The 72,089-nt window shown below is 37.5% G+C and overlaps 2 protein-coding genes across 2 annotated transcripts; both read right to left on the reverse strand.

The window, feature by feature from the left end:
• Window positions 1–8,956: 8,956 nt before the first annotated feature.
• Window positions 8,957–12,818, reverse strand: LOC131433771 (uncharacterized). The gene is made up of 3 exons (XM_058600364.1): window positions 11,434–12,818; window positions 9,967–11,362; window positions 8,957–9,175 (listed from the first exon to the last, which is right to left on the reverse strand). Exons 1-3 carry the CDS (start codon window positions 12,816–12,818, stop codon window positions 8,957–8,959), a joined length of 3,000 nt encoding a protein of 999 aa, XP_058456347.1.
• A 16,015-nt stretch (window positions 12,819–28,833) lies between these two features.
• Window positions 28,834–51,373, reverse strand: LOC131438601 (zinc finger protein 883-like). Its single transcript, XM_058608722.1, has 5 exons — window positions 50,721–51,373; window positions 43,044–43,379; window positions 30,137–30,224; window positions 29,279–30,072; window positions 28,834–29,204 (listed from the first exon to the last, which is right to left on the reverse strand). Exons 1-5 carry the CDS (start codon window positions 50,741–50,743, stop codon window positions 28,907–28,909), a joined length of 1,539 nt encoding a protein of 512 aa, XP_058464705.1. The 5' UTR covers window positions 50,744–51,373; the 3' UTR covers window positions 28,834–28,906.
• Window positions 51,374–72,089: the final 20,716 nt, after the last annotated feature.

The following is a 72,089-nucleotide window of genomic DNA, read 5'->3' on the forward strand; positions in this document are numbered from 1 at the left end:
TTAGTTGAATCCACCAATTAAACTTGCTGTCATTTCTTAGCTAAGGCACGCTTCATATCCATTCAACTAATGTTTTAGTTGAATTAGAGAAATAAAACGTTGTTTTCAACCAACATAAATGGTTGAATTGGTTTCTGCCATTTGCAGCTATATGGCACTCTGTCACCGAAAAAACGTTAACACTGTAATGACTACTAGCCACTAGATGGCACACGACTACCGAAAAAAATTTCACGATTATCTTTTCTATATTGGCAGGTATAAATATGTTCTATTGGAGAAAAAGACATAAGCGAAACATAAACTTCTTTTTGAAAATTTTTCTTCTCAATTGCTGTTTTCTTCATTCGACTTCGCGAAATTGACTATCTCACTGAAAACTTTGAGCACTCGGTACAAGTAGTACACCGGACAGCGTAGCCCAGAAGGTTGGAAGATACAAAAAACGTCATTTGACATATACAATTAGAATGCAATATTCGAAACTCACTTCACTGTTCCCCGTAAAAACATTATTACGCACAATCGCTTCAAGTGCGCACAAATTCTGAATAAATACACTTTCCACTAACAGTTTACGTCATTTTTACATACCGGTTTTGAAATTTATATATGGATATATCGTAACACATGCGAAAAACATCTAAACAATTTGCAAGCAGTTTCAACAAGACTGTCCCTTTTAGCTTTTTAATGGATTGTTTTGGTTTGACACTTCTCATGAGTTTTTTGCTAATAAACTTGTTAATAAAACCAATTTCATTTTTGTTTTCTTTGTCCTGTCCTTCAGTAATGATGGTGATAGATAAATAGAAACAAATTTTCTGATTTTAATAACAAAATTTGTTGTCAATGAGAATTTCGTACTGGATTGAAATATTGCTGGTTTGTGTCCAGAATATTCGCCAACTAAACACATTCTCTAAAAATAAGAGTTTTTTTCAGCAAAGTGAATTCTCAATTTTAACTAATTTTATAGTTATTTTGGAAATTTTGTTGTTAAAATCAACTAATTCAAAAACAGTAATGCGAATTAGGCGCAGAGCTAATTTCGGTCGTTCCGTGCAGGGAAACGTGTCACTTGAGTCAATTTGTTTTGATTGTTGTTACTTTTCATCTCACCTAGTAGACAACAACAAACGATATTTACCCTGAGTGTGTTATATGAAAAAAATAATTGGCTATAGAAATTCTTATAGCCTTCAAATGTAGAAGGCCTGTGAGTTTGAACTGAATAAATGAATTCAATTGGTATGCAACTATTTTCACTCTTATTGCCTTTTACGCAACTGATCCAACGTTGCCTCAACTAAAATTAGCATGTGCGTGCAGATTCCTTATTAGGCACGTAAGGTGATAACATCATCCAAATGATCTTTGTTGCCCAACTAATACTGACGATAAATTCACTGCGATGCTAAAGCCAATTGATATAACATTTCAGGGAAAGTGAATGAGATAAGCTTAAAATTTTCTTGGTTTTTTTTTGAATAATAGCTATTCAGGCTGATTGGTGATCCTTGACAATTTTTGAGGAGTAGGTTGTGTAACCTGACAAACCGGAACCATTTCCGAGAGGGCTAGAATGTCATCCGGGATTGTCGATTCTTGGCATAGGGCGATGGTCTTTCATATCTGTTGCGTATGTTCTACGCCCAGCCTGAAAGGATTTTTAGTGTCAATATCGTAGTACTAGCTACACAATGTACGCACGGAAAGACCGAAATCAGCATTTTGGTGAAAAAATTAGTTGATTTTCTGATTTTAGTTAGTTATTTTTTGAGACAACTAAAAAAATAATAAAATATTTATTGAAATGGCTATTTTTTTTAGTTGAATTCATCAATTCAACGTGCTGTCATTTCTTAGCTAAGGCACACTTCAATTCCATTTAACTAATTTTTTAGTTGAATTAGAGAATTAAAACGTTGTTTTCAACCAACATAAATGGCTGAATTGGCTTCTGCAATTTGCAGCTATGTGGCGCACTGTCACCTAAAAAACGTTAACACCGTAATGACTACTAGCCACTAGATGGCACACTACTACCGACAAATATTTCAGTCGCGGTAGTCTTTTCTATATTGGCAGGTATACATACGATGTTGTATTGGAGAAAAAGACATAAGCGAAACATAAACTTCTTTTTGAAAATTTTTCTTCTAAAACGCTGCTTTCTTCATTCGACTTCGCGAAATCGACTCTCTCACTGAAAACTTTGAGCACTCGGAAAACAAAAACCGTATACAAGTAATACATCGGACGGCGTAGCCCGGAAGGTTGGAAGATACAAAAAAACATCCTTTGACATATACAATTAGAGTGCAACATTCGAAACTCACTTCACTGTTCCGCGCAAAAACATTATTTCGCACAATCGCTTCAAATGCGCACAAATTCTGAATAAATACACTTTTCACTAAGAGTTTACGTCATTTTTACAAATCGAATCAGAAATTTTTATATGGATATATCGTAAAATATACGAAAAACATCAAAACAATTTGCAAGCAGTTTCAACAAGACTGTCCTTTTTAGCTTTTTAATGGATTGGTTTGCTTTGACACTTCTCATGGGTTTTTGGCTATTAAATCTGTTAATTAAACCAATTTCATTTTTGTGTTCTTTGTGCTGTCTTTCAGTAATGATGGTGATAGATAAATAGAAATAAATTTTCTGTTTTTTAAATAACAAATTAGTTGTAAATGAGAATTTTGTGTTGGTTTGAAATATTGCTGGTTTTTGTCCAGGATATTCGCCAACTAAACAAATTCTCTAAAAATTCTCTAATTCAAAAACAGTAATACGAATTAGGCACAGAGCTAATTTCGGTCGTTCCGTGCGTTAAGAATAGGCGGCGAGGTCTATTGAATAATAATAGTACAATTTCGCCATTAATATATACAAAGCTTTTAAAAAAGTAACGGATGTAACACCTCTTAACGCTTGTACGTTTAAAAAATGTAACACATTTATACTCTACTATGCGGGTGCAAAGAATGTGCCAAGTAGATAGATTTCCTTCGTCTCAAGTTTGTAGGTCAAAGGCGTTATAAATATAACGAGTATTATGAGTAGTTCCATCTTAGTTTTATCATCTGTTACGGTTTAATTCTATGTATTTCCGGTCTATATGTGGTGTAATGTAATTTAACAACATTTAAGTAATAATTGTTTGTTCCATTTCAGACATGGAAAGCGAAATAGAAGAGCAGCGCCGAGACCGATGCGGATAGAATAAGGCTTGTTTGACACAAAATCTGGACAGATTTAATTTAGAATAGCACAAATTTGCTGTTAGTTCAATCCAAAATGCTAAGTAAAAACGGTTATGGTAACCCTAAGCACAAACTTGGGTTAACCCCTAAATGACCTTACCTGAATCGGCCAGTATTACCCGAAAATAATGTTTTCGTTCGGCACGTCACCAAAAACATGGAACTTCGGTGCCAATTAAAAAGTGTTTTGTAAATAGCATTAACTTTACGTCTTGTTTGTTCAAATCCGTCTATTTTTAACGGATATATTGACATTTCTGTGAAAGTGACTTTTCTCCTCTATCCCAGTAAAAGGAGTTTTGAGCACTTCATGACAAAGCGATGTTTGGAAGCAAAGTGAAACACTATTTACAATGCGCACTTGAAAGCAGTGTGCCTTAATATTATATTATATTATTGAATAAAAAAAAATGCGCACTTGAAAAACTTTGTGCAGTATTCTTTTGTTGACATTTTGTTAAATGAGATGAAACCTTTTTGCCCCCTTATATATAAATGTTATGCAGTCACGGAGAAAATAAACTTTCAAATCGATCGCCATATACCATTCGAATCAATTCTACAAGATTCTTAATCGTCAGTTTGTTGGTGTGTGTGTGTCTGTATGTGTATGTTACAAAAACATGTAATCGTTTTTTCGGAGTTGGCTGGACGAAGTTCCACAAAATTAGATTCAAATGAAAGATCTCTTGGTCCTATAGCTTGCTATTGAATTTCACATGCATCAAACTTCTCAATTATCTCAAAGATTGCTTCACCGATTATATTCAAATGAAAGTTCCACCTACAAACTTAGATTCATATGAAATGTTCTATGCTTCCATACAAGGTTCCTGAATTTCATTTGGATCCGACTTTCCGAGGCAATGACCAAATAAGCTTATATCAGTTTTACCGGCATTCGGTTTTCGATACTGGAGGGAACCAACAAATTTTATTTGGAACGCACTACGATTTCTCGGAAATGGCTATTCCGATTTTGTGTTTAACTGACTTCGGCTACACCGATTTTCGAAATCCGGCTCCGGTAGCGGAAATAGAGGACTTCAATTGTTTACTCAAAGAAGGCCAAATCGAATATCATAAACGAAAATTCAAATTGAAAGGTAAATTTTGGTAAATTTTATCCAATTCCAACTTCCGATTAAGGAATTACAGGGTGATGAGTTTTTAAAACTTAAACCGTCATAGAAGATAACGATACCCAAAATAATATTCAAAGTTGGGCTCAAAACTATTCAGATTTTTTCGTCATAATAATTCATCACCATACAAATGGAATGCTTAATCGATTGTCGCACGTTTAGATTCAAAGAAACTCATACAAAATATAATAATCGATTCGACTTCCGATCCCAAAATTACAGGGTTCAAACTGTTATGGAACGAAGGTTAATAAAATAGTTTCATGAAAACTAAAAACACCGAAGAATATTTATGCAGAAGAACACATGCGGACTGATATAAATGGGACTGCTAGGTTAATTAAGCACGTTTTCTATAGCTGTAGGTCGCAACTCAGGCTAGTGTGGTGGATTCCTTCATCCGGTACAACATGGACTCCATTAGCTTTATACCATTCTGAAACATCTTTGGTGTACAAACAAGATACCAAATCAGGCCAATTTAGCGAGAGAGCGTAATGGCTGCGTAGGAATGGTAACAATTGCTTCTATAGGCATTCTTCAAGGTATATTTCCGGTAGTTATGAAGCTTTGGCATGCTTGACCACATATTGCCTGGCAAACCACTTTGGAATACTTTACATTTTAATCGTCCTGGAATGCTCCTCTACGCCTGTCCGTTGCGACACCGGGTTTTAGCCGTTACGTTCTATTTATCATCACGGTTCGGTACAGTTTTCACCTTAAACGACTTTATACCTTGCTGGTGCTTGAAAGCATGCACGAAAGTTGAAAATATTTTTATTTTTCTAACCCACAGTACGTACTGAAAGATCTGGTCCTTTCTGAAATATTTGCTCCACCTTTGCGTCCTTCTGGTGGTTCCTGAGATCCGTTTTTGCTCTTCTCATAGTCTTCCTGACTTTGTCAAACGTGTCTTTTTTCTTACTTTGCTTTCCGCACTTTCTTTTTATTTGATGCCATCTTCGATCTGAAAACTTTTGATATCACAAAAAATTGATTTTACACAATGACCAGAAATTCGTTCATCAGTCTGCGAAATATTTTACGCGTTGATGATTTCCTGAGATAGGGTAACAGAGGTATTTTGGCCCACTTTAGTATTGATTTTATTTTGGCCCACTTTGTAAAAATATCCATAATATTAAAGTGGGTCAAAGTGGTGGTCAGATTTTGTCGCGAACAAATGTTTAGAAATTCTCAGAAGTTCTACTGACAAAGATATAAATAAGATGAAGCAGTTAGTATCATTTCATAATAACAAATAAATCGACAACAGTGACGGACGTTAAAACGATACAGACGCTAAGACCAAGGCTTGGCGGGTGACCGGGTGAAACACATTGCTGTCCAAGTGCCAAAATCTGTGATGGAATTGAAACAGTAGATACTCGTGTGTTTCGTTACCAATTGGAAACCAAAAAGAAGTTGGTTAAATGCTGGAGGAACCTATCATTTCGATGCCTCGGTTTCCACCGGTGTTACTGGTGTTCATTTTGGTGACGTTCGTTAGGTATAAAATGTATGGGACCTGTTTGGGAATCCCCACCCATAAAGGGAAAAAACATACTGAATGTAAAATAATAAGCAGTCATTCTAAAACGAAAAAAACACAATCGGCGCGTGTTGTAACGAACGTGCCTGAACTGATGTGAAGCCTGATGGGAATGGATTCCAGTAAATCTCTGTCCGACCTTGACAATTATTCGCAATTGACACTAGCACATAGCTCCAGCTGGCCGTGTTCCCGTTCTATGGGTGCATCATCACGTTCAGCTGAGTGTCACTTGGATTGCAGTTTAGCAGTGGGAGGTTACGTTGGTAATCATGCTTTCGGAATGATTAAACCATGAAATTCAGTTGTACTGCATCACCCCTTCTCAATTTTGTTCTCGCTTAATTTGATTGTTTTAGAGACGGATGCGGGAGCTGTAATTGGTTGGTAAAAATCTGACATTACAGTTCATTCTCGATTAGCGGACCGCCTGGATTAAGACTGAATAAATGCTCTACCCATGATAGTATTCGATAGGCTGCTTCTATTTTGCGAAATATTTATTCCGGTTGAATTCGGTTCGAACCGACTTGCTATGCAAAAAATTAGGAGAATTGTGTGTGTGTGTGTGTGTGTGTGTGTGTGTGTGTGTGTGTGTATGTGTGTGTGTGTGTGTGTGTGTGTGTGTGTGTGTGTATGTGTGTGTGTGTATGTGTGTGTGTGTGTGTGGTTTATTTTTTTTTTTACAAGGTGAAATACCTACTTATGTACTTTCCCAGTTCACGCGCTCAGTAGTTGTCAAGCTACCGCTATTGTGAACCAGCGAGTGGGACTGGCTGAACCTTACCCACTAAAACACCTTGGACATCTTGCCTTGATCCCCCCGGAACTAAGCTAAGCTCAATACTTCGGGGGAGGCTGTGCTCATGCACTTCTTCGTTTGGGAGAAAATGAGCTCCTGCTCTCTATATACATCTCGGCTGTGCTGTGTCACTTGGATTGCAGTTTAGCAGTGGGAGGTTACGTTGGTAATCATGCTTTCGGAATGATTAAACCATGAAATTCAGTTGTACTGCATCACCCCTTCTCAATTTTGTTCTCGCTTAATTTGATTGTTTTAGAGACGGATGCGGGAGCTGTAATTGGTTGGTAAAAATCTGACATTACAGTTCATTCTCGATTAGCGGACCGCCTGGATTAAGACTGAATAAATGCTCTACCCATGATAGTATTCGATAGGCTGCTTCTATTTTGCGAAATATTTATTCCGGTTGAATTCGGTTCGAACCGACTTGCTATGCAAAAAATTAGGAGAATTGTGTGTGTGTGTGTGTGTGTGTGTGTGTGTGTGTGTGTGTGTGTGTGTGTGTGTGTATGTGTGTGTGTGTGTGTATGTGTGTGTGTGTATGTGTGTGTGTGTGTGTGGTTTATTTTTTTTTTTTACAAGGTGAAATACCTACTTATGTACTTTCCCAGTTCACGCGCTCAGTAGTTGTCAAGCTACCGCTATTGTGAACCAGCGAGTGGGACTGGCTGAACCTTACCCACTAAAACACCTTGGACATCTTGCCTTGATCCCCCCGGAACTAAGCTAAGCTCAATACTTCGGGGGAGGCTGTGCTCATGTCTTTCTTCGTTTGGGAGAAAATGAGCTCCTGAGTTTCTATCTTTATCCCTCTCGATCCACCTTTGGCGCCTCGACAGCCCAACGCCGCTACGTCGCGCCGCACTACTCAACTGATCCCCGACGATGGATCTAGCCTACACCGACTGAGAGTTTCCCCTTTTACGCCACGCGGGACACCCGAAGGAGTGCCGAGGTCTGCTCTGCGATTCCGGTTGGAGCATGGCGTCCGGTTCGCTGATGCCCCGACGACTCGAATCGGTGTTGTGGCGTCTACTCGACTAGTCCCCGGTGATGGATCTAGCCTACACCGACAGAGAGTTCCCCGACGATGGAAGTTCTCCCGAAACCGACGTTTTCGATACCCGTCTACGGCCCGACCGTAATGATGCCTGGGTCGATCCAGTGATGCCGGTTGGAGGATGGCTTCCGGTTCACTGGTGCCCCGACTATCTTAACGGTGCTACGCCACGATCTACTCGTCTAATCCCCGATGAAAGATCTAGACTACACCGACGGAGAGTTCCCCGGCGAAAGAGGCTCTCCCGACACCGAGTACCCTGTTGCACCACTCGGGACACACGAGAGAGTGCCGAGGTCGGTCCAGCGATTCCAGTTGGAGCATAGCTTCTGGTTGGCTGGCGCCCCGACGACACAAGTCGGTGTTGTGGTGGCTACTCGACTAGTCCCCGCCGAAGGATCTAGCCTACCGCGACAGAGAGTTCCCCGACGCTGGAAGTTCTCTCGAAACCGACGTTCCGAAACCGGTTTACGACGAGCCTACTCAACTAGCCCACGGTGGTAGGTCTAGCCTACCCGACGGAGAGTTTCCCGGCGAAGAAACCTGTCCAGAAAACCGAGCCACATTCCACACGCTTCGTCCGTCTTCTTAGGGTGCCGAAAACAGTCCGGCATTTTTCGTCTTTGGACCTAGGTCATTTGACGCTGCTCTTCTCGCCAACTCCTCTGCAGTGTGGACATAATCTGAACAACTGTCCGGTTCACCGCGTTCCATTTTCCTTCGTCACTGCACATCCTTTGAACGATGTTCTCCACACTGACATCGGCGCCAACGATGGCAGTCATTTCGCTACGCGGTTGGATAAACCGTGGGCAGCTGAATATTACGTGCTCCGGCGTTTCTTCTGCTTCCTGGCACTCAACACACAACGGCGACCTTGCGTGGCCAAATCTGTGCAAATATTGCTTAAAACAGCCATGTCCAGACAGGAATTGCGTCAGTTGAAAGTTTACCTCGCCGTGCACTCGAGTTGTCCAAACCGACAGGTTAGGAATTAATCGATGCGTCCATCTTCCCTTCTCCGCGTTGTCCCACTGCTGTTGCCATTTAGTGAGCGTATTGGCTCTCTCTCTGCTCCGGGCTCTTCCTGTGCCTTGATCCCTGTAGCATAGGCTATCCTCTTCCAGTAGCAGACAGATGGGGATCATTCCGGCTATCACGTGCACAGCGTCTGACGATATTGTTCGGTACGAACTTGTCACGCGCATTGCCATCAGTCTGAAAGTGCGGTTCAACTGGGCTCGGTTCCTTGCTGTTGTCAATGCCATCGACCACGCTGGAGCTGCGTATCGTACGATCGATGATGACACGCTCGCCAGTAACCTCCTCTTGCTACTGACAATCGCGGAATTATTGGGAATAATCCGAGATAACGCCAATATCACCTTCATTGCCTTCTTGCATATGTAGTCAACGTGACTATTAAAGTTCAGTCGATCGTCCAGTATAGCGCCCAGATGCTTGACCTCACGCTTCGAATTGATGATGCACTCACCGACCGAGATGCTCGCATGTTGCACCGCCTTTCGGTTGCTGATGATGACCATTTCAGTCTTTTCATGTGCCAGCACAAGCTTCTTTTCCCGCATCCAATTCTCAACGACGTCTACTGCCTCCATGGCGAGAACCTCCACCTCTTCTCGAGACTCGCCGATTACTAGGAGCGCCACATCATCCGCAAAGCCGACAATCCTAACTCCCCTGGGCAGATTTAGCTTCAGCACTTCGTCGTACATAATGTTCCACAACGTGGGACCCAGGATGGATCCCTGTGGAACGCCAGCCGTGACAGACATATTTACGTATCCGGCGTCTGTCTCGTATATCAGCGTCCGGTTCTGAAAATAACTTTTCAGAATCTGACATAGGTACTCTGGTATCCTCAACCTGTGCAGAGAGTCGGCTATTTCTACCCAGCTGGCACTGTTGAAAGCGTTTTTCACGTCCAATGTGACCACCGCACAGTAGCGGTTTCCCCTTTTCTGCTGCTTCTGGGCCTTTTCCATGGTTTCCATGACCACTCGTATGGCTTCTACAGTGGACCTGCCTTTCCGGAATCCGAACTGCATGTTCGACAGACCGTTCTCGCTCTCAGTGTACTTCGTGAGTCTGTTAAGGATCACTCTCTCCAGCAGTTTTCCGACTGTGTCCAACAAGCATATAGGCCTATATGCTGACGGATCGCCGGGTGGTTTGCCTGGCTTTGGTAGCAGCACCAGCTTCTGCCGCTTCCAGATGTCAGGGAAACTACCATCCTCCATGCATTTTTGGAATGTAGTCCTGAACATGTCTGGATTCTCCAGAATCGCAGCTTTAAGGGCCACATTTGGAACCCCGTCCGGGCCTGGAGCCTTCTTCACCGGTAAGGCTTTCGCTACAGCAAGCAGCTCCTCGTTTGATACTCGGATTTCGTCGCCGCGGACATCCTGTACGTCGTACAGTACTGGCGGCCATATCGTAGGCTCATGCTTCGGGAACAGGGTCTCGATTATAGTTTTCATCCTTTCCGGGCACCTATCCGGTGGAACTGCTGGACCTTTCATCTTTGCCATGGCCATCTTATAGGCATTACCCCACGGATTCTCGTTGGCGTTGTTGTTCAGCTCTTCTAAACACTCTTTCTTGCTGAGCCTGATTGCCTTGTTGAGTGCGGCTCTTGCTATTCTATAGGGCAACCTTCTTTCCTCCCTTTCGCCGCTGTTTCTAGCTCTCTGCATCCTTCTCCTGGCATGTAGACAACGGGCCCGCAGGTCAGCGATCGTCGAATTCCACCAGTACGCCGGACGTCGCCCATTTCTGGGTTTTCCCATTCTAGGCATGGTTGCATCACACGCACGTGATAGTGTTGCAGTCAGCTCTTCCGCGCTGAGGTTTATTGTGTTGCGCTCGAGCCTCAGTGCTTCCACAAATACGTCCTTGTTAAAGTTCGCTGTTTTCCACTTTCGCTCACCAAACTGCGTTCTGCTTGATTCCACCTGCGAGTCGCGTCCAACACAATACCGGATCGCTTGGTGATCGCTGTGGGTGTATTCTTCGCACACTCTCCAGTGCATGCTCCTTATCATTCCCGGGCTGCAGAAAGTGACATCTATGATGGACTCTCTACCATCCTTACGGTAGGTGGTAGTGGTACCGTCGTTGGCAAGATCTACGTTCAGCTTAGCTAGGGCCTCCAGAAGACTGCTTACCCTTGAGTTCGTGAGGCGGCTGCCCCATTCGACCGCCCAGGCATTGAAGTCACCAGCTACTACTACTGGTCTTCGGTCGGTTAGCTCTTCCGTTAGTTTGTCCAACATCCGGTTGAACTGTTCGATCGTCCATCGTGGAGGTGCATAACAACTACATATGAAGACTCCGTTGATTTTGGCTATAACAAACCCTTCATCTGCGCAGTGCACCACTTCTTGAATGGGGTATTTTCCCACTGCCCATATCGCTGCTGTTTTGGCTCCGTCTGATGTCCAGTTTCCATCTCCGGGTGGAATTTGGTATGGCTCCGAAATTATCGCAACATCGCATCTATGTTCCGCAACAGATTGCCGCAGAAGATGTTGTGCCGTATCACAGTGGTTGAGGTTAATTTGCACTACCTCCACTGGGACTTCGTTGCACTCGCTCGTTTGAAGGCCGGGCATCTGCTACCGCCTGTAGGATGTTTGTTATCCCCCGTGGCAGCGCAAATTAGGCATTTCGGAGGCTTCGTGCAATCCTTTGCCTTGTGACCTTCCTCGCCACACCTTCTGCATAGTTTGCTCCTATCCGGCCCTTGACAGTTCCGTGCGAAGTGACCAAAACCCAGACACTTGAAGCACACGTCCGGTAGCTGGGAAACGCTCAGTGGACACACAGACCAACCCACACATATTTTCTCCACTTTCAACGCTTTATTAGCTGCATCTACTGGCAGCTTAATTAAGGCTACCTTGGTGCCGTCAGGTCCATTCCTGATACGGATGGTCATCTGGACCTCTCCTAGCTCGCATTGCTCCTTCAGGGCTAATTTTACCTCCTCCTCCGTAGTAATCTCGTCCAGATCTTTACACCGGAGAGTCGCTTCCGGGCACAAGGCTCTTACTTCCACCTTGTTTCCGAGGGCTTTCTCGGTAAGCTCCTTGTACGAGATGCTGCCTGCTTTGGGGTTTCTTTTCAGCTCGAGAAGCATCTCACCATTACGAGTGCGCCTGACCTTTTGCACGTCTTCCCCTAGCTCTTTAAGATCCGGGTTCATCCGCATAGCGCGTAGGACTTCGGCGTACGAGTCGTCGCTCGCTTTGACGATGAGAGCCTCGCTCTTATTCCTCGTCCTGACGACCTTACGTTTTTTGGGCGGGTTTTTTTTGCTCGCTTTCTCCTTTTTTTTGCCGACGACCTGCCATTCAGTGCGGCTGTTTACCGCGTCGGTTGCTTCTGGTGGTAGTTTAGCTCCAGTGACACGGGCATCCTTGTGTCTCTTGGGACCACCTGGTCTAACATCTCCAGGCGATGCCCTTGGCCTCTTTGGTGTGAAGAAGGGCGTGGACTGCACCCCAGGGGGAACACTACTCGCCGTGTTGACCTCCCTCGTAACTGTGTCGGCTTCTGCCCTTTGCATTTGCGCTGCGCGACGTGCCTCTAAAGCAGTTTTCGCCGCTAACAACTCCTTCTCCCCAGCTTCTGCTCTCTGCACTACGTTTTTCCACTCCTTTACAGCAGAACCAAGAGCGCCTTGGAGATTAATCACCAACGCCTTGATGTCTTTGTGCACGTTACTTCTCTTATCCACATACTCGTGCAGCTCGTCCACCAACTTTTTCGCTGCCTCTACCCTCGGTGGTTGTGGTGGTTTCGTCCACGCGCTATACTGCTGCTGACCCTGCTGCTCGTTCGTGTGCTGCTTTTGCACCTGCTGGGTTTGCGGCGGCGGTGTCCTCACCAAGCCACTCTTGACAAACGGATTTGTCACTTCTTTCTCAACTTCGATTTCGATTACTTCCATTCTTTAGGGTCCCCACTCCGGGCCACTATCTCCACTCGTTGTAGTAGTCGCTTATGATCCCTAGGTTATCTTTGCGAGCATGGAGGCCTAGCGAGGGTTGAACACGTACCTTCATAGGGTTCGTGTCCAGAGCCGGATCAGCGTAAGCCAGGAGTGCTCTCAACTGGGCCTACTACCCACCTTAATTGGTGCGAGTATTGAACGTACCCGGAGGCCTGCCAAGGTTTTAACGGGACGGAGGCAGACGTACTGTTGGCCCGCTCGCCGTTTCAAGTCGGTATCACCCTTCCTTACTCAGGGAACAGAACAGCACGAATGTCAGCCCATCATCGTCATCCGATCCGTTATCCGCATCATGTCCGTTGTTGTTCGCCGAGGCCAGTATATAATAATCAGGGTCTTACTGGTATCGAACCTGATGTGCCAGTTGGCACTCCTGCTGGGTTTGTGTGCTTTGAGCGGTACACAGTCGCTTTGCTAGGGCCTACTTGCGGACACATGCAGCTTTTTATAGAAGTTCAACAGAGCCCACTGCCGAACCCCACCACATCCTAGGCAGGCCCCTAACTCGCAGTGGCCATGGGGAGGGGTCGTTAAGCCCTTGGACTAGTCCCTGCTGCCCGTGTGTGTGTGTGTGTGTGTGTGTGTGTGTGTGTGTGTGTGAGTGAATAATTGTCCCTCATACAAAGTTCCGGAATTTCATTTGGATCCAACTTTCGGTTTCGGAATTACAGGGTGATATGAACCAAAAATGTGGAAATAATGCATTGAAAATGTGGAAATAATGTCTCTCACTTTTCTCGAAGATGGCGGAACCGATTTCCACTAACTTAGATTCAAATAGAAGGTATTATAATCCCGTTCAATTTCATTTGGATCCAACTTCCGGTTCCGAAGTTACAGGGTGATATGCATCAAAAATATGAAAACAATGCATCAACAATGTGGAAATAATGTCACTCACTTGGAGATGGAAAGTCTTAAGATGCCATAAAAATATTCCTATATTCATTCGGATCAAATCCCTGGTTCCAGAGATAGGGGCTCGGTATAAAAATGTCAATTTTAGGAATACTTTGTTCATAAGCTACCTCTTTATATTGGCTAGTGATTTTCTCTAGTTTGCAGGCCATGAGAGCCTGTAACCAAATAAACCATTTATAGTCCCATAAATGATTTGCTGAATTTTATCCAAGTCCGACTACCGGTACATTTTTTCCAAACTCAAATCGTCACAGAGAATCGTAAATAAATTTGTAGTTCATAACAGTGTATGGTTGAATGAACCGAATGTCACTATGCCGATATCCAGCTTTCGGTTTTAGAAGTACCGACAATAATAATTAAATATGATAAAATGGAGCTTACTTCACTTTCTCATATATGATTGATTTCACAACCTTAAATTCAAATGTAGTAGTATTCTGCAACACAAATCTTCAAAACTATTTTCTGAACTTTCTTAAATTGTAGTACAGGGTGATTTTTTAAGAGCTTGAGAACTTTTTTAAACAATAAAACGCATAAAATTTGCAAAATCTCATCGGTTCTTTATTTTAAACGTTAGATTGGTACATGACATTTACTTTTTGAAGATAATTTCATTTAAATGTTGACCGCGGCTGCGTCTTAGGTGGTCCATTCGGAAAATCCGCTTTTTTATCGACAAATTTTGTTCAGCGATGAGGCTCATTTCTGGTTGAATGGCTACGTAAATAAGCAAAATTGCCGCATTTGGAGTGAAGAGCAACCAGAAGCCGTTCAAGAACTGCCCATGCATCCCGAAAAATGCACTGTTTGGTGTGGTTTGTACGCTGGTGGAATCATTGGACCGTATTTTTTCAAAGATGCTGTTGGACGCAACGTTACAGTGAATGGCGATCGCTATCGTTCGATGCTAACAAACTTTTTGTTGCCAAAAATGGAAGAACTGAACTTGGTTGACATGTGGTTTCAACAAGATGGCGCTACATGCCACACAGCTCGCGATTCTATGGCCATTTTGAGGGAAAACTTCGGAGAACAATTCATCTCAAGAAATGGACCGGTAAGTTGGCCACCAAGATCATGCGATTTGACGCCTTTAGACTATTTTTTGTGGGGCTACGTCAAGTCTAAAGTCTACAGAAATAAGCCAGTAACTATTCCAGCTTTGGAAGACAACATTTCCGAAGAAATTCGGGCTATTCCGGCCGAAATGCTCGAAAAAGTTGCCCAAAATTGGACTTTCCGAATGGACCACCTAAGACGCAGCCGCGGTCAACATTTAAATGAAATTATCTTCAAAAAGTAAATGTCATGTACCAATCTAACGTTTAAAATAAAGAACCGATGAGATTTTGCAAATTTTATGCGTTTTATTGTTTAAAAAAGTTCTCAAGCTCTTAAAAAATCACCCTTTATTTCGGGGAACTTCTGCTGTAATATACAGGAGAAAATGAAAATGAGAAAGGCATCATTTCATTACTAGGTGGGTTAAACAGGTTTTTTTTATTCATATTTACTGTAGCGTTTAACCTTTTTTATATATATAAAAAATAGGTATAGAATTCGCTCCAACTTTCGACAAATTTTCCGAGGCCCGGAGGGTCGAATGTCCTATACCAATCGATTCAGCTCGACGAACTGAGCAAATGTCTGTGTGTGTCTGTATGTGTGTTTTCAACTAAGAGGTCGAGATCTCAGAGATGGCTGGACCGGTTTTGATCAAACTAGTCGCAAATGAAAGGTCTCCCCGTCACCTAGAACGCTATTGAATGGTTTTATGATCGGATGTTTACTTTTTGAGTTATACGAAGTTTTATATCAAAATTTTCAGTTTTTTGACAGTATCTGTCACGATTGACCTTGAAACAGAATATATTTTCAGACTTAGATTCCGCACGGTAATACCTATCCAACAAGCCATAGATTGTTAAAATCCGTCCATTTTTAACGGAGATATCGAAATTTTTGTGTAAGCGACTTTTTTTCCTATTCCAGCAGTAGAAGTTTTGAGCGCTGTCTGACAAAGAAAGGCTTGGGAGCAACATAAAACACGATTTTTTATACTGTTACATACATTTGTTTCTAAGTACCCAAAAGACTGTATGGCTGAACCGATCTAAGATTCAAATGAAATCTAAGAATCATCTAAGATTCAAATGAAAAGTTTTAAGATTCTATAAAACATCTTGTTTTTCAGTCAGATCCGACTTCTGGTTTAGGAGATACAGGGTGTTTAGTATAAAAATGTCTATTTCACATAAATTAATCAGGTTTATCGGGTTAGCAGATTTGGATAGTCGATAACAAAATAAACTTATTTCATTTTCAGTGGTAATCAGTTTTCGATTTAGATTTAATTCGCACTACGATTTCCCAAAGATGTCTACACTGATTTTCAAACATTTTGAAACAAATGTAAACTATACAGCTACTCCGGTGAATTTGTCTGACTTCGGCTACGCCGAATTTCGAATTCCGGTTCCAGTGTTGTATCGTTTCTCAAAGCTCAATCGTTTTCTAAAAAAAAAGCCAAATCGAATTTCAGAAACAAAAGTTCAAATTTAAATAAATCCAATTCTGACTTCCGATTCTGGAATTGTAGGATGATGAATTTTTAAAATTCAAAGCGATATAGAAGATGACAATCTCGAAAAGCATTAAAGTTGGACTCAAAAATATTGCAATTTATTCGTCATATGGCCATACGTATCGGTTTGGGTTATACTGGTTCGTTAATACCGGCTCTAGAAGTACCTTAAATTATCGTAAACTCTAAAGTGGAAATTACTTCGACATATCATGGAATGTTTAATCCATTGTTACACTCTTAGATTCACATTCGATCCGATTTGCAGTTTCGACATTACAGAGTAATGAGTGATTAAAATCTCAAATTGCCACTTAAAACGACGGACATTAGAATAATGTTATGAAAACTGAAATACCGAAGAATATTCATGAAAAAAACATATGCGGATTGATAAAAAAGGTCACTCACTGCTAGGTGGATTAAGCGCGTTTTTTTATTGCTGTATTCAAACGCTATTGTAGGTCAAAAGATGTGACAAATATACCGAAATATTATATATCAGAAAAGAAAACATGCATGGATATTTTAGAGAAAGTAAAATGAAAATGGAATTTGCAAGAAATATTATGAATTTTGGCCATTTTTCCTTGCTACACCGTGTACGGACACAACCAAACTTGTTTTTTAAATATTTTCATTGCAAATATTTTAATTGAGTATCGTTTCGTTGAATCTATTAGATTTTCTCGTTGAATCTATTTAGATTTTCTCATATCAACTACATGTGTGAAGTTATTGTATTCGCTAAGATATTCATAGCCTTTGCTACGTTATACCCGACATACCGGTATGAAGTGAACGTTACGATACAAATGTGTCGATAATGAACATTTGGTGTAAACGAGCCTTATTTTTTCTTCTAGGTTGGTATGGTATCACGAACATGAACTTAGCGATGCAGCTATCGCTGATTGTATTGCAAATATGTGAATAATTTGTTGCTAAATAGTTACAGTGGTTTTAAATTTGTTGCTGAATCCATTTTTATGTTTTCATGTACATCGCTAAGTTAATATGAAGTTTATGGAGCACCTCTCCTAAATGAGCTTGGAAACAATTCGAAACCCAGTGGATAGATTGTAGTACTTTGCTAAATTCATATGAAGTTAATGAGTTTTAGCATAATATTAGTTTTAGCATAACATTCCTTTTGTACAATTTGGCTTTTAGTAATTCGAGGTGTCTTCAATGTTGATCAATGGCATTGTCAAGACGACGTCGAAAGCTATAACCACCATCTACATACTAATGGCTTGAAGCCGAATTATCTTTCTTCATGCGTTAGTTCCGACATAAGGAAACTGTTTAAATTCCAATTACATATTATTGCATTTATCAAGTGAGCGAGCTCATATTTTTGGATAACGTTTTGTTGGAAAGTTCGTACTGTGCGTATTTTTTCATGTATAACGCAACGATGCGTTATTTTTTTCATGCGTAGCACATCGCTATACCGGCCAAAGCAGAACAGCTACTGAATGAAATGCGATGTGTGAAGCAACGATCAAAATCGTCGACCGTGTTAAAAGAATCAAAAAGATGATATCATTATGGCATGCTGTGATTGGCTCGTGAAAACATGGGTCGTTTCAAACCGATGTTTCAATATTGTACTATTGAAATACTAAAAAGACCTTGCAATGCGTGCTTAAGATAAATAATATTGAATATATTGGTAGTCAGATTGTATTATTATGCTTAAAATTGTGACTGAAAAAGGTTACTCGGTTAATTTTGATTTTTTTAGTGGAAAGTAAGGCATTTTTAATGCCAATACTCATTGTTTATACCATACCTACAGTGAGACCACTTTTATCTTAGGTCAACTCCGTAGATTTGGCTTAAATTCTATTCATACTCGTATGAGGACATGAAGATGTGCATTTATATGTATATTTATATGAATATATATCTGCATTATCGGCTAGGAGCTCTAAGCGATAAAGACAGGCTCACAAAATTATGTTTAATTATTTAATTATTTTCCGTGGATATCTGGAGAAATAGTTCGAGATCTGGAGATTCCTGAAGAAAAACTGATAAATCCATTGATTTTAGGAGACTCATTAGTAGATCCGTAGAATAGACAGAAGTCCGTTGGTCTACGGATAAATACGTAGGGTAGTGCCTGTTATACTAACCAACAAAACGTGTCGTAAGCCCACTGCACTTAATCACTGAAAATATTCCTTTTTTTCATGTGTCGGTTGTGTGCGATACATTTTGTGCGATGATTCGTTCAATTCATGCGGTTGAAATTTGTACCCGCCTTTTTGCCACTGAATTTCATCTCAATGTTCGTCCATTGCAAATATTTTAGAATACTTGTATTTTGAGTTATTTGTGGTTGTGGTTGTGGAAAATTGTATCATAAATTGCTGAACATATTTCTGGTGGTATAGAGAAAAAATATTCACGATACAACATACTATACAAAATAGAGTGAATTTTCAAAAGGCACCTCATAATAAAGTAAGACGTATTCACGTCAAAACAACAAAGTTGGCTTCGTATCACTCTATCATAGGTTTCGCGTAACGGCACGATGGGAGATCCAGCTAAAGTAGAGTGTCACCTTCGTGGGACAGAAAGAAGCGCCTTGGACGCTTCGAAAGGCATTCTTCTTTATATATTTGGTCGTTGATGCACACTTAGAAAAATCGTGTGAATTTACGTCTTTATAGATGCACATAAAAGGAGCATCGCAATTCACTTGAATTTATTTCTAAAAGTAAGTGAAAATCAATCCTATCATTGATTTCACAGCTAATTTAGATTAAGTGGACATCGATATAGACACAATATTTATTTTTACGTGTTAAAAGATGCAATAATCTGTCATCACCCAAGAAATTACGGTATGCTTGAATTTACAATGTAAGTTTCTTTTTTCTAAGGGTGTGATTTCAGCCATTTTTTCAAAATTTCATCAATTTGTACCCAACCAAAAAAAAATTGTAGACGAAAGAAAGTGTTGCATTTCTTTCGAATTACAGTCCTTAGTAATTAAGTTTTTGGCGTACATGTTCCCAAATTCACAACAAATGAATCGCGATGTTCTGGTATAGAAGCTGATAGTGAACATAAACAAATACACTGACAACAAAAATAAGCTAGAATAATACAATGGAAATATCACATAAATATTATGTTCATACATGGTATGACAGAAAAGATACAGTACAGTACAGCGTTTATGCACCCTGTAATTCCCGCATATAGCATGAATACAAAAAATGACACTTTCTTATAAAACTCTTATAATAATCTTGATCAAGCGTTGCTGCGCAACTTGTCCAAATATCCACTAATTCTTAAACGTCATCGAAAATCATCTCCGATTTTTGACCGTCTGTTTTTCAGTTTCGGGCCACTATGCATCGGTCTCTTTCATATGCCATACATACGCTATTCAATTGATAAAAAAATTTCTCCCATATAGTACCTACAGTGGGTTGCGAGATTTTTGCTATCTGTTAACATACCACGTAGACCACATGAACGATGCTTTAATTGAAGTCTATGATCATGATTGAGCGCGCAATGCACTTGATGTTGTGGGGGTCATCAAAGCGTCAAGACAATTAATTCAACGGGTAACGGTAAACCGCCAATGTCATTGTGTTCTTGCTACAATTTCCAAATTGTACAGAAAGCAACCTAATCAAATTCGTTGTTACTTTCATAGTCGTCGTCACCTACTAAATTTGTTTCTTGATTAAGCGCTACTGGAGGAATATATTTATTTGTTGAAACTATGCAATTGTTTCACGACCATAAGATGTACAGGACGAAGTATGTCAGTAAAAGACAATATTTTAGCTATTGGGGGTGTAAATTAAGAGAATACTACCAAAAAAACACAGCAGAGTGCATAAGTTTCCTATAATTTCATGGAAAATATAAAATAATAAAAGAAGAGTTTATTATATCGTAATTTAATTTATTGCTTTAACAATCAGAATAGTAAAATAAATAGTTAGTTATGGCATTCTACGAAACGATTTCATGTTCTTGTTCACGTTGCACATAACACATTTATTATGTGTTCTATTTTCTATACGTCATTTTGCACAAACTTTTTTAGTGTAATAAAGATTGATAGTTCTTTTAACTTATACATTCAGAAACACATTTGTCGCCTTGGAAGTAAGTTTTCTTCATTCAGTAGAAAAAAACATCGATCGGGTTTATTATATCGTGATTTAATTTATTGCTTTAATTGATTTAATTATCAGAATAGTAAAAAAATAGTTAGTTATGGCATTCTACGAAACGATTTCATGTTCTTGTTTAAGTTGCACAAAACACATTTATTATGTGTTCTATTTTCTTTACGTCATTTTGCACAAACTTTTTTAGTGCAATAATGATTGATAGTTCTTTAACTTATTCATTCCGAAACACATTTGTCGCCTTGGAAATAAGTTTTCTTTAACATTCAGTAGAAAAAACATCGATTAAATAGTAATTGAAGAATCTATAACGATTTCCCTTGAGCGTTAAGGAGTTAATGAATATTTTAAATTTGTTCTGTAACAGTATATTTTCCAACTACAGTGTTTTTTTTTGGAAAATTTTTTCGCAGATACTTTAAAACCATTTCTGCATTGAAAGATTTCTGGCATCCCTTTTAATAAGTTTTGATGACTGAACCAATTATAAACCTCGCGGTCTCTACTGTACACCGCAAGTAAGTGTTGTGCAATTAGGAAATCTACCGCAATCATAAGCCAGTTCAAGGTTGCACTGTAAAAGAAATAACATCTAGTCATGCAGAAAAACAATTATTAATAAATGTGAAGTAGTAGTTGCAATAGTGCAAAAATAATGTTTGCTAACACAACCGTTTACTCGAACACTTATTCACCTCCTTGTTTTATGGTGAATGCTATAATAGAGTTCGAACTCGCTATACATCTATTTCGAGCAGTGTTTGCTCAATTATCATTGAAGCATTAGTTCTATTTGAAACATAGATGGCGCGCCGGAGATAAGCTTTTTTGTACTAGGTATATTAAAGAAGTCAGCATAGTTTGTAATGGAATAAGGAATTTCAGATAAGCTTAAACCATTAGAAGCTTTTGTTAATCATGCAAGATTTTTATATTAACAGATCTAATAACGTTATTTATTTGTGTTAAAATACAATTCATGCTATCTTAAGATTACTTACATATCCTAGACATTTTTAGTATTTACGTTACGTTTTAATTATAACTAGTTTGTACTCAGTCATGTCATGTATAGAAATGCACTTCGAAGTAATTACACGATACACGGAATAAAACCTCTTAACCCATTTGTTTTATACTACAGCACTGATTTTTTTCGGGTTTGATTTTCCTTCTTTCATCAGTTAAATCAATTAATTAATCGGTATATGATGGCAAAATGGAAATTCCACTGTGGGAGCCGAAGCAGTAGAAAAGAACAACGTGACGTGAACAGTAAGTAATTTGCCTAATGTCTAGCTACAGGCTATACTTGATAGAGAAGTCATGTCACTTCCCTGTGTATGTCGCATTCATGTGCGAAAAGTCAGTACAGAATAGACCATTAGAGGTTCAACTGGAAGGCACTATTTTTTGTCATATATTTTTGTATTTTTAGATTTCACACAAATTTTTGTCATTCAGGGGTTTTGGTACCGCGTGGATATCCAGTTTGTGCAAAGTGCACATAACTAGTTTCTTAGTTTCATCAGCAGATTATGTCGAATTGCTCATGCAAACCCACGGATCAACATAATCCGCTGAGCAGACGTGATGTTTATGCTTTTTGCAATACACTTGTTAACGCCGAAGCGCGATGTCTATCCTGACGTGCCGAAAGAACGAAATAAATTGTACGGCATACTGCCCGCTGACTCATTTTAGTCATTCAGAGGTTTTGGTACCGTTTTGGAATCCAGTTTGTGTAATGTGCACGACTTGTTTCTTAGTGTTACGTTTCGTCTTCGATTCATCAGTGCATCAGCAGATTATGTTGAACTGCTGATGTACACCCACGGAAGATATTGATTGTTAAGTGCGTTTCAATACAGGCGATTGAGATATACTTGTTTTTTCTCTTCATGGTTTTATTGGTTATATTTTACTTATTTATTGCAAAAACGAAACGCAGTTAAAGCAGAAAAGTCAACATATGACTGATAAGGCATATCTCTTGACAGCGGGCTGTCTGGAGTTATTTAAGTTTCAATCCATTCAATTAATACGATTACTCTTCTATATTACTCATAGAGATGCAGTGAAACAACGACTATCGGACTAACATGTCGTTGTCGTTAATGACCATTTAATGAAAAGTTTACGCAGTGATTTTCTTCTCCAAAGCTTAATTTTCTTGATTCATAGCGCAAAGTGTATGCGAATTTTGAGCCGAATAAAAAAATACAAAAATAGATTTAAAAAAATCGTTATTTCCAGTGGAACCGCTCCATTATAAACTTTTTAATTTCAAAGATAGAAAATATCATGGCTTGTTCTTCGAGTTTGGTTTGTTCGTAGCCGCCAACATTTCGTTGTTACGTCAGAATTCAATGCACTTATAAGCTCTAGTTGTCCTATACATGAACTGCCGAATCTGCGGCAAACTTTGTTAAAAGTGAAGATTGTCACGGATAATCGTGAAATGAAGACCTTCCACTGCTTCCAATAACGGAATGAATGATAGCTAATATTTATGAACATTAAATATTATACAATCAATCATAAAAAAAAATTTGAATAGTATATGGCACTCGGCTCTACAGGCATCGGTTCAAACGTCGGTTTTCACAGTGATTGCAAAGCCAATCTACCGCAAAAAAATGAAAGAAATGTTCAAATTGGAGATCATCCAAATATAGTTTCATTACATGTAATGATGCGAATAATCTATTTATTAAAGATATAACATATCAAAAGACATTATCTAATTATATAATAATATTTTACTGCTCTCTAATTATGTGATTATGTGATAACAGAATTATACTTCATTTGGACTCTTCATATGTGATCCTTGAAAGAAAAATTCTTATCATATAGAAGAGCCGTAGTGAGGGTAAGGCGAGTGAGACAGCCTTCTCGGGTGCCAAAACATGATGGAATTGGTGAAAATGTGTTAAACAATTAGTTCATCAAAAATTTATTTCTTGAGACTTTTTCCACGAAAACAATTTAAACCGGATTGATGTGAGATTGGCGTTATACTGTTACAAAATCCGACGAGATGTAATCATTATCATTTATTTACATGAAAGCGCAAATCTACAGCCATTTAACGGGTGGTAACTAAAATTTTGGAATTTTTCCGAGACCTGTATGCTCAACAACAAACGAGCTCAGAAAAAACTAAGAGTGTGTATGTGTTAGCTCTCTTTCTCCTCTTTCTGCTAGTATTTTCTGTTTTGTTCATGCTTGCTCAGTTTCGCTCAAAATGCTGTCGAAACAAGAAATATTTCGCGAGCGCATTGTACAGTTCTACGAACTGCACAGAAATCTCGGCAAATAGTATACGGTACAACATTTTAAAAGCAAAAATGTTGCGGCTTCGACAGTTTACAATATCCTAAGATGCCCAACAACTGCTCGTAAGGAAGGTAGTGGAAGACCAGCTAAAATTATGAACGCAAAAGGACTTCGTTCTCTTTTTCGGGCCTTCAACAACAAGGATTCACTGAGCCATAGTAAATCTGCCAAACATTGAAAAGACTCGGAATAAAATACCGATAGAAGACACGAGCCCCGGAATATACTGACGCACAGATTCCAACGCTGAATCCTCAATGCCACTGGTTGATTAAAAATTTTTCCGGAAAAAATTTTGTTTTGGACGACGAAAGTTACTTCCCTCTTTCGAAGACGCTGATTCCCGCAAACGATCGATACTATTCAACGGATAGTTCTACTGTACATCCGAACATATTAGATGTACAACTTTGCTTCCGCCGTTTTTTCCTAAATTCAAAGTATTGTCCGTCTTTCCGGAAATTTTCGGAACCCGGCTCGAAAAAAGGAGTCCGCTATCCATGAAGCAATCCATTTTTACAACTCTTCGAAGGATTGAAAATGTTGATCTGCCAGGCCGTGTGCCATCGAACGGAATAGGTGGAAGTCAGAAGGGGCGACATCTGGGGAATACGGCGGGTGGGGCAAGACTTCCCATTTCAGGGTTTCCAAGTACTTTTTGACCACTTTTGCGACGTGAGGTCGAGCATTGTCGTGTTGGAGGATGACTTTGTCATGTCGCTCTTGATACTGTGGCCGCTTTTCTTTTAGCGCGCGACTAAGGCGCATCAGTTGCGTTCGGCAGCGATCTCCTGTGATGGTTTTACTCGGTTTTAAGAGCTCGTAGTAAATTGTTATTCATCTTTGAAGGTTTTTTCTCTTCCAACATCATGTTTGTCTTCGATATCGAAATCCCCCTTTTTAAAACGTTGAAACCACTACCGACACGTTCCTTTACTCAGAGCAGCATCACCGTAAGTTTCTGAAAGCATTCGATGCGCTTCAGTTGCATTTTTTTTGAATTGAAATTACAGAAAAGTAAAACTTCCCGCAAATGGTCAGAATTGGGCACATAAACAGACATTTTCGAGCGTGAATAATACGAAAACAAGACCAACTGTCACTGAAACGGCGATGACAGTTCGTAAGGCACTGTACACACTCACTTTAAAGGCATTATCATCTATGTATTTTAACCAGCCTCAGCCGGTACAGCTGATAAAATATTAGTTTCCGAGAAAGGCATTTCTAAGCCATAAAGCTTGCTTCAAATAGAATTGGAACAAAGACAATTGCCTGTATTTCAGTTATTTATGATTGTATTCAAGATCTTTTTTTATACAAATGTAGCGTTTTCTTCATACTTTTAAGAAAAAATACGGATAAAATTATTCGTCACGGTTTTGAAGGAATTCTCGAATTTTTCCTGTAACACGGCTCAGTAGGCGGCGCACACCTTCTTCGTCCATCGTTTGAGCTATCTTATTCCACCAGGTCGTCATCTGATTGATGTCTTTGACAACGTTTCCCTTTGCCTTGAGTCTCCTCTTCATGATTGCCCAGTATTTCTCAATAGGGCGGAACTGGGGGCAGTTGAGTGGGTTAAGGTTTTTCGGAACAAACTGGACCACTTTCTCTGCATACCATTCTTAAACGGCTTTGCTGTAATGACAGCTTGCCAAATCTGGCCAAAACATTACAGGATGGTCGTGGGATCGAATGAATGGCAAAATTCGTTTTTGGAGATACTTTTTTTTGGTATAGTTCCGATGTCATTGTCTTATTTGTAACGAAAACTTTCGTTTTTTTGCCGCAGCTGCAAATGCCCGGCCAAATCATAAATTTTCTTGCAAATTTGTCGGCAAAAACAAATTTAAATTTGGCTGGAACATCCCCCCGAGCCGTTGCCAAGTAAAATTTTTGACCTGGGATTTGCCCGAAGTCAGCTTCGGCATAGGTTTCATCGTCCATCAGAAGACACCCGTTGAACTTGGTCAGCACCTGGTCATATAGTTTCCGAGCACGAATTTTGACCACACTATTCTGTTTCATGGTCCGATTTGGCTGTTTGCTAGCTCGATACGACTTGATTCCTTCCCGGAGTCGAGTTCTCCTCACGGTACTATGGGCAGCACCGAATTTTCTGGCCAAATCACGGTCCGACAGATTAGGATTCCGCTTAATCGTCTTCAAAATCTTACCACGCAATTTCCGGTCGTCAGTTCGACTCCGACGATCGGCTTGAGGCTTCCGAATCGTCGTCAATGTTTTCTTATACCGTTTGATAACGCGCCATACGGTATTTCTGGGCAATTTCAGCTGTTTAGCTAGCCTAGATGCAGACCACAATGGATTTTCCAAATAACTGTGCACATTTTTTTTCCTTCTTTCGGCTTCCATGTTGATTGTTTACAAAGTACAGTCGATTTTCGGAATGTCAAAAATCATACGTGAAGCTGACAAAATTCCCGACACGTGGGCGCCGAAAGCTTCCAAATCCGTCCACCAGGAGCGCCACAATATGAGCAAAAGTTTGTTCCAATTCTAAATGAAGCAAGCTTTAGTTCAAGCCATCTGGGATGTGTACCAGAACGAATGTTTGTTCCCGTTTTTTCAAAAACAGCATGCTGATGGACAATATGTGCTTTGGCCGGATAAAGCGTCATCGCATTGCGCCAAAAAACACAATCGTTCCTGAATACCCATTCGATCCCATTTGTACCCAAAAACCACAGCCCGATAAATCTACCTCAGTGTCGCCCAATCGAAGATTTCTTCGGGGTTTTGAGCTCCTTGGTGTACAAAAATAACTGGAGAGCCACGAATTGCTAACAGTTTTTTTTTTATTTAAAAGACATTCTTATTCAGGCCTATTTGCTGATTCTTTAAATAAAAATTGTTTTGTATTCGATCTCGTTGTCACCCTTTTTCTAGGTGGAGAGGAGCTTCCATTTCCCTCCTGCGAGGATTGAGGGGCACTTTGTTCGTGGCTCGTCTCGTCGTCCATTGACGCATCGGTGGCATTGTTGATTTCCGTCTTCTTTTCGTTTTCCTTGTTGTTCGCAGTCTTGATCTCGTTGCTAGTTACTATAGAAGCGCCTTGTTGTACACTGGTTGCAGTTGCTGTTTGGTTAGATGGTGAAGGTGTTTTTTGAAACAGGAGCACTACATTCACTAGTTTCCGTTGTTGAGCGGTTGTCCTTGTTTCTGTTTGTTTTGTTTGTTTTTTGCAGTTTCAGTGCATGGTTTGCCCTAGTGTGCAGGTTGTTCACAAAGCTGACATGTAACCAGTTGATTTTCATACGTAATCAGCGTTTTACACGGATGTATTCCATCTTGACCACAAACGATGTAAGATGGAATTGCTTTACGTAGTTGCATACGTACCACTCGCACGCCATTCCGGATACCGGGGAAAAAATTCCGCCATACTTCTCTTTCGATTGAAAGAACTTCACCGTACTGCGACATGTTTTCCCGAACATACCCATCGCTGGTCTGCGGGGGAAGGTCATGCACGCGTACTTCTATTGCATTGTCCACCATATACACAGGGATTTTATATTTAAAATTGTCATGTGCCGTTGTTAACCGAAGCGAATGCAATTGCATCTCTTTCACGTTTGAACATAATGTACACACAGTTAGACGCCTTGTTGAATTGAATTTCACTTACATTATTAGCGTCCAGATGCTGGTCTAACTTTGCAGCGCTTGAAATCAATACAAATTGAATTTGGTCTTGTAGGCCAAGTTTCAGGCTTTGTTAAATCGTATTTGTCCATTTCGTACACTCTATTGTTCACTACACTGTATTGTCTTTGTTTCTGTTGTCTCGACCGTAAACGATTTGCGACTGTGTCTAATGAGATGCGAGCACGAACTGAATTGCTAACAGTTGATTGGTAGAATCAAGAGATGCATTCGCAAAGTTGACATGAAGGCCGTATAACGCTCCTGTTCCGACATCAAACGGAAGCTTCGCCGAACATCCGATTACGGACCGTTTTCAAATGTTCACTATTTTTTTTTCAGTTCATTTTTTTTTTTTTTTTTCGAAAATTTTGCTTTAGGGAGGTCCAATCTGGCACCCGGATTGGTATCAATATCCAGCGAAGCGTAGGTGTTCATTATAGCCACAGACACATGGCTAGCAGATGATCCTCTGAAACTTGTGATTTTATTCCGCTTCACGGACGAAAAAATCTGTCATTTTGTAGCTGTAAAACCTCCCCAAAGTAACAAACAACGAAAAGGAAAACGTTGGTGTCTGGTTTTTTATATGTAGAAAGTGTTTGTAAAATTTGAAAAAATGGGTTCAGTAATTTTTGGAATGACGATGGGCACATAATTATAAAGCCTGCTTTCGAGAAAAAACGCGTTCAAAGTTTTATGTCTATAAAATCAATGGAAACAATTCGTTACTCAAGGGAGCCTGTAGGGTCTAAAATTATCAAAAAATCATATTTTTTCTTTTATAATTTGTGATAATGAAACATTTCAAGAATGTTTTGTCAAGTTTTTAAGTCGATCGCAGCAAAAATCTTGGGCCTGTGTGCCGAGCTCTTACTTCTTCGCAGTATGAGATAAGCAAAGAAAAAGGCCCATAATTTGCTGAGTTTTGTTCCGATAGGCTTGAAAATTTCACAGAATATTCTTGAAATGTTTTACTATGAGAAAATACAAAGAAAATAATTAGCCACCAGTGGCGTATCTTCCTCGGTCTGCCACTGGACCCTACCCACCCCTTAAGGTACGATAAGGATTATCATTACTATTATACTTTGAAATGCGTTTCATGCGAACAATCAATCATAGTGTACGGGCAGTATTTCACAACGTTCAGAGAATAAAGTCTGACCCAGTTTCCGGCAAAGCGACATTCATTCGAATTGTTTTCTTATTATCATGTTCAACAGAGTCTTTATTTATTTCCACACTCCGTAAAACTATTTTCATTGAAATCAAACCTCACAAATTATTACATAACACCTCACCGTTGCGACTAGATTGCTTTAACTTGCTCCATTGGAACTGGGGCCGTTGGAAGTCTCCCTAGACAACTTTTTTCGACTGGCAGACTTGCTTGCAGCAGCCATCAGCACGGTTGCTCCTCCGGAATCCCGTTCATGACGCCGACGGTGTTTGGTCAGTGCATTGGATTGTACGAAGGTTTGGGAGCACACTTCACACTTGTGCGGCCTCAATCCGGAGTGGATGAGAACGTGCCGCAAGAGGTCGTACTTCTCCTTGAATGCCTTCCCACAAGTGTCACAGACGTACGGGCGTTCGTTTGTGTGAATCTTCAGATGCCTGGAAAAGGATACAATTTGTATAAGCCGATGGTGTTCCTTCTGTGTGATGGATGTATGTGAATGAAATTTTACCTTATCAGAACGTGTTTCTCCAGGAAGCTTTTAGGGCAAAGATTACACTGATATGGCCGTTCGTTGGAATGAGTTCGGATGTGGATCTTCAACGCATGAAGCCTAATGAAACGTTTCTCACAAAGATTACAACTGTGGGGACGAGTCTCTGTATGCAGGTGTTTATGCGTGGACAGGGCACTAGCTTGTGTGAAAATTTTTCCACACACGTTGCACTGCATCGAAGGTTTTTCGCCATGTAGTTTCTTGTGCGACGATAAAGTGGAAGATAGTGTGAAACTTTTCTGGCAGACATTGCAGGAGAATGGTTTCTCTCCAGTGTGCACCCGCAAATGGCTCTTCAACGCAACCTTTTTCATGAACTCTTTTTCACAGACCAAACATTTGTACGGGTTAAACTGTTGATGCCACCTTTTGTGACTTTTGTAGGCATGCAGCAGCACAAACGTTTTCTTGCACTGTTTGCACTTGTACGGCCGCTCACCGAAGTGAATTCCCGTTTTGTGGGCCGCCAGCATTGCTTCTGTGGTGAAAGTTTTATTGCAAATGTCACACCGATGATAACACGCAGCCAAGTGGAGTTTCCGGTGCGAGGACAGCGAACTGGCGTAGGCAAAGCTTTTGTCACACACTTCACACTGATACGGTCGCTCTCGGCTGTGCTGCACATAGTGGCGCATCAGATAGATCTTCCGGGTGTAACTTTTGCCACATTCAGAGCACTCGAACGGCCTGAGCTCCGGTACATCATTTTCTGCATCGCTACTGTTGGTCGATCGCTCCGAGGGAGTCACCTGTGGGTAAATGAAATTTTAATCGTTTTACACTTCCAAGTGTGATTTAAAGCTTCCAGTGTACCTCCGACAGCGATTCCTCCGAGTCTCCGAGCGATGATCCGTTGGAATTTCCCGAATCGTGTTCACTTTGTTTGTCGTCCTCGGTGGTACTGAAATAAAAATTAGAAAACAATAATGTACTGCCTCGACCCTGCCATCTGACGATGATATCAAGCGTAACGTGATACCAGTCTGGTCTGTGTTTTGCATCCCATCCTTTAAGGGGCACTCGCAAGAGAAAAGAAAATAATAAATGGTCGCACTGGTATGTGTTCCCGTCGCTAACCATTGTCAATGGTTATCCCAAGCAGCATTGCATGCCGCAGCAATTTGTTGAATAATGTGACCGAGAGAGAGAGAGAGAGAGAGAGAGAGAGAGAGAGAGAGAGAGAGAGAGAGAGAGAGAGGGGAGGGAAAACACTGGGATTCGCCATTATCGCCATTATTACAAAACGAGAGTGAATCGAGAGGGAGAGCCTTCTGGGTGGTTTGTATGGCAACGCCTTTTCGATGCGGACGACAACCCTCCATCCGGCGTGGCACCGCACCCTTTTGAGTTTTAGTCGTATAACTTGTGCCCATTTTGTGGAGAGCTAACCGGAAAAGCCTTGAGCACTTTTTAAATTTGAATTGTTTTGATTTATTGTTTCTAGATTATTTGAATCAATCGGCTTCAATGGATTTTAAAGTCAATTGTCAACTCGTGTCCAGTTTTTGGGCATGAGTAAAGAATATTGAAAATGAATGGGTTTTCAATTTATCAAAATATAGTGAATTAATTATATCGAAAAGCGCGAAAATAATAGTCAGAATAGGAAATTGATCTAACTAAACCACCCTAACTCCACCAAGATGGCAGTTAAAGGGTTAAAATTTTGGGGTCCAATATAAACCCTTTCAAACAGCGTATATCAATATTATTCTGTTTGGGGGCAGTTTTTATATAAAAACCCGGCTACACCCTTACTTCAAAATTCTGTACGCTTCAATACAATTTAAGCGCAAAACTAAGCGTTAATTGAAAGATATAGCTCTTTTCATTGAAAATTCAATTCAATTCAATTTAGTTTAGCATCGCTGATGGTTTTCAATCAAACTTCCAATTCAACCCATGTCTATTCCATGTTACCACTGATTTACATGTCGTGTAAATTTAATTATTTCTTTCTGTGCACACTTCGGAAAATTGTTCTTGAGTTTGAGCGAATTCTACATATATTTATTAAAAAACAGGTAAACAAACATAAAAGAAATTCATTTATGTCAAATCTTGCCAAAAATATGGAATAATTGATTTTTTCATGGTACTGCAAGTGAAATGATGGCGACGACCGACGTATGACATGTAAAAAAATCAAATAAAACCAAATATTTTAAATTTTTAACGCAAAATAGTCGTATTTTTGTATTTTCAGAAGTACCTTTAGGGAAGTGTCGAAACGTATTTGGTAAATTGCTGTATCTGAAACATTTAGCAACGTAGGAGTCATAAGTTAAAAATAAGAGGATACACTAAAATAATTTTTTAGTGTCCCCTCGGTTTTGGCTGTTTGAATTTGGAAACTCGAAATTCATAAAAATATTTAAAAAAAAGAATTTAATGAGATTCATAATAACTCATTGGACTCGTCAACTCATAAAGTTGTAGTGTATTGTTATGAATAGAAAATTTTTAATATTTGTATTACCATGTATTCGAGTATTAAAGAGTTTTTAAGGAACCAAATAGATGTATAGGTGGTCAGTCGACCAGCATCACAATCAGCACTCACATCTCTTGCTCATGAACCGAATCAACGGTACACTGCTCATGCCAAAGTTTTTGATCTGTAACAAAGAACGAACAATTTCGCTATAGGCAAGAAAATCAATTATTCTGGTTGCACATTTAATTACTAAATTGATCGTCTTTAACAATATGAACAAATATGTCTTTCTCATATTAGTCAATTAAAAATACTTATGGTTTACAATCATCCTTAGTTAGTGTCTGCTTTACTAGGGAATAAAACGTGTCGTAAGCCCTCTGCACTCAATCACTGGAATTATTCCGTATTTCTAAGTGTCGGTTTTGCACGATACGCTTTGTGCGATGATTCGTTCAAATCATGTGTTTGGTATATTGCGCGCCTTATTTTGGTACTGAATTTCACTTTAATGCTCGTTTATACCAAACTTTTTTGGAAACCTGAATTTTGAGCTATTTTTTGGTATCTATCACTACTGAAAATTTGATCATAAATTACTGAACATATCTCCATTGTATGGAGAAGAAACTATGTTGTTACCTTAATTACAACAAGATATATTCACGATTAAGTTCTACCCATTATTGTATAGGGTAAATTTTGAAAAAGCGCCCCAAAGTAAAGTAAGTCATATTTACGGCAAAATGTTTGCAAAGTCGCGCTTTCTTAGAAATGATCAAAAGCATTGAGTTACCAATCGATTACTACCATGGCCAAATTCCATGAATTGAGATTCGAATTGATACCGCATCCACCATACTCATCGATTTAACCAAGTCATAAAATTTACCTACGGGTAATCCCAAAAAACACGAAAAGTCATAAATAGATGTGATTTCTGCGTGGATGGTTCCTATCTTTCCGTTATGATTGGTGTGTCCAGCACCGGGCACAGGCTACATTTGCAACATTCGACAGCCTTTTTTCGAAATTTTATTGGATTTTGTAGAATTTTTCCTTTCGTTAAAATAATTTTTCCTTTCGGCAAAATAAGCTAGTTGACCAAACTCTTTGGAATACCGATGAAAGAACAATTTTGTGAGAAGGAATAAGGAGGGGCACTATAAAAAAATCGTTTTTTTTACTACTTCATATTTAAATCGAATTTCGCACACTAGTTCTTTGGATTTACTCGCACCTAACCATTCTACAGTGGTCCGAAACGGGAAATTAGCGTAACGAAAATATTTGCGCTATCGAGTATTATTTTTCTGTAGTTGATGTCTTCACAAAAGTTGTTTGCCATCAGCTGGCGCATCTTTTGATGTAAGAATTCATTAGGATGGTCTATATTTGGAATGGAATGTGGAATCTAACTTTCTAACATGAATATTAAACAGGTTGTAATTTACCGCAAAGTTGTAGGAAATGTTGTTTTGAGCAAATTTGCTGAAGGAACCACTTTCTTATCTCTTCATATCATCAAGTTACAGTATCAGTTTAAATTTTTCGGCTTTTTGAAAATCACTTGTTTTGGTCTACCTTTTTTTGCGAGCAAATCTATGAGAAAATGGTTTTTTTGGTTATATAAGCTACCATTAAAAAATTATGATTGTTTTTCCATCAAAAACTATTCAACAGCTCATCATCATCATAAAATAAGGAAAGTGATTTTGAACCCATTATTACAATTTTCGCATCGTAAACACTCAAAATGAAACATGAGATTATAGTGAATGACAGTTTTATATATATTATGTCTAAATTATCTTAATTATTATATATACACACATATATATATATATATATATATATATATATATATATATATATATATATATATATATATATATATATATATATATATATATATATATATATATATATATATATATATATATATATATATATATATATATATAATTTTTTCATCTTCGGTAAAGAACTCGAAAATATTCGACATGTATTTTTTATTTCAATATGGTATGTGGAATTTTCGAGATACGATTTTTTGAAGTATCGCGTTTTCAAAAAATAGCCTGCACTGTAAAATCTAATAAAGATACAATACAATGTGCAATATCATTCTGGAAGTAGCTTGAGACAAGTATAATGATCAGTTTGATATACATATCATTTGGATGTATCAAAGCTCAACTCCAGACTATATCGTATGAATATGTCCGTGTCCGTAATTTTTGTTCTCATTTTTTGTTTTGTTTCGATTATAGAGGTTTTAACCTCAAGGTCATTCGCCTCTTCAGGACAGAAAAATTTTCTGACCCTATGTGTGGAGTTGGGAATCTAACCGGCCCACCTGCATCGACTTACCCATCACGCTTTGTTCTCATTGATTTGAAAACATGTTTTTCCTTACTCTCAAACTTACATCTGGCTTCTGTTTCGAAAGATAAAATATTTAAATCGGCAATATTTTTTCTTCAAACAAATAACTCTACAGCATAGTGGGACCAAATTAAGCTGTTTCTCCATCCATAGGACTAATTCGTAATTAAGAACTTACACGTCAGTCAAAAAGTTCCCGGTCTGACAAAGAAAATTTTTTTTTAATGGCGTTACAACATTTCTACACCACTTTCATATCACTATTTCTCCATAGTTTTGAAACACGCTTCAGTCTCAGTGATAAGGTTCGTTTGATGTGAATCTCTATCCAGCTAGCTTATTTATTCAATCTAAAAACAGAAAATAGTCACTGAAGGCTAGATCTGGCAGTTATGGTGGAGCTATTCAAATTTCAAATCATATGAATTAACGATCGACGACTTGTGGCATGGAATTGTAGTTAATTCCGGGGTTCTTTTCATCTGAGCATGCTCTGGTGTAAGGAAAATGTTTTTTTGTGTATCAAAATATATTCGTTTCTATTCTTTAAGATGTAACTCAATTTAAGAAGTTATAGCATATAAATACACCGAGAGCGGGTTTTGCTACCGGAGTTTAGTTTTTGAACAAAACTAGCTGGTGTTTAAATTCTGTAGTCTACAGTGACCTTAAACCCTGTTGTTTGTAAAGATAGCCTCAGCCCACCCAGATAAAATGATGCGCGTCTACCTCGCTTCCCGGCGATTAGACCGCTTGTAAGTTAAATTCATTCTAATGGTTTAATTAAAACCCCTGATTACTTCCTGCGTTAAGATTCACGTCAAAATTTTACCGATCGTGCTGGTAACCCTTGATAGGCATAAGGTGCAGTTTCCGATGAACAATACATTAGATAAAAGATATGTAACGAAACCATTTTTCTGCAATTGGTGGGATGTCAAAATCATCGACAATGAAGACGTTACGGTGCAAAGATCAGAACGACGAATGCCAAAAATAAATTCATGCTTGACTTAGATGTTATTTATATACTCTTATAAATGAAATAAATGATTGATACTGTGCTAGTGTCGGATCCAATGAACAGTGAAAGGAAGCCTTCTAAGGACCAGGCACAATTGTTACACATACAAATTGCCATTGCTAGTTCTTTCATTCCATGAAAAAATATATTCATAGAATTGTGCTAGTACTAAACTTAAAATTCAAGGTGTAAATTTTCTTTAACTCGTTACAGTAGTCGGAAACCAACAAAAGACCACCCTGATTCATAATTAAACTTTGCTCCTTTTTTTGTACATTGAGAAATTGAGCATGAAATATCCTATGTTCTTATGGTTTTCTTTTCTTCATCATTGATGAATTAATTTTCATTTCTCCTTCCCACCGTTACGAGCTCTGTCTCCCCATCGTAGACCCATGAACTGTGCTAACAACATAAATAAAAATTTCTCGCTAAATTGGAAGATAATGAAATAACCGTTCGGTAGGAGAAGAACGGAGAAAGATTGCAAAACTTTCCGCGTGTCCTTTGTTCTAGCTTGGAAACAGTATTTTCCTATTCATTTTTTCTTTATCCCCTTCCTGAATAAACGTCGAATGCAGGATGAAATCGCGAACCGCAGTGATTGTTTACTCTACGCCATCGGACTAATTTTTCCTGTCGGTGGCTTTCAGACGAGGAACGGTTCCGGTGGAAACCGTAGCGAATTTGATTGTTTGAACGCAGTTTTTTCAGTTATTATGCAAGCTGCAGCACTGAAGGGGTTTCCCGCCAGTAAGTATGCCGCTGAAAATCGTAATAATAATAATAATCATCATCATCATCATTCCGCAAGGTTTAACATTTATTATTTGATTGGTTACGGAGCGGAATGTCAGAGCTGATCCCGGTTACTTGTGATTTTTTATTTGCTGTCGGAAAAACAAGCATTGTGAGTGATGTTTTGAGGAGGTTTGTTATTAAAATATTGATGCCTGGACTGAAATGTTAATTTATTAATTGTGAAGCTGATCCTGTTTTTTTTTTTTGTTTTTGTACTATCATCGTACATCTAGTTATTTGAAATGGAAAATCATTTTTACTAATCATCCGTTCGAAATCGTTGACTCAATTCCATTTTCCTGACAAAAACGAGTGTTGTTCCGTATTTTCGTATCACGGTACAGGCACCGACATTTAAGCTAGAAAACACTTCGTCTGACAGAATTTGAACAGTATTTGAATTTGTCTATCGACATGATGTTCCAGGTAGCTCCCTAAACTTTTACTGGCTATCGAGCTATTTGTCGAGAATAATGTCCTCATAAAGGTTGAGAACCGACTGGTTTGAAACTTTACGCTCGGTCTGACTATTGGTACATATCTGGCTGGACCATATGCATTTTGCATGGAAAGAAATATAATATGATGTATGTTTATAATTTTATATGTGTATGTTGTATTTATCTATTTAAATTCCTATTTAAAAACAAATAATTGCCATTTGAAAAACAAATAGAAAAAAAATGCATTCAAAAAGTAAGATGATACCTTTTGTATAATTCCGCAATTGCATATTGTTACATAAATATTTGTATGGTTCGATTCCAATTGAACATCAAATATTTTAATAACAAAATTCATAACCTCCTTTTGGCATTAAGACGGCCTTACTCTATACGGGGCTGGGTTTCAATTAAAAGTTTCAAAAATAGCCGCGTAGAAAATTTTTAACTTAAACATATATGGCAACGTCGTTTCAGCATTTCAATAGCACACTATTGAAACAATGGTTAGAATCGACCTATGTTTTTATCCACCAATCCCAGTTGTACAAAATGACGTCAACTTCTTGTTCGGCATAGGAGGCTTTGCGTCATGCATAAAAAACACCGCATCGTTAGGCGTAGTATGAAGAGAAATCTATAAATATATGCTGCACAATATTTCTTTGCCTAGTTGATGTTTGACTGTGAATGAAACAAGTAGCTCGTCCAGTGAGCTAGTGAGTGGATTGTATATGCGTTCACTTGCTGGATTGTCGCTTTTGCATTATGTGTTGGTGAAATTTCCTGTTGTCTGCGCAACACCGTGTTCGCTTGAGTATCTTATGAATCATCTAGCTATTGAAGAACCGAATCAGCGTGGTTATCGATTCATTTGAAATATCCCATGTATTTAGAAAATTTTTGGTCGATTTTGCCATTAAAAATGCCTTACACTCCTCTAAAACATGCCTTACATTTTCGCTTCCCGAGGCTGGGTGTCAATTTAAAAACTTATCGCGTAACATTTTTCTGTTATAATTTTGAACGCTTATAACTCAGTCATTGATGGATTTATATAATTCAACAACCAATCGATTCGGAAACATTTAACTTAAACTTATGAGATAACGTCATTTGAATATTTCAATTGCATACCATTGGTTTGCATTGAGTATTTTATTTTGGCTCTCTGGTAATTATCAGGCCAATTTAAAATTATCGGCGATTTCGGATCTAATCTGCAGCGCTTATTCCTCGATGATTTGTTAATGGATTTTCCAAATTTAAATGATATCAAAGCTTGAATATTGTAAGCTTAAAAATGTTTTAATTTGTCAACGGATCGGTTTGCATACTTAAATCTCCAAATATTTTATGCGGACTGTTTCACATGTTTTCTTCCTCGTATTGTTGCCATATTATTTACCGACACTTTCCGAAGATTATCGACGATTTTGAAGAAGGATTAATAAGATTACACTATTACTGAGTACAACATTTTTCGTTAAAATAAATAAAATCTTCTCTTGGATCGATTGACTGTTTATAAAATTAATAAGTTTGTACGTTTCTCGAAAGTTATTATCATAAAATAAAATAGTTTCGTTTGTTCAGGTTTAAATTTTTAGGTTGTTTGTATCTAAAATTGAGCTTTCAAGTAACTTTGAATTCATCATAATTGTTCTAGTTAAAGGACGTTATTCAAAAACTTAACAATGTAAAAATTTGTGGAAAGGGATCAAAATTGAATAGAATCAATTATCAAGAAAGAATCTAATTGTCAATTTTATCATTCGCTAACAATCTAAGCGCTTAAAGTTTGTAATTAGTCAATTGAATATGTTTTTAGTTTAGTGTATCATCATCATTATCATCCTTATTTTTGTATTAATTATGAAGACCCTAGAAAGGTTCCATTTTTAATGTTATTGTGCTCGGTCGTGCATATATTTATAGATTTATCTTCATACTACGCATAACGATGCGGTGTTTTTCATGCATGACCCAAAGCCTCCTATGCCGAACAAGAAGTTGACGTCATTTTGTACAACTGGGATTGGTGGATAAAAACATAGATCGATTCTAACCATTTTTTCAATAGTATGCTATTGAAACACTGAAACGACGTTGCCACACGGAACGACCGAAATTAGCTCTGCGCCTAATTCGTATTACTGTTTTTGAATTAGTTGATTTTAACAACAAATTTTCCAAAATAACTATAAAATTAGTTAAAATTGAGAATTTACTTTGCTGAAAAAAATCTTATTTTTAGAGAATGTGTTTAGTTGGCGAATATTCTGGACACAAACCAGCAATATTTCAATCCAACACGAAATTCTCATTGACAACTAATTTCGTTATTAAAATCAGAAAATTTGTTTCTATTTATCTATCACTGTCATTACTGAAGGACAGCACAAAGAAAACAAAAATGAAATTGGTTTTATTAACAAGTTTATTAGCTAAAAACTCATGAGAAGTGTCAAAGCAAAACAATCCATTAAAAAGCTAAAAGGGACAGTCTTGTTGAAACTGCTTGCAAATTGTTTAGATGTTTTTCGCATGTGTTACGATATAGCCATATATAGATTTCTAAACCGATATGTGAAAATGACGTAAACTGTTAGTGGAAAGTGTATTTATTCAGAATTTGTGCGCATTTGAAGCGATTGTGGGTAATAATGTTTTTACGCGGAACAGTGAAGTAAGTTTCGAATGTTGCACTATAATTGTACACGTCAAATGATGTTTTTTGTATCTTCTAACATTCCGGGCTACGCCGTCCGGTGTACTATTGTATTCGGTTTTTGTTTTCCGAGTGCTCAAAGTTTTCAGTGAGAGAGTCGATTTTGCGAAGTCGAATGAAGAAAACAGCGATTTAGAAGTAAAATTTTCAAAAAGAAGTTTATGTTTCGCTTATGTCTCGTAACATCGTATTTATACCTGCCAATATAGACAAAACAACCGCGACTGAAATTTTTTTCGGTAGTAGTGTGCCATCTAGTGGCTAGTAGTCATTACGGTGACAGAGCGCCATATAGCTGCAAATTGCAGAAACCAATTCAACCGTTTATGTTGGTTGAAAACAACGTTTTATTTCTCTAATTCAACTAAAAAATTAGTAAAATGGATATGAAGTGTGCCTTAGCTAAGAAATGACAGCACGTTTAATTGGTGAATTCAACTAAAAAAATAGCCATTTCAACAAATATTTTATTATTATTAAGGGAACTAGAATTAGAAAATCTAAATTAGCAAAAGTAAGATTTTTTTAGTTGTCTCAAAAAATAACTAACTAAAATCATAAAATCAACTAATTTTTTGGCCAAAATGCTGATTTCGGTCTTTCCGTGCATATATGTTTAAGTTAAAAGTTTCCGAATCGATTGGTTGTTAAATTATATCAATCCAGCAACAAATGACTGAGTTATTAACGTTTAAAATTATGACGAAAAAAGGTTACGCGGCTATATCTGAAACTTTCAATTGACACCCGGCCCCGTATAGCGAAGAGTAAAGCATTTTTAATGCCAAAATTCTTGTATCATGTTATTCCACGTTCTTCATACTTTCTCACTTCGCTTATTCTCAAGGCGTGATTTGTTAGTGTTAATTGAAAAAGCTTCCGCTTAAGAAGTGTTACACCTCTTTTGTTAAATTAAATTACAAATTAAATTAAAGATTTATATAGCTTGTTAGGATTCTTCGTATTGTCAAATCTAAATGCTTTTTGGTTCAGACGTGATGGTTGTCTACAGATATCAGAATAAATTGGCTCATAACGCCACGTTCCCCATTTTTTCGGGGATTTGGGCCTTACCGTGACTTTTCATCATTTACCTGAATGATGGTGGGAAAAAGAGGAAGATGGAAAATAGAGGAATGTGAAGAAGCGGTATGAAACACACACAACATAAATGTATACAGAAACCAGTCGCAACTTACGAGACGTAGAAACTGCTTTCGAGAGTAATTAAAGCTGTTTTCCACATTGGGTTAAAAATCCAAGAATATCTCTGAGTTTCAGTTGCTTGAACATAGGTTCTTAAATGTAAAAACAACCAAAAAAACCAATACCGTAGATTCAGCAAGATGTATGGTAGCCATGAGATAATTAAGTCTACAGTGGCCAGTCAGAGCCCTTACCAGAACACCACAATGGCGCTTCGAGAAATGTAAAAGATCCTTCGAAATTCCCGGGCATGAATTTTCCAAAAATATTTTTGTTTGACGACAAGTCTCAGAACTTCGCCAGTAGTTTGCATGCTCAGACGAAGTCCAAGACAGAGTTTTTTGTTTAATCCAGCATTTGGAAATTGGTAGTGGTGGTTCAGGACCTACAAGGTCGTTTTCTGCTCCCACTCTGGCCAACTCGAATTATGTTGGAATGACCAGGTACCCAGACTAGATTTACAGCATTGAAAATGCTAAGTTCTTCAATCTGAGTACGGCAATCGATCACAAGTTTTGAACATAAGTCACCCGAGCTAAGCGCTTTAATTGCAGATAAGCCTTACCGAAGGGTACACTGTACTCCACACATGATTGCAAAGATCTCTGCCTAGACAAACGGTGCAGTATTCACCAATTGATTACGATTGCTCCAACCCCAATTCACGACAGTAAACACCAGCACCAGCTCAGTGAACCATCAGTGTAACAGACTACGTGCTCTTGCTGTAGAGTTTCCATAAATCCAGACAACCACTCCTGTCTAGATAGAATTGTTATTTAAAAAGTTCTATACGGGAAACTACACGTGAGTGTTAAGTCGCTAGGGGCAAGAAAAACATCATCCCATGCAACCAATTGGGACCACAGACGTGTATGACCTATTTCTGAATATATTGATTTTTCCTTCCATAGACCGGTAACTTGAAGTCTATCCGAGTAAAGTCTAACATCAAAATGAGAACAAATTGAAATTTGATTATGATGGCAACATCAGATTGAAATCCTAATATGATATCGACTCATCAAATTTTCAATTAATATCACATCATGTTATCATTTTGCTGTTTTAAGGCTAAAGTTTTGTGAAACTCAAAAAATGAAAATAATAATATCAACAACTTAGTGAAAATACAAAGTTAAGTTTCAATGGAAGAATTATTCCTTCAATCCTATGTTGCCTTTTACAAAAATGCTTTGACATCCTGCCGAGATCCTGCAGTTGACAAATTGCCTGTGAAAACACACGGCAAAAAATATGGAATATCAGTATATGACGCAAATCCACATATGACACAATTCATAAGAACGTGATCCGTGAAACAACTGAATTCTACAAGTATAAATATGCATCAAACATACCTCGCCTTTCAAGCAAACGTTTAAATTTACATGTGTTAGCACTCAAAAATATGTCAGAATACATTAAATATGAGTTAGATTTAATGTACAATTGAATCTTTTTTGACACTCATATATGTCGGTCTCCAATAACGTAAATTTACACGATTTTTTCTAGGTGTGCAGAATTGGGTGTACGAAATTATGTTCTCCCAGAAATTATTGTTGTAAGCAGCTTGAATCCATTATATCTAAAATAAGTTGAATGTGAAAATTCAGCAATCTGAAATCGAAACATAAAATGCCATGAGGAATGAGAAAGGTAAAAAGCGAAAAAATATATACCAGGATTGAATACAAATGAGCCTTAATACACATCTAATTTACACCAAAATGCATAGAAATACACGTAAATGTATAGGAATCTGGCCAGACCCATCAGTAGGACCGAAGGTATAAAAATATACGTTAGAAGGAGGGTTAAATCTGCGTAAAGCACAAATTTGTGAAAAAATCACCATTTCGTATGAATTTGATTTTGTACGCATGAATTACCTTTTTATTCAGGCTCGAATGCAAGTGCTCATAAGCGACTGATTAGTTGCTCGATTTTTAGACGAATTGTCACTTGGTATTCATTTTCGAAACGACAGTTAAAGTGCTTGCACTGAAAACTTTGCATGGCTGTCACGAATGTCTGCGCTCTGTGGTACGGGTTAGAACTCAAGAAATCAAATATTTCCCTCAGAACAATCTTATTTCTGAGAGTAAACAACGTATCTATTGTTCTACACTTACCAGTGCCCAGTTAAACAAAACGGTTACGTACTCGACATGCTATAAATTACTTTTCTTCTGAAGCAAAACTTCTTCCCTTGCTGAGATTGTTTCCAATCGAAGTTTGTTTACTCATTTCTACAGAATCGTTTTAAATTTTAATGAACTTTAGAAGAAACTTTGCTCAAGGAATCGATTCTGTATTGTTTCCCTATCAAGAGTAGAAAACTTTTGATGTGTTACGTAAAGCTGGTGCCTGTGACGCTGTTTGAGTGGGTACATTCGTTCAATCATATTGCATCAATGGCATTTCTTCGTTGGAACTATGAATCTTTAATTCATACCCCTCTTAATACACAATCCCCGTTATTAGTCGCATCTCCTTACCGGAACCTCGGCAATCATTTGCTAGGTAAATAATCACCACAATTCAACCCCTGGTAATGGTAGATTTATCAACCTCAAATCGTTTGTAAGTAATTTCCTAATCTTTTGTAATGGTACAACAAACTAAACATTTGAAACTATGGCATTGTAAGAGTCTGCATCGAACCCCCAGCCCCAGAAACTTACGTGCACTTGTGGGGTTGCAGAACCATTGACGGTGAAGGCGATGACGTCGGTAACGTTGAAGGTAACGTCGGTGACGGCAGTGGATGATGCTCAAGGATCGTATCCAACTGCAACAGCAATGATGGCGATGTGGGTCGCAAGCTGGCATAGTCTAAATCTAATGACGGCGACGACGACGACGACGACGACAACGATGACGTTGGGGGCAGTGACGGTGATAGTGGAAACAATGTTAGCTCATTGGTAGATTGTAGGAACGAGCTAAATATGGATTCATCTGATATGATGGACTGGATGCTGAAATTCAAAGCATGCTCGTCGATATCCAAATTAAGCCTAAAAATAGAAGAGAATTTGAGAATCGTTTAGCTAGTTGGAAAATGTGTGCCGGTAGCAATGTGGGTTAGTGCAATGACGCAGATTCTAATAGTCAATAGCTCTTATAAGTGGGTTACAATGTGTCAAATGTATGACTAATATATATAAATTACATACAAACGAACAGTTTTCAGTTTGGAGAAACAATAAAATATGCGCACAGAAAAATGTTCAAAAGTGTGTTAAATCAGTGGGTCAGGATCATATCCCCGAAATTCATTTCGCCGAAAGCCATTTTTCCATAAGGGGCATTTCGTCGAATCCTTCAATTGTTTTATTATCGTAATTGGGATTGATTAAAATAAAGAAAACTTGTTGACTTTAAACGTTACAGGTTTATATGCGCTGTTACCTGTAACGCTTCAGCTACAATTTGCAAAAAAAAATTTAATGCCATTCATTTCTTTTTGCCTTTATCTATAGAAAGTAATAGAATCGCTGGAGAAACCAACTTTTGATCGGAGCTCCGGATATCCCTAATTTTATATGCCATTCGACTCGGCTCGACGAGATAGGAAAATGTCTACGTGTGCACTTTTCAGAGTTTTAACAAACTTAGGCTCGTTTAAAAGCTACTATTAGGTTGTGAATCACGTTCAAAGATCAAGTGGCTGTCACTTCCGGTTCCGGAGATATAATGATATAAGTATTGTATCCGACAAAACGCGCTTTTTTATCTTATCTTTATACTTCTAACCGAAACAATCTGAATGAATTTGTGTTAGAATTCGTGTCAGAAATTTTCCTAGCGAAAGAAATATGTTAAAAATATGACTGTTTGAATGTCAAAAGAAAAAGCATTATCTCGCCACTAGGTGGTTTAAGAAGCGAAACTTTGCACTGTGATGCCTCCCTATATAAAAGTTGGTAAATACTCTAACCATTCGATTATTGCCTATGTCAAGATTCCACTAATAGTTTTGGATCACCCAATATACTTCCATCTATATCATCATTATATGCACCATAAAGTGCGATGATACCTTCCCCATCTATTTGAATTTGAATATGAATTTTTAGTTATTTCGATTGATTTTGCATTGATGGCCAACGTCTCGGAACTTCATTGCAAAATCTTCAGGATATAAACTAATTGGTACGAAATAATTTTTAGTCGATGACCAACATGAGCGCCACTCGCCGGGTCTCCATAACCCGAGGGTGTTTCCCGCGGACACACACAAAAAAAATACATGCGGTCGCCATCGATGAGAACCAACGAACTTGGAGATACTTCTCAAGCAATTTAAAAAAATTTGAAATCGTTTCAGTCTTAAGTAGATGTGAAGATCGGCATCGTAGAACTTGAGTAATGTGCGTGCCAAATCTTGTCTGCGCTGTTTTTCTGTAAATTTGTTTTGCTTCTTGAATTTTCTTTTCACGTATCGAACAATTTCAAACTATTTCTTCTGTTTAGAAAAATGTAACCTAATCCGATATTTATGCATTGGCATAAAGCTTCGCGCAATGATGATATGTCAGATCCAGCCAAAACAGAGCATCCCCTCTGTGGAACCAGAGGAAGAGCAGTAAACGGGAGACATTCTTATTTATATATTGATGATGACGGGCTTTATGTACGACATGGTGAATTTGCCGCACTCACAGATCGCCTGCCACACAGAGAGTTTCTTTCAAAACGTCTCCGGAATATACAGGTAGGACTAGTCTACGAAAAATTTCAAGCTATTTCTGAGTCATCGCTTGAATGTTTTGGTAATACACCAAAACCTCAATTTACGCGAATTTAATTTACGCTACTTTGTTACTCCAACAAGCTTCAGTGAATTTAATATTATGGAATATACATTACGGAATTGTTTGGTTTGGTCATAGAATCTAGTTAATATCGTGGGTATCCAAGTATTCCATGGGAAATAGACATCAGAATATAAACAAGTGACTGGTGACTTTTGCATAACTTTTGAGTGCGGAATGTGCACGTAGCTGGCCCTTACCCAGAATTTCGCTCCGGGAGAGGCCCTCAAATAAAAAAAATAATGTTACTGAAGATTGCTTATGTATATAGTTTTCGGTGCGCCTTTTAACGGCGTTTTTAACACACATACTTCAAACTGTTCCACCGAAACTATCCATATTAAGTATTTAAATAAAATTTGTGAGTGTGGCCGAGAGAAGGTGTTACATTTATTAACGTTTACTGTCATGCCATTTCAGTCGCATCTGTCTTTTAAATGTACCTTTCTAGAACACAGAAATCCACAAGACTTGTGATAGATTTTGAGAAGTTGTCCGAGATAACTGCATTACTTCGATTTGTGGAGAACGCAAAACTCTTCTAAATTTGTAGATCATTTTAGTTGATAGCAATACAAACTTACTTTGGCTATACAGGTTTCGGTATCAGGTTCCAGAAGTAGCGGTCTAAAATTCTAAAACTAAACTCACATCGATTTCTCAGAGATGACTTGAGGATTGGGAACAGATAATAGAGGACAAATCAGGTGATTTTAACCATGGTAGTAATGCTCATGTGCATGCTAATACTTGCATTGAGGTAGTCCTCCAAAAGTATACTATGACAATCCCAGAAAACCGGTATCATGATTTTTCTAATCCATTGAACCTCCCTTCCAGGCACTCGTGCCGCTTCGAAACACGACCTCAGCTCATTGTCGGGTAATTATTTTTTTCTCTGGCGTATAAGAATTGATCCAGCCAAACATGCACTCAAAGTGCACTTGCGTTCGTTTTTTTAGTTCTAACCCAAGTAGCACATGTAACTTGTTCATAAAAAATAAAAACAAAACAGATGCTGCATAATGGTCGCATAACAAACACGACTAAACAAATCGTATTATGATGGTGACAATGGAGTCAAAATAATGTTACGAATTGACATCTCATCATACTAAGTTACAACAAGTTCCAACGTAACATTTCGATAATCTAACTCTTACGACGTGCGGCGCATTTTAGTCGCCAACTGGTTACCATAACAAAATGCGACAATGAAAAAGTGACACACTATAAGACAAAGTTAAGTAATGATTTCATATCGGTTACCGTATTCGATGTGATGCAACAAAGAAATACAATTACAGTGTCGGGTGAAAGCTTCCGTACATTATCCCGGATAATAATATTAAATCAATAAGTAGAATAAGTAGAAAATTCTTTCAGTTTAAAAAAATTGGCTTAAGTTAAATAGGCGCTTATATGCAAATTTTTTGGCGGGACATGTGCGAAGCAAACTTGTTTCGTTTTGGGAAGTACATTCGCACTACCAGAGAGAATATTTCTACACTTTGTCACGGCAGTGTATGCATGGAAAAAATTATGCCAATGGCTACCATTATGACCAGGGAATGAAATATTCATTAAATTTGAAAAAAGTGCAATATTTAATTATAGTGATTGGTCAACTGTTTTAACTTTGGTATATGAAAAACTAATAAAATCACAAAAAAGTTCTAACGGAACACATTTCGACTTTTTAGCTGTAAATTTCATATAACGGGAAGTAAAATGATCAACTTCACCATAAATATCGAATAGCACTTAGATTTTGAGTAGATATAGTGAGTTAAAAAGGGATTGAATTCTATATATTAACTCTGATTATCGGATGTCAATTTTGCATGAACGTTGCAAAGTCTTCAACTTGTTCCATGAATTTGTGTCATATAAGTTACTGTTATTGAAGTAGCACACGTTAGCTACTTGGGAAATTAGTATGTGCGAGATCTTGTGGCATGATATCTTTCACATCTGCAGAACTTTGCCTAACTATTATAAGCACTTTCTCTTTCCGATCATCCAGCACAATTTAGTGAATTATTATTGTTGTCGTTAATTTTACTACGGTTTTAATCTCCATTTTATTTAGTTTTTGACATTGTTCGCTTCGTATCAAACTTTTTTTTTGTTTCTGTTTCTAATTTAGGGAGGGGCCAGAGAAACACGACCCCCCCCCCCCGCCCCCCCTAGGTACATCCCTGGCTCGTAGTACTATATTCAGTAAATTAACATGCTGTGATGAAAACTGTTGAAGTTTGTGTCCATCCAAAACCTTGGAATATAGGCCTTAACCAGGAATATTGGCCTTATAGCCAATGGACCCGATGACATTGGGGAGTTTCTTTAAGTGGTCCATACTCGAGGTATCGCATTCAACTAATGGGATCGTTGTGATGAATTATAAGGAAGTGCTTTTTCATCCAAAAAATACTTCGGGTACAGGTCTTAAGATCTACCAGAATAACTATTCGTGATTCACTGAGGTTCTTAGAATTCAGAAAATATTCCAGAAACAGATCAGAATATCATTCAGGGGTTAGTCAAATGTTGTGCTAGGGCACATAACCGTTTTCAATATGTTTATGTTTCGTCTTTGACTCATTAGTGCGGTTTTCGTTCGGCACATCAGTAGAGACATTGCACTTCGATGCAGATCAAAGATGTTTTGTAAATAGCAGAAACTTTACGTCTGCTTAGCGGTTCAAATAGAGCTGCCCAGTTTGGCATTGAGCAGTTCAATAGTCTTAGAGTTTTCCTTATTTAGTTTTTCATGTTATTCATACTAAAATCGAATCGAATAGAGAACAAAATTTTCGCGAAAAATTTGAAATTTACGGGAAATTTTATTAACGCACCCCGACTTTGCGCGTAAATTGAGGACCAAGTTTAAAATGGGTACGTATTTTTCTGAATTTTTTTTTAAAAAGTGTAGAAATTTGTTACCCCACCCCAAAGTTTTTAGAACAAAAGCTAAAAATTCAATCATAGAATTAAGAAAAGCATTGAAATTTTCATGGAATTTGTTTGATTGTGATATTCTTTATATAGGTAATATCATGCTCCCCATGCACACCAAAAAAACATTCATCTGAATGCATTGTTACAAGCATTGTTGACACAATGTTGAATATTTTGTGATGTGAATCCAAGAAATCTAATGCTGAGTTATAAAAAAATAAACTCATAAAACTGTTTGCTGGTACAAAAATGTTTTTGTAAAAATAATCACTATTGAGAGTCATAACAAATGCACTTACTCATTCTTTCCAAAAATTAGTTCTTTTCAACCGTTCACGAACGAATTTCTAATTTGAAAGAATCGATTTTGAATTTAACCTTGCAAATCTATTGCATTCTGCTCAACAATCACCTTCAATTCATAAGGTTTTTTTGCCTTTCTCATATAGAAAGGCTATACAATCACTGTGAAAATCGACTTTTTAACCGAGGGCCGGAGGGCCGAATGTCATATACCAATCGACTCAGCTCGACGAACTGAGCAAATGTGTGTGTGTGTGTGTGTGTGTGTGTGTGTGTGTGTGTAACAAAATATGCACTCACTTTTCTCAGAGATGGGTAAACCAATTTTCACAAACAAAGATTCAAATGAAAGGTCTCATAGTCCCATAGTCTGCTATTGAATTTCATTCCGATCCAACTTCCGGTTCCGGAAATATAGGATATGCACCAAAAAAATGAAAAAAAATATGCACTCACTTTTTTCAGAGATGGTCGCACAGATTTTCACAAACTGTGATTCAAATGAAAGGTATTATGGTCCCATAGCTTGCTGTTGAATTTCATTTGAATGTGACTTCCGATTCCAGAGTTATATGGTAATATGTGAAAATTTGAGAAAAAGTTTACACTCAATTATCTCTGGAACAACTCAACCGATTTTCGCAAACTAAGATTTAAATGAAAGGTCTTATAATATCCTAAAAATTTGTAGAACATTTTATCTGGATCCGACTTTCGGTTCCGGAACTAAAGCGTGATAAGTGGAAAATTACCCATTTTATTAGTATTTTTCCACGAACGATGGTTAAAAACTGGTACAAATTCCATAAAACTGTCTGATAAATTCTTCTAGTTTGCAGAGCTAAAAACTAACAGTTCGTGGGCATAAAAACTTAATTCGGCACTATTGGTCCCCTCTTTTCCTGTTCCGAGAGCACCGAAAGTGGAGAACAAAAACTCCTAAAACTAAATTCACTTCGATTTCTCTGCGATGCTTGAACCGATTTTCACAAATCATAATAATTAATAATAATAATCCTACTACATGTTTTATGCTACTGATTCATGCTGTTTAGCTTGACTTACATATGCAGAAGTAACAGAAACGCAGATTTCGTTTAATTGGTTTAATCGAAATAGAGAATGAGATAGTAAATATAGGTTTAACTACGTTCAAAACTGTTCCAATTTGTAAGTCATATTTGTTGGTAGCAAACGAACCAACTTCGGCTATTCCGTTCATCTGAATCCGGTTTCGGAAGAATTGGAAATAGTGATTGAAAACTGCAAAGAGGATCTCACTCACTTGTCTTGGAGATGGCCAAATCGATTTTCACAAACTTATAGGTTCAAAAGGAAAGTCTTACAGTTTCATACGGAATTCCTTAATTTGTTGTGGATACTACTTTCGGTTCCGGAACTACAGGGTAAACAGGATTTGTAGAGTTTGTGAGATTAGGCCCGAACAAATTTTCCTATTTCAATTCAATAAACAGTTGTTTTTGCGAATTTCACGATTATATTTATGATGTAATGAGTAATATGAGAAAGGCATCATTACACCACTAGGTGGATTGAAATAGGTTTTTTAAACTTGCGTTGCTTTACGTTATTATGATTTGGGAAATACAAAAAAAAGGAAATAAGTCATTGTTAGGTGAATATTCATCCTCATACCTTTTCTCAACTTAAATTATACTATGAGATGGTAGTTATGAGTCATTAAAATTAACTCAAATGCCTATGGAACCTTATCAAAATTGACAAAATCGAATCACGCTTCTGCCGTGCAAAATTGAATATTTCCGGAGGTTCTTCTACTGAGTTGCTTTCTGTGTTTTTTTTTACATTCAGTGTAGTTCAATTGGTAAAACAATTTCCCAAACAGATTAAATTTGTCGGTTCGACTCCTGTCTTTGCTCTATTTTTTTTGGAAAACTTTCATTTCTGTCATTTCAATCGTAAGTCTTTTTCCTGTCGATTTCTCTGTGAATACAAATAGAAAGTTCTTAGCAAATTTTATTATTTAGGAGGTATTCATGAAAAAAATGTTTAGATAGTTTACGATATTTGTAATTATGTGCTATTTCTCAAAATACTTGAAGTGATTAGTGCTTACAGTTTGTACCACAATCTTCGAATCATTACGAATAAAATATCATCTGCCGCTTCCGAAGCGTTTTCCTTCCTCCCTGAACAATGTTTGCTGTCCGACTCCCTAATCCAAACAGAAATCACACACTTCACTTAATTGATACAACACCGCGCGGAAATCAAAATAAACAAGAATCTACTTACATATCCATCTCCCAGTCCATCATGGTGCTTTCGTGTTACACCTGGGCTTGCCAGACTGTCCCCTTTGAAATCTAATGCGACACTCACTCACTCACTTACTAACTCACTGACCCCTGGAGGCAACGGGGAAATCCCTTAAATTCTTCGTCACTTCACTTCGAGAGGGTGCGGTTTGGGTTTCTTCGTTTCCTGTGATTTCCGAATGACAATCTTGCGGAAACTGCGATTTGTTTGATGTTTCTACTATTATTGTAGCCAATTCTTTGATGGGTTTTTCTGTTTCCGTAATATTGCTAGGAAATTCTGATCGACAATGCAATCAATTAAACTTTTTTAATGGCTTCTTTCACTAGATGGTTTTCTTCAGATGGTGTTTTGGTTCACTGATTTTATCTAGTATAATATCTTTTCCTTCCGAATCACCAGGACCTTTCTTGCTTCGTGGTTTAGTTTTTTTTTTCTCTGAACTTTGCATTGTAAAACTGATTCTGGAACTCAATGGACATCTGTTCGATGCGACGGCCGAACGACAAATGTTTCTGCACGGCACTGATTTCTGTTAGCTCTCGTTCCTGTTCTGAGTTCATGCAGAAATTAGAGGATGCGTACGGCGGTCGGGGTATGGCGATGCGGAGAAGAGGATTATGAGCAACTTTTAATACGTTGATGCTGTTGTGTATTTTTTTTTGTCTTCCGCTGCTATATCATCTCTACCGAAGTGGTTGCAGTATCCTTAGAATGTACCTATCATCTATGTATACACCGGCAGGACCCCAGCGGTAGACGGCGTGCGCACACGCATACTGCACTGGTGAGGTATGCAAACAAAGAAGATAGGTTCATATAAGCGATTATTTATTTTCCAAATCAGATTTTGAAATTAAGGGGAAGTAACTTGACTGCAAGCTCGCAATGACAACACGGTAAAGGATACGAACACCATTATACCTCATGAAGATAAGTCAGCTTACTGAGAAGCAAAAGGCACGGATATTTTCGAACTCCGAAATCCAACCGTCTAACGTCATTTTACCACCCAAGTGGGCGGAATCGACTGATCGTTGGAGCTCTGTGTGTGCATATTGTGCTTCCGAGAGGGATTAAATACCAGTGCGATGGGAGCGATGGGTGAAATAAGACTAGTTAGATAATTTTATGCGTGCCGCTATGAATATTGAGCATAAAACTGGTGATATTCGAACAACGTCATTAATGGTATTGAGATAAATAAGCTCGTAGATATAAACGTTAAATTAACGCTAAACGCTTATCGATATAATTATCAAAAAAACTTTTCTCTGTAAGAGGATAAATAAGGATTTACGAAATTAGAAGGATTATATATTTAGTGCCGAACCGCTGCTGTGGGTTGAGGGACGATTTCAATGTGAAAAACTGAGCATAAAATTCTCGCCAGTGTGCGCCACAAAGAGCGAGAGAAAGAGAGAGAGTGAGTGTGTGTGCAAAAGAAAGAGTCATTTGAAAGCATCGTAAAAAGCACAAAAAAAAATTGCAACACCAAAAACCTTTCGGAAAAGCGATTGGCTAAATTCCGAAGGAAAACATGCTAATCCCGATTTTCCGCAAAATCTACGTCGCTGTTACTCCGAATCCTTTATCTCTTTCGCGCATTATTTATGTCATCACTATTATTGATAGAGCTAGAGTTTTCATTTTGTGGGTGGTACCTAAATGTGCGCGATTTCCATCTCGCTTTCGCAGAAGATATTGCTGAATTTATATTTTGTTCTCAATGAAAACCCTAGTAAACAGTTAGGATCAGGGGATCATATAATTAATTTGTTAGAATGATGCTAAAATAGTCAGCTCTTGTTGTATTATCATACGTCGAGAAGTGTTTTGTTTATTCAAACATCTGAAAGATTCGACTTCCGATTCATACAAAAAGAAACATTGTGAAACCATTTCAAAACCAACTTTTCTTTTGAGGTTTCCTTTGACGAGTCTTTTTTTATTACTTATGTCCCAGCTCCTAAAATTGATTTCTGATTTTTTTATTGAAATCTTATAATGAGTGGTATATTATTTATGCTTGAGTCTTTAGATGATGCTGAATGCCCCCGAAGTGAGAATATGAACGAATAATAATTTCGCTCTAACCACAAATAGGAACATAGATAAAAATGATATAAATAGTAATTAAAATTTTAGCCTGTTCAGTCGACCTGATGATATAATGAACCTCTCTCACATATTTCACTACTCATATGCTGTGCTGTGGGTGCGATAAGGTTGTATGGGAAAAAGATGAAAAAGTCTATTCTCTCGCTCCACCAAACTTTTCATGTTCCTTTTGGATCCCATTAGAACTATGCAAAGTTTAAGTCGATGAAACTTTTTTTTCTCGCCCGAGTTTTAAAGTTTGTAAGGGATTTTATATGGAAAAACTTTTTACAAATAAATCGGCTGGAGATCACCTTATAGACACTGAAAATCTTAAGTGCATGTATTGTTTTTGTAAGAAATTCAACGAGGATGTAACGCGTCGCTGATCGCTTTCTCTCTGGCTTCACCCTAAGAATGTGCTTAGGGCCCCCCGGTGAATGACCGATAGGTTAAAACCGGGCTAAAATAAACAACTAACTAACTAACTAATGTGCTTAGGGCATATAGCGGTTTATATTAGATTGCTAGGTGGCATGCCAGTTCAACATAAACGGTTATGCACCGATAAGTCCAAAACGAAGCGTAAACAAAATACTATAACAGTGTTTGTTGTATTCTTTTACTCTTAGGCTAACCCCTGAGTGGGCCAGTTAAAGTCGAAAATTCGTTTTCGTTCGGTACATCAGTTTAAACATTGCATTTCTATGCAAAACAGTTCAGGGTTTTTAGCGAAATTCATTTTTGTGCTGCGCACATCACTGATTTAGATATTTTTTTACGTTTCGTCTTAAACTCGTCAGTACCAGTAAAGTCGCATGTGGTCGGCCAGCAAAGTCGTCTGTGCGTTTTCAGATTAAATATTGCCCTTCGGCGCAATATAGGAGTGTTTCGTGAATAGCATTAACTTTACGTTACCCCTGAATAAATGCTATAGTAGTATTTATGACTTACATACTCAGTGGAGGACCACTTAGCATAATTCTTTGCGAATATTTTAATGGTTCTAAAAAGAACCGATTTGCGGAATATATGCACTTATTTGTTTAGGAACTCAAACTGAATTCAAAAATTATATTCTGAAACTGTACGTAGGAATATAATTCTGGCTTAGAAGTCAATTCGAAAATGCAGGTTCGAAGTTCAGATCTAACCTGAAGTTCCAGAATCTAAATCTAAATTTCATATACTGAGTTTTGTTCTGGATTCTTGAAGTTAAAATCCCAAATCAGAATTCTGGATTCGATTTCCGAATATAAGTTAAGGGACTAAAATCAGTTCCAAAATCTAGTCAAGTTTCTTGAATCTAGAACTAGGATTCAGTTCCAGAGTCAACATTTTAATTCCTGAACCTGAAATCTGAAACTAGATTCTAAACTTGAAATTAAGTTCAGGTTGGCCAGAATCCAGTTTCGGAATTCAGTTCCGTATTTCAGTTTAAGAATTTTGTTGCAGAATCCAATCCAATGTTAAATTCCTAAATCTACATCCAGTATTCAGAAGCTCAATTCGGTTACTGATAATCTGTTGTTGCTGTTTCTAATTGAGAACTACTAAACACGACATCCGAAAAGCGAATGAGATTGCGACCTGCGCGTGTTAGGCTTTGTACTACACGAAAAGTCAGTTGTTGCAGCTGTTGGTGGAAAATCCTAACCACGACGTCCAGTTCCGTGTAAAGCACAAAGAAGAAATGATCGATTTTAGTCCATGATTTGCCTTTTACACTCGTCCAACTGAACATAAGGACTGATATAACTGCCCCACAACCTCAAAACCGTCGTCACGGGTACGAGAAAGGTAAACAAGCGTGATGGTTCTTTTCATTTTTTCAAAAATAATTTTTGAGTTATTTATCTTTATCTCACAGTGTTGAAAATTAAATCATAAATTGCCGATCATATTTCCAGGGTGGCAAGTGACCGGGAAAAAGTCGGGGATATTTATAAACAATCCAGAAAAATATTACTAGCTCAAATATGAGTAACAGTTGTTAGCATCAGTGTTGGTGATTGCCGAAAATTTGACAGAAGCTGCTATATTGCTATCTATATTGTGTACAACATTTTCAATCCGGTAAAAGATGATACAAGAACTCGAGTCTCTCAATGCATGAACCGCGAGAGAATTTTTCTACATTCCTTCGCTCCACTTCTTACTCTGAGTATTTCACGGCCTTTAAAAAAAATTACAGTCTGATAATGATCGTTGCTGTGTGGAATTTGGTTCTATGTTGAACATTGGAAATCGAGAGAACACCCCATGTCTCGTCCAACGATGTTTATGGGCTTAGCAACAGTTTTAAATCGACCAGGTAGCATCAGAGCTTATGACAAATCAATAACAGAACAATGAAAGCTCATTTAAAAAAAAGGATAATTTTAATGCTAAAACTTTTTATTAAGTTTTAGAATAAGCGTGATGCCAAAGTCTCAAGGTAACATCGGGGAAATTTTGAATAAAATTATTAAAAATTCGTAGGAGCCTTCATGGTTTTATGTTTCTAGTAAGTTCACTACAAGTGTTACATTGATCTTCTAGAATCAGATCAATTGTAGAAGGATTTCTCATAGCAGATAAATTAGTTGAGCTATTGAAAATGAAACTGGCTGAAGACCAGCGGTGAGTTCATCATGAAGAACTCGTACTTTCTTATTATTTTTCTAATTACTCCACGAGAGATGTCTAGAATTTAGAATCCTTTCAGGAAAAAATACATCGATACCTTGTCCGTTTTTACTGCTATCATTTGATTTATTAGGTTATCAACCCATTGGAATAGAAAATATTTCAAAAGAGGGATGTCATGACGGATATAACTATTGTTTATTGACTAACATATACATTAGAAAAAATGGTGTTTTGGAAGAGCAACTCGTTTCTGCTAAATCTGAAGTATATTTACATCTCATGATTTTAAATTAAATTTTATTACATGAGAATTTATATTTTTCGTCCGATAGGACATTGTTAATAATTGGTTTTATAGTTTCCATAACAATCAGAGCATGACAATTCATCAGAGGGTATTATTCATTGAACATACGTGTTTAAAAGCGAATTACTACAACTTAAACAGCGTATATCCATATGACAGTTTGTTGTACCATGGCCAAAACCCTGGCAATGACGATATTGTGTTAGGTTCGCTGTGCCATCATGCAATTTATAATTTTTCCGCCAAACTGAGACTTTCACTTTCACTTCCGGAAGAAACGAAGACAGCTCTGTACAAAATGCTTTGCAATTCCAGTTGAAGAGTTTGCAGATTGTAATTGGTTTTCCAGAGTAAGCGTTTATTTTAAAGATTGTTGTTGATTTATTTTCAATCCTATGTATACCAAAAAAACAGTCATGTGCGCTCGGAAGAAATCGGTTACGTATAACCAAAACTCCTAGATGACTACAAAAAGGCTTTATGCTTTTCTTATGTGCACTAGTAATAATAGATATTTCCTATTTATACACCGAGATGCCCTAAAAGTACTTCAATCCTCAATTAGCGAGCATTCACTTGTTCTTATTTGGACATGGGATATCTATTTGAAGCTTGAAGAAAAGGAATATTTAAAAAAACCGAACAGAGGCGATAGGTTAACTATTCCAAAAACCGGGAATTTTTATCTCGCAAACCGGGAAATTGAAAGCGGCAATTCACTTGCCACTCTGTTATTTTTTATGACATGGAAACGACATGGAATGACGATAAGAATTTACCCATTCTTCCATAGGATGAATTTTCAAAAGACGCCCCATAACAAAGTAAAACGTATTCTCGTCAAAAAATTTACACTCGTCAAAAATTTGGATATCGATTTCATTCCGATCAGTCTTTTCAGAAACAAACGTCCTGTTCTCGACAAATCCTAGCCAACCACTCTCATCATACCGACACCCACAAAAGGCGCAAAACGTGTCACTTCTCCTTAAGCCGTTGCAGTCAAAGACTGAGTAGAACATCATACACCCTCGTTACGACTTTCGCATAGCTTTTTAATTAACCTCACTAGTGTTGAAGCGGTCGTTCTCACGTGTTATCAGAGTCGGATTTGATCTGCCGAATTTGCTCGTTCCAAACTCTCTAGTGTACATACAGGAAAAAATTCGGAACCTTCGCACAGATCTTATCGCCCATTTACCAGTCGAACTAAATAGCAAACGGATGTCGTTCTACTCGGTGATGGTGGTGGTGCTCTGGAAGGATTTAGACGAGTAATGCCATTGTTTGCACACAATCACAATACCGTTACGAGCTTCGAAGTAAATCGTTTTTCTTGCAGTCGTTTGAGCACAGCAGAATCGAAATTGGCCATGCACTAGGACGACTTGCCCGGATTCTTGTCGTTTGTTTCACCCGCAGTCGGAACGAAAACCAGAGCTCAACATTCTCATTGAAATATCAGTTGCAGCAATAAGTTCCAATTACGATTCGCTTTTCAGTGACGATTACCACTGAACAGCAAAAAAATGTATAGTCCTAGAATTTTTGTCGTGGAGTGTGGCATTTTGATTTGACTTTCCATCACCGAGAACGAACAAGAATCGGACTCGCACTTCTGTTGGTGATGTTGATGATGATGAAGGCGTTCTGCCTTCCGGGGCGGAAAATTAGTTGATACCTAATATAAAAGCAGAACAATATGATTATTAAGTGGGTAATGGATTTTAGTTTTTTTTCCGGTGCGGTAGAACGCGAAATAAAATTTCTTGGTTCGATCGTTATATTTTTTTTATTGAATTGAGTATTTTTACTATACTATGTTCAATGTTAACGGCAAAATTTACATCTAATTTAATATTTTATGTACAAAAACTTAATGGCAAATAAAGTGCAAATATAAATAGCCTCCAATATAAAAATTGTAGATCAGTAGTTCCTAGCCTTTTTATTTTGTGGATCCTTTTGGAACCATATAAGTTCTCCGCGGATGTTTAAAACTGATTTTGTTTACTGTAAATAAATTTATACCTTGCTTCGAAAATTTCATAACATCAACGGAAAAAACACACAAGTTTTAAAACCGACCACGTGATTATTATTTTGGCAATAATCATTATTATATTAAACTCAAGGCGACAATTTCAATAGTATTAACTTTCGTCAGTACCTAACGTAAAACGGAAAAAGCCAGTCTGGATAAGATCATTGACTGGGAGTGCGATGCGGTGTCCTGGTGCCGCTCTCGAAACAGTATAATTTCAATGTGTTGTTTAATACGTATAGTTAGAAATTTGGTTGAAATAGTTATTTTGAGTGATAGTGCAGGTGTGGCAAGTGTGTGTTTAGTAGTTAGAGTGCTATTTATTGAATAATATTGATCCGCGAAACTAAAGATGCTCAAGCGGCGGAAACTGAGAATTTACCGTCCGAAAACGATGTTAACCGTTTAACCGATCGAAACGCCGTTTGCATGTCATTGTCGGTGTTGTCGGATTCATACTGAAGATCTAGGGTTGGTCTGCAGCGGACCCATTCGCGAGTGTTTTTATTTTATTGTTTCAGTGGTCGTGTTTCATCTCGCGTTGCTGACAGCAGAGCGATCAGCAGAAAAGGGATACTGGTGAGATCGTTCCTTGGAGATATTTTATATTTTTCTTACTTATCATATTTCTCCTGAGTATCGAAATTTTGTTGAGATCATATTATTTCCCAAAACATATCCGGATCTCTTTCCCTCCCTACTAACAAATCTCCTATCCCGTGATGCTCGTGGAGATACAGTGGTACCCGCGGTCTCTAGAAACAACGAGTATCGGACTAACATTTATTCCTTTCCCTCAGTAGTTCAGCCTTTGGTCGTAGCCAGCGTCGTTATTGATCATTTAATAAAAAGTTAGGAGTGATTGGGTATGTACAGTGAAAATGATTCGCTTCTCCCAAGCTTAATTTTTTGGTTCATTGTACATTTCCACTCATTCAGTCAATCACGAATTGGAACTACGGGCGATCTACTTCAGCTCAGCTCAGCTAGTCAGTACCTAACGTAAAACGAACTGGTAAAAGACTGATGATGGGAATAGTATTTAGAAATGATAATTTGCCGACGAGATAACCATCAAGACAAGAGTCGAACCCGTAAGTTTTCCTATCTTGGCAAATTGTTCCACGAATTAAACTACTATGGTTATGAAACAATTTTGAAAATATCCAGAAACTGTGTAAAAAACTACTATTTTTTTGCGCGGGTGTACAACACAATAAAAAACCACTTTAAAAAAGTGCGTTACTTCGGAACTCCGTATAAAAAACTGCGTAGCTTGGGAAATCCGTGCAAAAAGCACGTAACTTCGTAATCCACCTAGTGCCCAAGTAACAATTTTTGTTATACTAACTTATTTGTGACTAGTTTGCAACCAGATATTTGAGTTATTGATACTAACATCTAACCACTTGCGTGACTCAAAAAGTGCAGTTTCTACTAGTTTCTATGTCGGTTAAAAATAAGTTGTCGTTACTTTGTTGTCATCGACATTATAAACATTGAATGAATCCATAATGTTTTCCTATCAACAATAAAAAGACAGTATAGTACTTGAACAACAAAAAAAGGTCAGTATAGGACTATCCTGCCTTTCATTGTTTTCGTCGAAAAGTAGTTTAAAAAAAGTAATATCCTGGTTTTATTCATGTTTTATACACTTCTTGCGACTCAATAGTGTGATCGCCATATTCAAACCAGCAAAAGTTTTTTAGGTTGCCTTTTCGTTATCATTACATTGGGAAAACCTACAGATAGCTATCTGAATCAATGCGGAAGTTGTATGTTATAATGTTTTAATATCTAAGTTATTGCTACATCAATTCACCGTAACGATTTACATATACGTTTACGTATTTATAATGGTTTCGCAACGGAAATTAAACCTTTTTTCAACTAGTAGCTAAAACCATAGCTGTTATTAAAGATATGTTAGAATCAAGTAACGATAACTTACAAAAGAAACACTGCCGTCACCTTGTTTTAACCAGCATTACATAAAAAACATGTTCGTGCTCTTGTTGCAACATAGTTGGGTTAAGTGGTATTAGAACTAGTTACGGGTTGCGAATATTGGAGTCAAATAAACTTATTTTTAACTAGTAGCTAGAAGCATAGTTGTTATTAAAGATATGTTTGGATTAAGTAACTATAGCTTATAATTTATAATTAATTCAATATGACAAAAAGATGTGGTGATTTGAAACCTAAATAACTATTTCGTAACTAGTTATGTCATGAAGAAACATTGATGTCACCTTGTTTTAACCAGTATAACATAAAAAACATATTCGTGCTCTTGTTGCAACATAGATAGGACTGTTTTTATTAGGATAATCCCAGCCCAAATGGCTGATTTTTTACTCAAATTCATTCGTATTGATTCGGGTAGTTAACAAAAGCGTATATAAGTCACATATTAGACAACGTTCTCAGAACCAACAGTATCAACTATTAAACATTTATGTCGATTATGTTACTCATATGTTCGGATATGTATGAACCGATAGTAGCTTTCAAATCAGCCTGAAATTGTTTAAACCGTGTTGGCCACCTCCGAGAAAAGTGAGCGTATAGAGAAAAAAAACGGTTTTCCGGTTACGTCACTTATACCATTAACATACATCTCAGGTACCGGAAGAAACAGCCACTTGATCTTCGAACTTGATTCACAATAGCTTCCAAACGAACCTAAGATTGTTAAAATCGGTTCAGTCGCCTCCAAGAAAAGTCAGTTTTTGCAGCAATTCTATTACCTTTCTGTATAGAAAGGCAAGAACATTTTGTAATGCGAGCGTATTTTGTCTTACTTGATTATTGCAAGAAAGCATAAGTTTTTTGAGTTGAGTTGGTTCTTTCACAATTACTTATTGGTTTTTGTGGAATACAAATCTAAGTGGTTTGTTTTTTATCTAGATTTTTTTGCCTTTCTCTATAGAAAGGTGTTAGAATTGCTGCAAACCGACCGACCCATAGTGTTATATACCATTCAACTCAGTTCGACTATTTCGGAAAATGTCAGTGTGTCAACTTTTGAAAGATTTTTAAACCGCTCAATTTTCTCGTAGATGGATGAACCGATTTCAACAAGCTTAGGCTCGTTTAAAAGATATTATTATACCATTAATCAAGTTCGAAGATCGAATGACTGTCACTTTTGGTTTTGGAAACATAATGAACGACCGACCCATAGTGTTATATACCATTCAACTCAGTTCGACGAATTCGGAAAATGTCAGTGTGTCAACTTTTGAAAGATTTTTAAACCGCTCAATTTTCTCGTAGATGGATGAACCGATTACAACAAGCTTAGGCTCGTTTAAAAGATACTATTATACCATTAATCAAGTTCGAAGATCGAATAACTGTCACTATTGGTTTTGGAAACATAATGGTATAAGTGACGTAAGTGACAAACCGTATAATTTTTTTTACAAGTTTAGGCTCATTTGAAAACTACTATTGAATTATGGACCAAGTTTGAAGATCAAATGGCTGTCGCTTCTGATTCCGAAGATGACTCTACAAATGTCGATAAACCTGGGCATATTAGAAAGCTAATAATGTCAATCAAATTTCGAAGGGTTATGGCGAACATTTCCTGATCGTGAGGTATAATGTAATATGTGACATAACCGACAAATCCCACTGTTTTTCCATGCAACAAAATTTCTCGAATCGATTTCGAGATTCTTAGATTCGAGACTAAACTCACAATAATAATGGCTGAGGATAAACTCTTACAATGAGACTATTTAAATGCAAGAGAAAGGCCTTATCAAACCACTAATTGGATTGAGAAGAGTTTTTAATATATTATTTATTGCAATATGGTTTAAATTTGAAATAAAGGTTCCGGTATTCGACTTCCTTCTTTAAGAGCAGGAATTGAATTCAAAATTCAAAAGAGTAAACCTATATTTAATTTCTTTTTGTTTTTCTAATTTCTTTACTATGGTTTTCATAGTTGGATCACGAGAACGTTGATATTGTCGTCGACGTCGACATTCTTCAAACGAATGATCAGTTGAAGATTGTCATCGATGATAGGAGAAATTATTTTAGTTTGAGCTTTAAGAACTGAAAAATTTCTAGTATCAATCGTGTGAAGATTCAAATAATCTATTACTGTGTCGATGGCCGCAGAATTTTCTACAATAATTTTATGATTGACATGATTTTCAATATGTTATCTGTATTCAAACCAATTAGCTCTATGACCTACTGAATTAATTATTGCTATTGAACCTACTGAATTAATTATTGCTGCATTGGTAATTTTGAATGTTAGAGGAAGATGGTTCGAGTCAAAGTCAGTTCACTACAAATGTGACGTTGATCTGTTAGAACTAGATCAATCGCTTCTCACGAAAGAGAAACAAGTCGGGTTATTAGTATAAAGAACTGAAAAAATAATCATCAGAGAGTTGATTGTAAAGTATTTTTCCTTTTCGATTATTTTGCCAGCAACCTATCAAATCGGTGAACCACATAATGTGGGATGCTTTTCAATTTGGCATTCGGTTAACGAAATGGTTCGGTCACAATAGCAATATGAGTTTTGTGAACTTTGAGAAAATTATAAAATTCATCTAAACTTGAATTTTACGATCAAGTATTCCAATTTGAAAACTTCAAATGATTATTTAACATCATTGTTGAATTTGAAATTCATGATAATATTAATTGAAATGTTAAATAATTCAACTTGAAATGCTTCGAAAAGTGATGATATCGAATTCATATCGGATGATTATTCTGTCTTAATCAACTTCATTCAAAGAAGCGAATGGCATTGATGGATTAGTATTAGGTAGTTGTCTGCTTGTCACACTAGCGTAACTGTCACCAGATGAAGAATATGACGGGATAGATATACCCGTTGATAAATTATTTTCATTAAAGGACGAAGTGGTAGGCGTACCTGTTTTTTGTTTATTTACATTTGTATATAAAAGTGCACTAGAAAACTTAGGCGTGGCATTTGAATCGTTTTGTTGATTTTCAGGTATATTCTGTAAATTTAAGGTTGTTGAATTGACTCGTTGTTGTCTAAGCGAACGAGCGCTTAAAAAATTTTTCTTGACAGCATATATCAAATATTTGCATTTATGATTTCCATCACAATAAGAACATCAAAATGTGAAAGTGGTTTCATTTATTGGACAGATATCTTTCGAATGCGAATTATCATAATTCAAACACCGTATGACCATATGACAGTTTTTGGCACCATGACTGAAGCCCTGGTAACGAGCATTATGTCGTTTTTATTGTTCCCAACGAATTTTAACGTGGAACATGGATCGTACTTTGGCAACAGTTTTCAAATTATTTACTTCACCTCGATTAAAGTGTATTAGATGAAGTTTCTGAGAGATCCCAGAGCGTGGCTAAGTAATACCATTCGCTCTTTTTTTTCATGAGTAGTGTACTTACTTGGGAAAGGGCAAAACCAAGCAATTCTTTTAGTTTAATTTCTTCAGTACATTGGTCATTTGATAAGCCTTTCAAGGCAGTCTGGAAAGGTCTATAGAATTTCTCTATTTTTCTCAGACGAATACCGAAGAAGACGTTCGTGATCTTCCAATCCATCAACCAATACTCGACACGCTCCTCTTCGTCCGATTTGAAATGAAATTTTCACTTCTGGAAGTAAAGTAGAAAGCTCAGTACGGAATGTTTTAAAGTCGGAGATCATCACCGTCGCTGGATGCATAGATTGTTGTTTCTTCCCAGAACGACAAGCGTCCATTTCGGGAATTTTTGAAGAATTTTCTTCTATGTTGCTACAATGACATTCAGAAAGAATATCGTGAATATTAACATTTAGGGGTTTGTTTGGTTGTGTCAAAAGCACATATTTGGTTTCTAATTTCTTCGTGTTTCGCTTTCGACTCATCAGTATTGAACTGCTTTAAGCATAGATGAGCCGAAGGCGAAACGCGAAAAAATAGAGAGTAAATATTGTTAGACGGCATACGACCAACCCGTTGTCTCTTATTTTTACAATCCGATTTTGTTAGATTGTCAATGTTGTTAGAAGAATTTGGAAAAACGGAAAACGAGTTCTTTTGTAGAACTCTAATTTAAACCTCAGGCTTATTGCCTTTTCGGTTAGGTACAGGCATTTTTGAAGAATATAAATTACCTAGGCTGAATAAGTCTTGTAATAGGCTCTTAACTTGGATAAGTCTTATAAAGACTTATTTTATGGTGGTCTTAAAAAAGACTGATTAGCTTGAAGAATAAAAGCTTCACACTTAAAACAGATTCTCGAGCTCTGCATGCTGAAATGCCATACTAGATTAGCAACACGACATTTTACTGATTCTTCAGTAATCCACATGCTCTAAAGCATCTTTTTTGCCGAAGTTTGGCATAATATTATGCTGAACTTGTTAGCAAACAACAAATACACCGAGATCAGCAAATCCGTTTGCCGAGATTTCGAACAGTGTGTTAGCTTTTACTGAAATTTTGGAAAATTTTCCAAAACCAAAAACATACAGACCTGTGAAATACTTTTATCTATCTACAGGGTGAAAATGTGAAAATTCGGAGGATTTTCCGAGTCTTATAAAAAATAGCACTGAAAAATGAGTGTTTTTGTGATCTTTCACAATTATCTGGAAAAATAATGCGATGTAATAATTTTTTTTTTCAAATAAACCTTATTATGGATACAAAGATTACATTTGGACACATTTTTGGCAAACCTTTTCACGCTTTTCATAGAAAATCCACGAATTTCAAAAATTTCCACGAAATCGGTTATATGAAATTCGTTGATTTTCCATGAAAAGTGTGGAAAGGTTTTCCAAAAATGTTTCCGAATGTGATCCTTGTTGCCAGCATAAGGTTTTTTTGAAGAAAAAATTTTATTCCATCGAATTATTTTTTCTAATAATTGTGAAAAATTATAAAAAAGCTCATTTTTCAGTGCTATTTTTGATAAGACTCGAAAAATCCTCCGAATTTTCCAGATATTTTCACCCTGTAGATAGATAAAAGTATTTCAAAGGTCTGTATGTTTTTGGTTTTGTCAAATTTTTCAAAATTTCCATCGAAAATTTCCTAAAACCACTCGCGCGCATGGTACTTGGACGATGGCCTTAAAAAAGGCTGACTAATTATTAGTCTTCAAAAACTGTTAGTGATTCAAGTGGTCTTGAAAAAGAATGAAGTCTTGAATCCATGCAGCTCTAGGTAACCAGATTTTTTTTCTTTCACCCTTTCACGACCATAAGATGTCCAGGGCAAAATATGTCAGTACAAAACAATATTTTAGCTATTGTGGGTGTGAAGTAAGAGAATATCACCAGAAAACGTAGCAGGGTGCAAAAGATTCGTATAATGTCATGGGAAATATTTTTTCCCATGATCCTCAGAAATATATAAACGAAGAGTTAGGTTTATTATATCGTAATTTAATTTATTGCTTTAATTATCAGAATATAAAAATAAATAGTTACTAATGGTATTCTACAAAACGATTTCGTATACTTGCTTAGCAGAAGTGGGCGTTGCACATAACACATGTTCTATTTTCTATACGTCGTTTTGCGCAAACTTTTTTAGTGCAATAACGATTGACAGTTCTTTGTTTTTAAACGTTCAGCAACACATGTGTCGCCTTGGAAATAAGTTTTTAAACATTCACTAAAAAAAACATCGATTTAAGAATATTTGAAAAATCGATAACGATTTTTATAGAAGGGAAAAATATTTCCACTGAGCGTTAATGAGTTAACACTGACGTGCAAGCATATTTTGTCTTTCTTGGTTAATTGTAAGAAAACATCAGTTTTTTCGAGTCGGTTCTTTCACAATTACTTGTTGGTTTACCTGGAATACAATACGAAGTGTTTTGTATTATCATTCGGAGATTTATTTCACGATTCGGGGCGCAAAGTAAAACGAATAGTGTATCAAAACATTGCAATGTTTGGGGTCCAGAGTTCAAGAGGGCCAACGTATTCGGTACACTTTCAAATGGCTAGTACTACCATACCAGATGCTTGCTAAACATGGAAACCGCTTAGTTGCCAATACGGCCATAGTCCAATCCACGTGCGAATGTGTTGGTGTGGCTATTCTCAGCAGTTGAAAGGTTAATGCTAGTGTGAGTGTGTCGAAATAACCCAGTGAATTTTGTCGAGCCGCATCGTGCCAATTATTGAAGACATATATGCAATAAAAAACACTGCAATGCCAAGAGAACAGTTGAGAAAGACATAAAATCGTTCATGAAACTCTATATCACGTAATGGTACTGTCTTCTACTTGGTTCATTAGTCCATAGCTTACGAAATTCTATATGCATTTTTCGCAGTGTATGATTATGAGTCAAAAATGTTTTTCCTCAGTGTAAAATTGAACCCACAACAAACTTTGACTTCGGCTCGCACACATTCCAATTTCGTATATGAATAGATCTGCGCACTCTGCATCGGTGTGAGTAACAGAGACGTCAAATTGCTCAATTGAACAAATCAACCGCAAAATGTCAGCGCTCGTTGTTGTGTACAACCGTGTTGCCAATCGTGCTGTAATGAGAAAAGCATCATTACACCACTAGTATGATTGAAACAGGTTTTTGATTTAAGATGCAAGCTATAATCTTGTGGTCAATCGTCTCCTTCATCCTTCATCTAAAATCACAAAAAGAGATAATGAACTGATTGAATCAACCGGGTCATACACTGCAACGGAAACCTAGTCTATCATCCAATTTGCCGCCATGGCATCGTTCGAGCAATCGTGATTAGAAAAACAACGCTGGTTTGATAATTAAATTTAAACTGCCTCGCGGATATTTTTCCTTTGCTGTACGGCTCAGTTCCACACACCAGCCATCGCAGCTAACCCCACACATGATAGGTAGCGTCATTGCTGTATTGAGGGGTGAAAATTTTGATACCTTTTCCTTCCGTTTGAGATGTTTCCTGATATTACCCACCATAGTACATATTTGAAACTGCAGAATATCGTGAAATGGAAGCTAACTGTATGGTATCTTTTGCTATTAGGGTACTTATATAACTTTGTTCATTAATATCTACTACAAAAATAAACTAAATATTTTGTTTTCAAGTAAAAACGAATTCCTAAATCTTATGTAACTCATTTTGATAGTTCGATTGTTATCACACCGAACATAGTACCATGTTGGCTAGGAATACTACCCATAAGCACATCCCTGCCGCACGTAACTTTCTGACAAATTTTGATAGGAATATTGTTTTTCGACCAATTACACAAACATTTGAGCCGGTGAGCGTCGTGCGACTATGCGACGGGTCGGTTACGCTCCCGGTTCCAGAGGCAATCGTAGAAAAATATATTTACCGGAGCAGTCAGAGGGCAGAACCAAAACATAGATTCGTGTCCGCTTCCGGCGGATAGGAAGGATTGCTCTACGAGCTTGCGGCAGTCGTTGCTAACCTACGCCGTTATACCGTGTAAACCTGATTCGGCTCGTACCAGTGTTTTGTTCATATTTTCAATTAATTTGCGTCAATGTTTGCTCGCGTTGCTGAATTTTTAAAATCGCACATTTCGCGGAATACGGATGGAACACGAATCCGACTTCGTGATAAACTTCAACCGAAGATTTCGTGCTTACAGTGAGTTTTACTTTCGCTCTGTTGGTTTTATCCAACGGTTCCATTCAGTCGATACGTTTTCATTGTTTCAAATGTGATGGAAAATGTTAATAGTTGTAATACTCCAGGCGCAATGGAAGTTTTATTGGATTATTCTCGATTAACTTCGTTCAATTGTTCCCGTCAACGTAACCAGCAGTTACATAAAAATCAAATATTTTGCCAAAAGCGTTGATGCATATTACATGTAATATTGTTTGTTCCACCGCGATTGTTTCATTCAGGATGTTACTAGTAGAATGAGTAGTTTTCACTTTTAACGAAATTGAGTGGATGTTTACTCAGTTTTGAATCAAAACACCTAAATTTAGAGTAGAATTACTATAATTTTGGATCTATTCATAAAATGAGTTTTATTTTTTTTGTTTGTTTTTTTTTTAATTCCCAACGACACTTACCTTATGATCAAAAAAGAACCGAAATTTTCATTTTAAAATTCCCGCGTTTGTCCAATCGGTAAACTTTTATTCTCTCAACGTTGGCAACACTTTTATACACATTCTGTCAAATTTTGACGCATATCGTACGATTAGTTTTTGTTTGGCGTCTATACAAAGAAGTTGAAAAATTTTCATGTGGCGATTTTTATAATGGATGAAAATTTAGAACAACGTGCGTGCATCAGATTTTGTGTTGCAAATGGGTTTAAGTGTTCCGAAACGTTGAAAATGTTAGAAAAGGCCTTTGGTGAATCGTGTCTAGGAAAAACACAGGCATACGAGTGGTAGAAACGCTTCAAAGGTGGTCGTACAAGCTTAGATCATGATGAGATCCCTGGCCGCCCAACAACATCTGTTACTGAAGAAAACATTGAATCGGCGAAGCAAATCGTGTTGCAAAATCGTTCTGTACCGATTAGAGAGATTGCTGTGTTGTTGGGCATCTCTTATGGAACAGCCGAACACATTTTAACTGATGTTTTGGGTTTGAAAAGCGTCGCTTCTTGGCTGGTGCCACCACCACGATAATGCGCCGGCTCACACAGCGTTGGTTGTGTCGCAGTTTTTGGCCAAAAACTCAACCAATATCATCAACCAAGCACCGTACTCTCCAGATATGGCCCCGTGTGACTTTTTCCTCTTCCCCAGACTCAAATTGCCATTGCGGGGAACGCGTTTTGAGATCATAGAGACCATGAAAGAGAATTCGCTGCCTGAACTAAAGGCCATACCTTCGGCGGCCTATAAAACTTGTATGGAAAATTGTATCAAGCGTTGGCATGCATGTATTGCCGCAGGAGGAGAGTACTTTGAAGGCGATAATAAAGAAATCTATTAAAAATTGCAATTTTTCGTTTTTTAATAAAATTCCGGTTCTTTTTTGATCATAAGGTATAAAAATACAGCGCACCAACTTTCTTGTTAACTACTCAATTTTTGAGCTTGAGCTTGAGCTTAAGCGACCACCCTTGGTTGCTACTCCGTTACTGATCGGGATTAGCTGAAATTGTACAGGGAATTTCTAAATGATCCGACTTGGGACTGGTAAATCATCCTTCAATGTACATCTTCTGGTAACCCCAGAATTCATTGATCAGCACCGGCCAGGCCCGAACGTAGATCGTCTAAGGAATGGGAAGGGATGTTAGTCCAACACTTGTTGTTACTAGAGGCCATTATATACTTCTACGCACTCTACAAGCGTCACGGGAGAAGGATATTTGTTAGTATAAATTTCACTAATGGTAGTATTCGCGTGCGACCTAGTATTTTCTGGTTTCAAGATGCTCGGATGCACCACTAAACTCACTGGCTTTCCGAGTGAAAGTTTCGACAATATCCGATACTGAAGTGCCGAGGAGTCTTGATTCACAGTTCTTATTCGTGGAAACTGACGGAAAAATTGAAATACTATCGCGTAACGAATAAAAACTTCTTTATTTTCTCTAAATGGACCTGCTACAAAATAAACGAGTGAATAGGATTTAGAATAATAGTTGATTTATGTAGTATTCTAAAATTTTTTTATAAAATCATTTTAAATCACCAAACAAAGGTCAACAGATTCCACGCGCGACTTGATTTCTTATTATTTCCGCTTTATTATTTTAATTGTTTATTAAAATTATTAATTGGTTATATTTGTTGATCTGGGCAGCTGGCTACCGAAAGAAAATGATTAATTTATCAAACAAACAAGTATTTTTTACTATTTATTCAATATACCGATATATGTTATCTCTGTTATTAGCTTTGCAATATTAACGAATTTGCGCAATAGTTGATTTTTATCATTTAATTTATAATCTTGAATGACAAGCAATAACATAGAAGAAGAAGACATATCAAATAAAACTTCTATCCAAAGCTAGTCGCAAAGTTGATTGAAGAGATAATTTTGCAAAATAGAATAATCAGAAGTGAAACGTTGAAAATATCTTATAACTGAAAGGAAAATGGAACTCCTGCAATTGTCGCCTTTTACGATGTGGAAGCAGGAACCCAGTGGATCTATTATTGGCTCATTTTTTCCGCCGGATTCCACACGGCATCTAGGCTGGTACTGTCCGGAGAAAGATAATAGGTACTATCAATCTCCTAGTGGACCCCAGCCCCTCTCGTTAACTAATCAATTTTTTGAGTAACTAAGTATTTAAAATTTTTGTCAACATCACCCAACAAGCCGTGTGACTGGCACATACCACCATCAATGTCAAATTCATATGACGTTTATGAAGTACCAACTTTCAATAGATTTTGTGCAAAATTTTATGACATTTCAATTAGACATACAGCCATTTAAGGTAAAACTACTTTTGTAATTTTCAAAACAATGGATTCAAAATAATTTTGTATGTTAGTTTATCATTGCTTTTGAGCAATTCCAGAAAACATACAGATACCCATTCGACTCAATACTGATTTTTAAAAAGGGCGTATGTATTTTTGCAAGCACCTTCTTCAAATCATGATAACTCGGAAGCTGCAAGTTATACAATAATGGTGTCCAAGAGGAAGTTATAGGAAATCTACTGTACACTGAAAAAAAACATATACATATTTTCAAGAATTAGAAATCCAAACAAAAATGAAGTTGCCTTTCTCGAGATATCTAGACATGAATGTAAAAAAATCGTGTTATTGTAGATTTGCGCCGTTTAAATAAGTCAAGCGTGATTCTAAATATACGAAGACTTACTAAATTCAATAAACAGTTTTATATATAATATGATACAATTAGTCTATAATAGATTGATATGCATTATTAATGGTAGTATGATTGTAGCACCTAACTGTACGCTTAAAATTTTCTGAAAAATCACAAATTTTTACAATTTCTCCTTCTTTCAAGTTTGATTTTGTGTTATTGAAGAATCGAGATGAATGAAGATGATTTTTTTTTGATACAAAATTTTCTACTGGTTTGACCAGTTGCCCTAGATCACATCTGTCAGTAGAAACCCATAGCTCAAAACTCATTTAATTGAGATTACGTTTCTCGAATATCTCGACTATTCAGGGATGTATTACAAATCGATAGGGGTAAATGTGAAAAGGGAGATCGAATTAGCTAGTCTGAGTAAGTTATAAGTTCTCTGGTGTATCGAGTATAAACTGAAATAAATTATATTATTAGTGATTCAACTTTGGTAGTTTTTATGTTTACTAAAATATCCCTTCGATCTACATACATATTTAAAAATATTTATTGCTAATTTTTATAGAGAACTCTGTCTTATAAATTTCTTTCAGCTTCTAAAATCCAGTAAAATTGCTATATCAATAATGTAAATAAATCTGCCTCACTGCTTTTGTGATATATGGAATAAATAAAGGAAAAAATATTTGATATGATTATTCATCTCACTGTTGATAACCGATAGTAGTTTTATGAATTTTTAAAGTTTATCGTTTCGTACACAATATTTTGTATTAAGATCGTATTGTTTACCAAGACATACCCCAGATCTTCTTCCATCTCAACTAATACATCTCCTATCCTTTGATACTCTTGGAGATAGCAGTTGTACCCGCGGTCTCTAGAAACAACGAGTGACGGAGTAACATTCCATCCCTTTCTCTATAGCACAACCTTTGGTCGTGTCCGATGTTGTTATTGACAATTGAATGAAAAGTTTTGAGTGAGTGAGCATATTTTTTTGATTCATTGTGCGTTTTCTCTCAATCGGTCAATCACGAAGTGCAACTACAGACGGTCTACTTCAGTTCAGCTCAGCTCAAATGACGTGCTGTAGCAAATAGTCCGAAAACTTTTCGAACACGTGTAAACATTTGGGATTACAGCCACCAACTGGTGGCAAACAATGACTGGTAAATGGGATTCTGCATAAGGAGCTATCCAGGTGACGTTGGCACGGATCGATATCCGCATGGTTATTTTCTTATTTTGGTTATGGACTAGGAAGCAAAATGACTTAAGTCGGCAAAAAGATCTAATTAGTTGACATCGAGATGGTGAAGAAGCGAAGGACAAGAGAGCAAAAATTTGTGACAGCAGAAAATTCTCGTAAGTTCCTATAAAGATGGTGGACAGACGGAGGATGGGAGAGTCGAACGGATGTTTATGTCAAACCTATAGGTGAAGACACTTCTTAATCTAGATTGAAACATCGCTGAGGGACAAGAGTAACTTTCTGA

The sequence above is a fragment of the Malaya genurostris genome, chromosome 3 (genome assembly GCF_030247185.1).
Source record: "Malaya genurostris strain Urasoe2022 chromosome 3, Malgen_1.1, whole genome shotgun sequence".
In the NCBI taxonomy this organism is placed as follows: domain Eukaryota; kingdom Metazoa; phylum Arthropoda; class Insecta; order Diptera; family Culicidae; genus Malaya; species Malaya genurostris.

Bases quoted from the DNA above. Each gene is read 5' to 3' on its own strand.
- LOC131433771 (XM_058600364.1), bottom strand. From the start codon at position 12,818: ATGGAAGTAATCGAAATCGAAGTTGAGAAAGAAGTGACAAATCCGTTT. The intron at 11,363-11,433 runs GTAGTGCAAATT...TGCGGAACATAG, and splicing joins GCAACGAAGTCCCAGTGGAG to ATGCGATGTTGCGATAATTT. The intron at 9,176-9,966 runs GTGATCCTTAAC...GATTGTCAGTAG, and splicing joins TCGGAAAACTGCTGGAGAGA to CAAGAGGAGGTTACTGGCGA.
- LOC131438601 (XM_058608722.1), bottom strand. From the start codon at position 50,743: ATGATGGACTGGGAGATGGATAT. The intron at 43,380-50,720 runs GTAAGTAGATTC...TTCTATTTTTAG, and splicing joins ATGGACTGGGAGATGGATAT to GCTTAATTTGGATATCGACG. The intron at 29,205-29,278 runs GTAAAATTTCAT...ATCCTTTTCCAG, and splicing joins GAGAAACACGTTCTGATAAG to GCATCTGAAGATTCACACAA.